We start from the raw sequence: 72,089 nt of genomic DNA on the forward strand, positions 1-72,089 counted from the left end.
ATGCTTACACTTGAGGGACACCTGGAAAAAACAGGACTATGGAGATGGGTGCAAGTTACATGAATTATATAGTGCACATACCATATATAGTACAGTTCTGCTCTGAAATAAATGAGAAATACTTCTGGCAGTAGGCACCACAATGGCTTCAGACAACCCTTTACTAAAGACAGGACCAAAGGGTAGAAAGCCAGAAGAGTTTTTTTAGAAAGGAGGTAAAATTCCAGTGAAATTTGGAATCAAGGCAACTATAAATAAAGAGGTGAAAGTGTCTATGAGGAAAACATGAAAATATCTCACAATTTGTAAGGAATTGAAATACCCCTAATCTATCTATTTGGTAGTTTGAGGTGCTTTTGGTTCACACTTCTTTTTTATCTCTTTTTCATGCTTGTTTACTATGTTATACATGGAATTGTTTTTGATGGGTAAAAGGGTTTAACTTGTGGTAATCTATAGTTTTGATCTGCATCAAGAGACAGCTCTGTACTGAACACTCCCAGCTTTTAATACTGCCTATTAAAATAATTTTTATATGAAACAAAAATAGACATAATTTAAGAATCTCTAACTGACATTTCACAGGGAAATGTCTACCAGCTTCTGGAAAAGCTGTGAAAGTGCAGAGCGTGCAATTAATCTGCCTCTTTCACTGTTGTATTCTGCAGCAGCAAGTGAACAAAAGCAGTTCTCTTATTACCATCTTGAACACTGCCAGTGTTAATATCTCAGAAGAGGAGAAAGGTGTGTTCTTTTCAGGTCTAATTTTGAAATCCTAACAGGTTGAAGTTGCTTCAGAGGATTGCATTCCTTGCTTGTTTCTTAAAGGAAAGAAGTCTGAAAATAAGTCTTTAAAACAGATCTCTGAACTCCCAATCTTTTGCTAAAAGGGTAGGAGGGAAAAAAAAAAGGTATGCTGCAGAGTACATGTCAGAATTTTAGGTCAGAGCAGTATAGCATTTTTGAAAGAAATCTCCTGATGGTATTCATTTATAATGTTAAAATTATATCTTCAAGTAATCTTTGAGCTAATAAATTAGACATTTATAATAAGACTAACGTAGAAGAATCAACCTGGAATTGCATCTACATCAAACAACTACCAGGCATTTAGTGCACTGTGCTAGAGAGGAGCTAGTCTGAAATAAAATCTAATCAATAGTGACTTCTCAGAGAACTTTGGAACTGTTCTGACTGCTCTACACTACTCACTAGTGTAGATATTGCCCATTCTAGAAAAGGGGCACTTATATGTGGCACAGTCCCATTTCTACCTACACAATGTTCTGCCACATGCAGTTATGTTAATGACAGCTGGAGTACCACTTGACAGTTGTGGTTGAGATTTTCTGGGATTTTGCTGGGTTTTTCTGGGGGAAAAAAGAGCATCTGCCAGTAAGATTCTGCAAAGGCAGAACAAAAGTATATTTAGGAGAGAAAGCTGCAAAATATGATGAGACAAGCTTTTAAGTTATGTGTCATAAAAACTTAGATATGATTAATCAGAATAGATTGTCATTAGTATAAAATTCCCATTACTTTCAGTATAAAAAGGACTGTGAAATTAATGATTTTGTGAAGTTTTGTGGTGGATGCAGTCCCCTAACCCAGCCAGAAATTCTGTGGTTCAGGCTCCAAACTTGGTATAGGTCTGAGTCAGGGAAAACATGCAGTCAGTGCCCACTGGGTCACACTGCTCCAGGAAACATCCAAAGGAGAAGTGTGACCCAGTGGGCATTGATGCATGTGGGCTGGGAACACCAGCCATATATTGTTTCAAGATGTATTTATGAAGAAACACAGAAAGTTGTGGGTACCAGGAGTATCATGCACACCTTCTCAGTGTATGCAATTTGACTGTGAGCCAACCTCTTTATTCCATCAATATGACAAAGGGAGCCGCCTTTGAGCTCCTCCTGCTAGGCAATGTGGCTGATTTGGTAATGATCTCCTCTTGAGGTGGGACATCTCTCCAAGTTGCTTCTCAAGGCAGGAAGACCTTCTATTAATGACAGTCTTCTTTGGATGAGTCTAATTTGTGTTCTCTCTAAATTGTATCTGGACTGCATACCAAGTGACTCTTCCCTTAAGCACAGATGCCTCTCAAGTTTTGAGATTCCTTACTTGAAAAACCTTACTAGGAAATCCTCCTTTACCCAGGACAGGCAGACCTCTTAATCACAGTAGATCCTTGATAAGTAACTGGTAGAATGCTGAATTAAATCCACATATTAAATCCACATACCTGATTCTGTTAGATGTAAAGTGTTGTTCAAGTCTGAGATAAAGATTGGATCTAGCCACACCCAAGCTCCATCAGGAGCTTTGAAAGCAAGAGGGCCCACTCTGAACCTCATCACTCAGGTGGTTGTCTTATCACTCAGGTTCCCTCTTGTCCTTGTGCATCTCTGACCTCGCTCTCCATGGCATATAATTCTAGCTTTATATCTAATATTTGTTTTCATTTGTGTGTTTCTTCCATGCAGCTACACTGTAAGTAACTAACAAATTGCTGATGAGAGGCTGGACATGGCCCAGCCATGGGCACTACCAGCCCAGAAAGCCCCACATGTCCTGGGCTGCATCCAAAGCAGTGTGGGCAGAAGGGCCAGGGAGGGGAATCTGTCCCTCTGCTCTGCTCTGCTCTGCTGAGACCCCATCTGGAGTTCTGGGACCAGCTCTGGGATCCCCAACATAAGAAGGACAAAGCCCTGGTGGAGCGAGATAAAGGCAGGGCCACAAAGACAATCAGAGGTGTGGAGCACCTCTCCAATGAAGACAAGCCAAGGGAGTTGGGGTTGTTAACCTGGAGAAAACAAGGTTCTGGGGAGACCTCAGAGCACCTTCCTGCATCTCTGATTTTTTTGAGATTTGCTATTCTGATGTTTAATTGAGGTAAGGAGAGAAGGAAAGAGGAAAAAGAGGAAAGGAAGGTTATTTCCTGGATTTAATTTGCCTAGTTACAATGGCCATCTAGCGGGTATCATTATCCCTCTTTTTTTCTTTTTTTCATTTTTTTAATTACATAATGGTCTGTTATTTGAGATGTTCTTGGATTTTATGTCTGTTGAAAGACCAAAACAAAATTTCTGAGCAATTATTTGTTTATTGAGGAGTCTAATTTCCTTTCTGTTGCAACCATTCAGAACTTAGGGGTTTTTTTTGAAAACCAACACAAATTGGATGATATAATTATTAATATATAATAATGCTTGCATTTAAATTCTGAAACTCTTGAAAGGCTAAACAAGTCTAAATCTGCTATTGAGAGTCTTTTCCAGATGAACATGATTGCTTTCCAGGAGAATTTATTTTTAAAAATAAATATATAAGTAAATCAATTAAAAAATTCATTTTCTCCACACTATTTTCTGAAATTTGGCCAAAATTTGGACTGAAACATCAGGAGGTTACATCATTCTGCCAATAGGCATTTTTTCTCTTAGCTATGGTATAACACAGCAGCTGAGATGCAACTAGTTATCCACAAAAAAATCAATCCTTTTCAGACCCATTTTTTTCTTAAACGCAATTTAAATGTTTGTTATTTATATATTCTGTTTACACAGGTTTGGCTTTGTAGTTAGCTGTCTTAAAATAGCCAATATAGACAAAAAACTTTTTCTTTTCATTTGATTACTTACATCTATACATATACTTTTTAAACACGTTTTCTCACAATACATACCTGGAAATTTTGGGCTTAATTTTTTACCTTTTCTCTTACTCAATTTTAAGGGCTATTGTCTTAGAAAATATAAATAATGTAGCAAAATAAAAACTATGATGTGAGGGAGGAAGGCAGCTGAAAAGGACAAGGCGATAAAAAAAGAAAAGCATAAGGCTAACATTAACTTGATACTGGTATCAAAAAAAAGGGACAAGAAAATTTGCTCTTGGAATAAGCTGTCATCTGCTCAAAAGTGGGAGTATGTGAAACAGAACTGCTATTAATGAAATCATAAATGCAAAAGACATTTATAAAAAAACACCTGTGCCAGTTAAAAAATTAAAAACATTTACACCAAGAATAATTCTATAGAAAAAATGGAAAAAACCCCAATGTAAACAACTGTTTCTGTAAAGATAAGTGGACTAAATGACAGGAAGATAAATGTAAAAAAAGACTATGAGAGGAAAAGGTCTATGAAAACACAAATCTAAAAATAAACCAACATGTACAACTATAATAATATTTATAAGATGGAAAAATTCTATTACCTATCTTTATATTTTGTGAGCTGGTGCATCAGCTGAGCATGGCACTGTCAGAAGAGATGCAAACACTCCTCAACAAGGCAATTGGTGTGATTATTTTGGGGATAAATTGCAAAAATTTCTTTTAATACATTTTGATATGAAGACAGATGATATCTGAAGATGGGTGGTTCTCATTTGGGCTATGGGACAATTGCACCCTCTTGGCCAAAAACTATTCCAGTCACAAGACCCAATCCTAACCATTTATAAGACTTCTGTACCTATAAGGGAATCAAGTGCTGTGCTGACACCTGATAATATATGATCGATAATATTATGTATAGCTTTTTAAAATATGGAGAAATATGTGTGAGACAGGCTTTTGACCAAGGTGGACTTTTGGCCTGATGGAGGCAGAACTAATTTTATATTATTCTTTAAGTTATGTATTATATTTTACATAATAACTGTTTTGTTCTTGCTGACAGAAAGCTTTAAAAGAATAAATCTAGACATGGGAATCCATCTGGAGAATTAAGTGTTACATTTCAGCTGAATTTGAATTTCATTTTCCTTTCATTAACACATCTTTCTTCAATGCATAAGACCAAAAGCCAGGACAAAAGCTTTTCTGAAATACAACTTTTCCTGTTGTGATACTTGCATTAAGCTTTCCTTGAAGATTTTTAAAGAGGCCACCACACTTCTGCAAAAATAAATTCCCGTTCCTGAATTCTAGCTCTTGGTTTCTCTAGTTTTTCTTACTTATAGTACTGCAATACTGCAAAAAATGTAAAAGGGGTTTAGACAAATGTTTGATATAGAAAAGTCAAACATGAAACCCCATGACATTCCCCAAGGTTTGTTAGACAACAGTGCCTGAGACATGCCTTCCCAAGAGTTACTTTGTGTAATTTTATCCTCTGATAAAGCATCAACAACATGTAGATTATTAGCAGAATAATTGTATCCACTTTTCCCCACCTATAATAATATATGTGCCATTGAGAACTCTTCTTCCCTGATCTGAGTGTGGTAAAAACTTAGATATAAGAGTTTCTGTCTATTCTCTTTATTCTGCCCATATCAGTTAAGTCTAAGGTCACAGCACAGTGATCAATGTCAAATTAAGGGTAACTACCAGCAATTTTAAGAGACAAAAAATTAAGAATGGATCCCACAGTTCTTAAGGACTGGATGAATTGAGTAGGGTGAATAGACAAAAGTACTAATTTAAAGTATGAAATGGTACATGGAAAAAGCTCAAAAAAATGTTTTCAAGGGGAAGTAATGTAGTTTATATTGAAGTTTGATTATTCATTCTGGTTTCTTAACTACATGTTAATGTAATAAAATTAAATAAATAAAATACACTATAAAAGTCCTAAAACAATCCATCCATAATGCACTGTATGTGCTGATAGCCTTTAAATAAGACTGCTGAAGAGAGATATGGTGGGAAAGTTTTCATCCAGTTTTACTTGGAGCTCTTCTACTTATTTTCTGTAAATGAACCGGGAAAAGAGAAAATTATTCAAATATATATTCTGACAACAGTATCCAGAGAATTTTAAGTATGTTCTTTCAGAATAATAATGCAAAGAATATAATAATAATTTCAATATTTGCCCCAAAAATCCAGCTGTAAGTATTGCCAATATTAGACAGCGTGTAGGGATATATTGACATATGAAAAAAGCAGATGAAATTTGAATTTGCAAATAAGATAGAAAACGGTAAATGATACATGAATATTCATAAATATGAAAATCTGTACACTAAAATACTATTTGTTCTAGACATTCAGTGAATTATTTTGAATATCAAAAAAAAAATAATTCATGGAAGCCCTGATGTATCTGCTAGTAATTCACATGACCAAAACAACAAGTAAATTCCATCAGTGATTCACAATGAATGTACTCATTGTGCTATTTATTAGCCTGTTGAACTCTGCAGGTACATAATATGGCTGTGAATAAATATGCATGTGTTTGTGTAACTGCTTATTCTGCTTTCAACTTCTACTTAAATTTTACCAAATTAAACCATTAGCCAGTGAACTTTTTCCTGCCTGTGCAGAATTTATGCTTCTGCTTGAGTTGTTGTCTTTTTCTCTAGCTGTTTTTGGACAGCACCACACATCCATCATTGTATGTCTTAGTCCTGTTTGATTCCCTCAACTTCATAGTTTTTCATACAGCTTTCATACAAGTAGTGTATAGGAAAATTAGGATTCTACTTATGCCAGAAATTGTTTGCTCTCTGAGGAGACAATGCCTAGGAAATGTTAGGTCCTGTCAAGGTCTACTAGGCACAGAGAAAGAATTCAATGTATAGAGGTGTTTTTACAGTTGTCCAGCAAAGCTGCCTCATCATCTTGATCATCTTGGCTTTTTTTTTTTTTAACTTGAGCACAACATAGGAAGAATCTCTGGGTAGAGATGTGAACAAGAAATACTACTAAGGAGTAGAAGAAGAATTTTTAGATACCCTTTATATCTAATAATAATTGGCTATAAATGTCAATGAAACTGTTATAGCCTGCTCAAGAGAATCCTCATAAAACTGCTAATTCCTTCTTGCTGTCTGGGGTCTGAATGATCTTAGCAGCCTCCTAGGGGAACCTGGTGTTTCTAGTATGCCTTTTTTTGGAGGAAAAGTTCCATAGCAGCTCTGCAACATTAAAGTGACCAACACCCTGTGAATTGCCTTGAAGTTAGGTGGCAATAAGTGAACTAAAAGCAGACACATTTAACATTTCTTGGTAAGAATATTACAGTGTTTCTGCTTTTGACTCTAGCATCTCCCTCAGTCCCCAGCTGATTATTGGAAATGCAGATTTTCTATATCACTAGCAGAAGTACAACTGCAAAAAGTAGTTTTCCCCTTCTTGAGATCTTGAAAATCCACGTTTTGTAGCAACACCTTTTTCCTTTATCATAATGTAGTTCTCATTTCCACTAACTAAGCCTTTATTTTACTTGCTCTCTCTACTATTCTATGTTTTTCTTTGGTACTTGATCCATTTAGAATGCATGGAGAATGTTTCACATGGATATGGTCATGGGCTTGCTATCCACCCTGTTAGCAGAAAATCAGGAACCTATATCCACATGCAGTATGACACAGAGCACAGTCCCACTGAGAGATGGGGTTCATTGGCTTCAGCTTGGCAGCCACACAGATTTGAGTTTCAGACTAAATTTGGATCTTGGACTGTCAGCATCAAGGATAAGCAGAATGCCCTCAATCTACCTTCATCTTTAAAACACAAAAAAACCTCTCCATAATATTAAGTGTTGTCTGCCTAAAACTAGGTCTTCTCAGCAATTTTACATTACTTAAAAAGCATGACATTTTTATACCAGACAAATTGATTAATATTCTGCTCTGCCTTTTCCACCATAAACCTGGTGTGCTTTATAAAGCAGAGAATTCTACATCTGAGAAGAAAATGAGGTATTAGACTTCTGCCTTCTCCTTGAGGATGGTGACTTTTCATTGTTTTGTAATAGTAGAATAAGTCTGAAGTTGATGAATTAGTGGAAGAGACCATGTGGCCTAAAAGTCAGAAGTGAACTATAAGTGGATTTACTATGTCATGCTTTTGCATCCATAAACAAAGACCAACATATTACATAGAACATCTATATCTTAATCTTAGCAATGCAATAAATAAGACAAAGAAAACATTGACACAGATGTGATTCATCAAATGCCACACCATGTTCCAAGCCTGTCCACTACTGCTTCTACCCAGAGCAATAACAAAGCACTTGCCATCAGAAAAGTGTCAGTTTTATTTATATCGATCCCAAAATTACCTTTTGTGCTGTTTGCTCTTCAAACTGAGTATATGTGTCAGTCAGAAATAGGACAAAAAACCCTCACAGAACTGGCATATTTCCAATATTGCATGTGAAACGTGGGAGGGAGAGACAAAGACAGTAGTAGGATAAATTTAAAGGCAAGAAAAATACACAGTGGCATAAATCTTTCCACAAAGCCTCTATGAAGTTGTTAATGTCCTCAGTAGAATTCCTGCTCTGGTTTATGACATTTGCAGATGTTATGACTAGGCCAGAAATGTGTCCTCCAAAGGTATATCAAGAATGCAGGAAACAGTGTTAGCATTTTAGAGAGCAGTATTCTTGCACCACAAATCAGAAATAAGCCAGTGTCCCCTCTGGGTGCCATGGCACGGAGTGCTACAGGTGATGTTGTCAGGGATTTTTCTTTTTCCCCAGAGAAAATCTCCGAAGATGAATCTCCCTGATGCTGCGGCCTGTAAAGGTTCCATTGAAAGTTCTATAACACAAGTGAGTTGGCTCCAGATTCTCTAGAATGTTTACTTCCAGCCATCAACACATTTCTCTTAGGTTCCAGGTGGGTATATTTATCTTAGCTTCTGCTCCAGAGTCTTGCAAAAAAGTATCTTTTGAGGAGTGGCATGATTTCACCTGAGTTGGAAACAAATGAAACAGATACCATGCATCAAATTCAGTTTAGCTCATGTGAACATTTTATATTATTTTATTTCATATGTCCCATTGAAATGTATTCATTTAATTAGACATTAAATTTTGTATGCACTGAAGTCCATATAAACTTTCCAGATTAAAAATAAAAATCACAGAAACTAAAATTATTGTTAATAATTTTCTGAAGGTCTAACACTAAACTGCGGTGCAAAAGACAATGTCAAGAACAGAACAATGAGCAGAATTGAAAAAGAAAGGAAAACTTTATAATTCTATAAATTTATGCAAACCACTGGTGCACTCACATTTTGAAAACCTCATGGTGCTCCGGTTATCTCATATGAAAAGAAACATAGTGTCGCTGATAGGCTGAAAGACATGTAAAACGTGTCTACAAAAATATTAAACTGATTGAGACGCTTCAAGTCAGACAAGAGATGACCGAGATATAACAGAGATCTGTAAAAACATAAGTAATATGGAATGGGTAATTGTATTTTGGTTTTGATGACATGGAAATGAGAGAACATCAAATGAATTTGTAAAGGAAATTTTCTCAAATATGCAAAGGAAATACCTTTGTCATTTAATACTTAAATGGATTGTTGAACCTGTGGCTACAGCATGTTTTGGTTGCCAAGAGTATAAGTGGCTTCAAAAGTTGATTAGGCAAGGTAATGGAGGAAAACTCCACCAAGTACTGCTAAACATGGGGGTCTGATTACAGCCTCTGACTTTAGTTCAGGAGGTCTATGACCCAGAAAGAGCCAGAAGCTGCAAGAACAGAAGCAAGGAAATTACCACTCCATGCATATCCCACTCTTAATATTAATTCCCTGAACATCTGCTGCTGAACACCACTGAAAGTGAGCTTCTGGTATGACTCAGTGCTGTTGAAGGCAGAGAGAGAGGGTGTGGGTCTTCAGGCCTTTGCAGATTTTTTAGTGGCATTTACCATGCAGAATTAAAAACTAATTAAAAAAAACAACCCTGATATAATGCAGCATGCTGACCCAAATCCTTTTAATTCAAACTGTTTAAAAAGCAGATGTGTGACAGTTCTATTTTGTTCTAAGCAGGGAAACTTCAAAGAAAAGTGACAAAAGTCATATCAGAATGGAGATTACCTGTAATTCCTTCAAAGAAAAGAAGGAATGGAGCTGGTTCTCTTATTCCTGGGATAAAGTCTCTAAGCAGGGAACAGCAGTGGTACAAGTGTCACGTATGGTGTGAGCAAGGCTTGCTACAAGAAGTGTGGAATGAATAACACTGACAGATTCGCAGCCACATCATGGACCCTAGAGGGACAACTGAAGAAGAAGCCAGGCCTGTTCAGATGCCAAATTTCACTTTCCTGGAAAATGTCACTGTTGACAGCAGTCCTTCACATGCTTGAAGTGCCTCCAAGGTTAGGCATTTGTGTGAATAGAACTACATTTTTGAATGTGCAGGTGAAGAATGTACAGCTAAAATAAAGCCATCAGATGAATGTAGGACAGAAGCTGGGTGACAGCAATGCCTTACCCCACTCCCTCAGTTTTCGCCCCCAAACACCACCTGAAAGTTGTCTGAAATCAGATGCCTTAATTTTGAGCTCAGAGGCTTTAATTAGAAGTTTGATGTTGATGCTGTCTTTGCAAAAGCAGCCTCGAGTCATTATTGAAATAATGCCCCTCCTACTAACCCAGCAAAATAGTTATTTAGTATAATAGAACAAACAAAAGGAACTGAAAAGCATTGCACTTCATGCTTAAGATATATTCAAGAATTATTACAAATTTCCTGACCTTTCAAGCTGTATTCTTTTTGTAACCAGAGTGGAAGCTATTTTTGTATCACTACATAGAGTAGGGCAGTGGCTCTCAGTCTCTAGTATGTCAGGAAGGCACTTTGAAGATGTGATTTCTGCCCATCAGGTCATATCCCCATGTAGTGGATAATTTTACTTGACATTCCATAAACTCATCTTTAAACCTTCACATCCTACAACAGAGAAGTTCCAACTGCACCATCACTATTCATTTGGGCTTTGGCAGTTGCTTCTTAAAAACTAAGGCACATAAACAAGTAATATCCTCCAAAGATCTTCCTCAACTGGCCAGGAAATATGGGTCCTGAGAGAAAATATCTCAGCCTAACAAATCAGACACTGTGAAATGTCACAGCATTAGCACTATAGTCCATGATAATAGCTTCGTTACAGATAATGATTATCTTTCTTGGACGCTTGCCAGCATGCCTGTGTAACAGGGATTCAAATCTACCATACATGTATCTTTGTTAAATAGGTGGAGATTCACTGCAATAATTTAAACCAGGTGTGAATTAAAACATTTTACTTCAGTGTAGTTGTTCCTAACCTACACAGGAATTAAAAAAAAAAAAAAAAAAAAGTAGCTCACAATCTAAATTATGGATTCATAATTCTAAATAAATGAAACAGATCCACAGATGTTATAAAATTTTTGTGAGTTATAACTCATAACAGCTGTCTAGAATTATAGATTTTTTTTACATTTCCAAACATCTAATATATAGATGAGATACAGAAAAACTAAATATAGATACATGATCTCTCTATTAAATAAGGTAATTTTCTCTCATAGCATGTTCCCAAATGGTTATGTATGTCTAGAATTCAACTATAATATTTACATTATATACATTTTAGATAACTATATAAAAAGAAAATTATATTTCTTAGATTTTCTGGCAATCCAGTGTATGCTTTGTCTGATTTTACATTTCTACCAATCAAAGACACAAAGTTTTATCTCTGTCCTACAGAGACAAGAAATTTGATGTGGGAGCTGCATTATACTCTGAGCTTCTTCATGTCACCACTCAAATATATCAAATGCAGTGACCTTTTCACAAGAAAAGAGTTTTCTGTCTGCAGACCAACCCTCTTAAAACAGCAAATGGTCTTCTGTATTATAGAAATGTCTTGTAGGATTAGGTGGACCACCTTCTATTCTCCAATTCTTTTTTTTTTTTTTTGATATCTAATCATCCTTCTGCTGTACACTTCTAACAAATTGCACTTGAGAATTTCTAGGTGTGTACATATTATCTGCTGGAATACAGTTAAACATGGAACTAAAACATGACATAGTAAATATAGTTTTATGACTGGAGTTGGCTGACAAGAGAGAGAGGAAGTGTGCCCAGACCCTCCTTTTCTCCAGACGAAACACCCCAGCTCCCTCAGCTGTTCCTCTTAAGACTTGTGCTCCAGACCCTTCACCATCTTTGATGCTTTTTTTTCAAGATGCTCCAGACCCTCAGTGTTATTCTTATAGTGAATAGCCCAAAAGTGAAGATGTGGAGTGCCCATCCCAGGAGGTATTAAAAGACAGGCTCTACAGAATATGGCTTAGTAGTGGATTTGGCAGTGTTGAACTCCATGACCTTAAAGGTCTTTCCAATCTTAATGGCTCTGTGATGCTATGTACATATGCAAACCATTCCCAGTGAAAGTTTTGAGGGAACAGAAACACCAGAATAAAAATATTCTGGAAGCATATGTGTATATATGTACACATATATATGTATGTGTGGGTGTACATATTTTCTGCATCTGCTATTACACACACAAATCTTGGAGACAAAAACACTGAGACACAGGCCCAATCTGAAATGCCCTTTCTTATGCCTTTAGGATATTCTGAAGATTTGATTTGCAAGGATATAAAAAACTAAATAACAATATGTCACAGTATTATAATGTAGAAATTGAAACACTGATTTAGCTGAAATGTTTCCACATCAATGTAAATGTGAAAGTGAGAATGGAATTTGTACAACAAAGCAAATTTCTTTTACTGGTCATGCTGCATATGAAAGGGAGTTTTTATTGAATACATGTACTTATCTCATGAAAAGACAGCAAGTAATCTCAAATACAAATGGAAATGTGACTATGAATAGACAATTTACACATACAGAGACAGTTTGAAGATAATAAAAGAGAGTTCTTGACCATTGAAAAAGAGATTTTCAGTAACTTGCTACTTGCTCTGCAAGTATATGATGAACAATACCTGCAGTTCCTGGTCCCTAGATATCCAAACTTGAGCCCATTGTAGAATATTGTTTCCTGCATACTGCTATTACCCAGGGTTCCTTTTACTGGAAAAGAAATAATGGATGCAGAATATGAACCTGACAATATCCACATGCTGTTTCTGTCTGGGATAGAGTTCATTTTCTTCACAGTCACTAATGTGGGGCTAAATTTTGGATCTCTGCTGGTAGCAGTGCTGCTAATTCAGGGATGTTTTAGTGGCTGCTGAGCAGGGCTTGCACAGCATCAAGGTCTTTTCTGCTCCTCACCCAATGCCACCATTGAGGAGGCTGGGGGAGCACAAGGAGTGGGGATGAGATACAGCCAGGACAGCTGTAGGGGTTACAGGGGTATTGCATACCACAGGTCAACGTGGTTAGCAATAAAATGATATGGGAGGTGGCAGGGAGACCCTGCTGGGAGACTGGCTGGGCAGTAGTCAGTGGGGAGAAATTTGCATTGCTTGCTTTTCTTGGGGTTTATTTTCCTTTTTAATTGTCTTCTCATCACCTCAACTTCAGAAACACCATTGCTGTAGTATCTATTTTCAATTATTCTGTCCTATGGTTTAATCTTTGACATAGAGGACAGCATCACAGTTTCATTAGATCAATTGCCTTATGAGCTGGTTTTGGGATATCCAGCTACAAGCTATACTGGAGATGGAAAATAGAACAATTTCATGTTTTTTCTTTTTTTTAAGGAAGAAAAAGGAAGACATATTTCTTTGAGGTTTTTATATGCTTATTTGGCTTTTCCTAGTGTGTCCTTCAAAATACTATTTTTAATGCATTTGTTGAATTAATACTCTGATTTCCATACTTTACGCAATAAAGGCATAAAGGCTTATTTATATCAGTTAACTATGCAAAACATTTCATGCAAAATATCCTAATTGAAAGCTGCTTTATTATTTCTTGATCCCAGTGGGATATTCTAGTTGGAAGCATGCATCCTAAAGACTGTGAAGCCAAATTATCTTTTCCATTATAGATGAACAACTAAATGGAGCCTAAAAAACATAAGAGAACTTTTCTCAGATACCTTAGAGTGTGCTGCTAATATTTCCAATCTAGTACAGATGTAGTGGACAGTATTTGCTTTGCATAGATGAGGTAAAAAATAAAGGACAGTGGCAACCTGCTTCATTAAGCCACAATCTTATGTACCTGATTTATGACCTTGACAAACATTTGAATTGGAAACATCTGAGGACTGGTCTGTCATTAATTCAGAGCATGTGTTTCTCATTTTTCTGTGACTTTTTTAATACAAAATAAGAGTTCCTATACAACTAATTGAAAGCATAATTGAGAAATAAAGGGACTAGCCTATGTTTACATTTCAATTATCAGTGACAAAAAAAAATTCTACACTTACTGCTGAAAACAGACAATCAAACAACTGAATGCAAATCAAAAATGCATGAAAAAAATTCTTTGTCTAAATGTTTGGGGTTTTCAAATTTTATTTTCTTTGTTCAACTTTAAGCTGTGAACATTTTTCGTTTCTCATTTCAATAATCTGGCATTTTACAAAAAAAAAAAAAAGTTGAGTGCACCAAACCAAATTATATATAGTTAAGTATCTTGCAATGAAGGAATGTTTGCTTTCTAAACCAGTAAATTTTTGGATATAATTTTGTATTTCCCTGTTGAAAGTAAAAATGTTCTTTTCAATTCTCCACAGCAAAGTTTAATTGTAGAAATTTACCTAGGAGTTTAGAATGTCATCTCACTATCTAATGGTCATCAATCTCTTTACTAGTAGGAGTAAAACACATGTGGGACAGTGTGATGATCAGTAAAACAATAATTTTATCTCTGTCTTGTAAAAATTTCTGTTATAGGGATTGTAAACATTTAGTATACTATCAGTTCTCTGAATAATCTGGCTCAGTGTTGCCCTGCTCCTGTACTGATTTTGCTTTTCAGAATGCCCAACATAAATCACCAAGTCAGATTTTGTGACCTTTGTCCATTGTTTGCTACTAAGAAAAATAATTTGATTTTATCTTTTTTATAACTGTTGTTCAAGTGTCAGTTAAATAGATTTATTTCAGACATCTCTTAGGTCACCTCTTCATCACCTCTATACCAGATTAATGCACCTCAGTTTCTTGAGCCTCTTTTTATTTCTCCCTTGTGCAAAGTTTCTGTCATTTCTACTCTCTGTTTGTGTACCAACAAGTTTTCCACATTTGTGTTGAAAAAGAGGGCTAATACTGGCTGCAGTAGATCAGTTTTGGCCTGAGCAGGGTCAGCACCTGGTAAATCATAAATTCTCTCCATATAGTAGCGTGTTTCTTCTAATATAGCCAAATATATTAGAACTATATTGATATTTGCAATGGAATTTCACTGTAGAGCTGGATTTTGTTGTGGTTTAACCCCAGGTAAGTGCCACACACTCACTCACTCACTCACTCTCCCCCACCACTGGGACAGGAAACACAATTAGCAAGGTGAAAGTGAGAAAGCTCATGGGCTGAGATAAAGACAGTTTAATAGGTTAAGCAAAAGCTGTGCACACAAGCAAATCAAAACAAGCAGTTAATGCACCACTTGCTATCAGCAGGCAGGTGTACAGCCATATATATCCAGGACAGTTTCATTTCATGTGACAGTGACTTGGGATGAGAGACATGATCATTTGAGAGGTCCTGTGCTTTTTTCTTCTTCCCCCAGCTTTATATTCTAATAATGATGCTGTATGGTACAGAATATTCCTGTGATCAGCTGGGGTCAGCTGTCCCAGCTCTTTGTGCATCCCCACTCTCCTCTCTGGTGGGGTGGGGTGAGAACAGAAAAGGTTCTGTGTAAGCTCTGCTCAGCAGTGACTAAATCATCCCTGTGTTATCAAGTCTGTTTCCAGCATAATTCCAAAATATAACCCCATACTTGTTACTGTGAAGAAAATTGACCCTATCCTGGCCCAAACTGGCACAGATCTATATGATCCCCAGAAGCCTTTAATGATGGCTGTTCCCTGCCAGTAGTCTATCCTACACCACAGAATTATTACACTCCAGGTGCCGATCTTGGCACTGCTGCTTGATGAACTTCTTAAGGTTTCTGTCAAGTTTCTGTCCCTGGAGTTGTTAATTGAAACTTTCATCAGAGGGTGAAAGCCAGATTAGAAATGTATGTCCTTTCCCCTTTTAATACAGCTGAACAGGAAAATCTTCCATCTACTTACCACTTCCTCAACTTCCAAATGAGGGGATGGAGGAGATGTTTAAAACTTTAGTAAATTCAATTATATACACATTCCTCAGGAAATGTATTTTGCACCACTTTTACCTGGACATGTAGCTAGTAATTTCATTTTAGCCATTCACATTGGACAAGCATGAATCCATTTTTGAATTCATTTTGAATCCATTTTAATTATTCCTGATGGATGCTTTCTCTTTCGGAGAAAGCTTTTGGCACTGAAATCAAAGAGAAATTGGCTTAATATTCTTTCCAGGGACTATGATAATCCTGAATTTGAAGATCTCATTTTCCTACAGAGTGGGAGTCTCTTTTGCTAGTCACAATTTTTTCTCTCTTTTGTTCAGGTTGATTATACCTCTTCCTAATATGACCTTTTCTTCTTTGAGCGAGCCTCCATAGCTGAGGTGGCAACACCATATTCCTCATAAGGTTTTGGTACGATGAATGCATCTGCTCCAGAAGGAAACAGGTCAGAAGTCTTCTAGCACAATAGAAGTGTGCCTAGTAGAACAAAATTTCACCCTGTTTGATATGAGAAAACTGAATAAGGGGTATGGCACTAGAGAAAGTTGTCCTGATGCTCAGCATGTAGGTTGTAATGGAAAGTAACTTTGTTGGCTAGAAAGGAGAACAGAGGCATGCTATTTGTAACAAGTTTCAACATCTGAGTTGCTTAATAGAATTGGTTTTGGGCAATAAATTATCTGCATGTTTAAATTATAATAATGATGTAATTATGCTAATATGCTAATAATTGCTAATGTAAGCGTGATGCTAATGAATAGAGTGATTTGTGTAGGTAATAAGAATTAGACACTCTAATGTATTGATCTCAATGTGTAAAAGGATATCTTTGAGAATGAGTATGTAAAGCAGACAAAATGAGGCATATTTAAAGGAGTGATTCGTCAGAATTTTCCCCAGGGCGGTTTTATTGATGCCAGACCACCTGCTTCTACTAGGCCATGTGAAAAGGAAAGAAGATAACAAGCTGAAACCCTACTGGAAAACAGACACTTTAATTTTAGTGATAAAAGAATGTTAATTCAGATCCCTACTTCTAATGAATTAAATCTCTGATTGCCTTAAATAATCTTAGACTGACTGTTAAGACAAAAGCCTAGTGAGATTATTTGGTCCTCATCAAACTAATTTTAAAGGACAATTAAAATTCTTTCTTTACTAGCAGCATCTCTGAAAGATCTACTCACATAACACTGAAATTGAAATAGATTTTTTTTTTAACACCGCTGCTTCCATGATAGATGATAGATAAATCAGCATATCTACCTTTATATCAAAAAACACACATTTAGGTTTCTAAAAGCTTCTAAGCAATCAGAATAGACACTGAGTAGTTAGTTCAGGTACATAATAAACTTACAGTCTTTATTAGTGTGTACATAACTATATAATTGCCTACACACTAATTGAAACATGGACTGGAAATAATCCTCTCAACTGGTGCAATATCCACCAAGATATAAGGGTTTTCTTTTGTCTTTTAAACCATATGGACATATATAAAAACAGAAGGCAATAAAAGAAAGGAGAGAAGGAGTTTTTTAAGAATAATGAGCAAAACAACTGCACGGAGATGTAAGTTTCAAACCCCTGTTTCCAATCAAGAAACAGGAAGAACCTTCTATACAGGATAAACTGAGCAGAAACCAGGTAGGTACAAACTCTTTTCTGCACTTTTGCTTCTCCTGTCTTGGTTTGATGTCTTTTAGAGAAACAGAAGGGTTGGAATGTCTCTTAAAAGGAAAAGACATCTGTCAGCATTAAAACAAAATTTTAGCTGGGAACTCTGATGCAAGAATAAGCATTTACATTTGATCTGATAATGTAGTTATTTTAATTGACTGTGCTATATTGATATCACAACATGCTTTAATATTTTCATAAGTTTTATACTTCCTGAATTCTGATACTTTAAGATGGTTTAAGCTGAAATATGAAATATGACTGATACAGCCCATCTCTAGATACCATGGCTGCTTGCTGTGGCACTGTTATGGCATGGCATTAAAATAAAAAAAAAAAAGTAAGAGATTTGGAAGGCATAATTTATGAGTTCTAAATCTAATTTAATTTTGCCAATCAAATAGATCATGTCTGAATTTTGCCTAGGGCAAAATTCATGCTAATAAACCTGTGTGTAAAATCTTGTTTTGTCTCATTAGCAGCCTGCTTTTTTTTAAGACAAAAATGAAAATTTTATCTAAATTTTATTTATAATAATATAATGATAACGGTACAGTATGAGAAAAGCAGAAACATTTTATCTTTAAAATACATTTAATTTCATTTTTAATGATTTAGTAAGTTTATGTAAAAATTATGCAAAAATAGCTTTTAACGGTGAAATTGAACTAATGAAACTTCAAAAATGTTGCAATGAACTCATCAACATTTTTGATATGTAAAAAAACCCCAGTTCAATGTCTTTCAAAACTGATTGTTTCTTCCAATTTACCCTTGTTTAAAAATAATTAATTGGAATATTCCTAATCTACACTCGCTTTTCGCCTTTGACCCAAGCAGTCAGTCAACATTTTACATTTTGGTTAATATGAAAAAGATAAATCATAGGAATTAAAAAAAGATTTTTGGTAACAAGTTTATCACACTATGAGCAAAATCCTTGCACACAAAATTTACTCCCATATCCACAGCTGTAAAAGCCAACCTGGCTGCTGAATGGAACTCCAGTCAAAATACCACTGTGCATCATAATGACAAGAGAATGAGATATGTTGATAATTAAACTTGTCTGAAATGGTGCCAGATGATTTTGACCGCATGACTTTGTTTGGCACAGAATATATACTAATAATATTAATGGTTACCATTTTGTAATTTAAAAAAATTAACAGTTCATTTTTTTAAATTAATTTCAGAAATTAGGTGCTGATTTTTGTTCACAGAAAGGGTGTTTAATTTTGAAAAATTTTTGCAAAGATTTTTATTTTCTATAATTTATTTTTTTTTTTGCTTAAGCTAGTTTTCCAGGGATACTAACATGGCAAGAGAGATTATCAAAGAGAAACTACATGCAGTGTGCCTTGATCCTTATCTTCTGATGGTTTCATCATTAAGTTTTATATGACAAGCAGATACTCCTTGATTTTCTCTGTGTTGGAGCTTTCCAAGCATACTGAAATTGTAGCATATTTTTGAGCACTAACATTAAATCTAAACTGGACAAAACACTAAAGAAAATACGGTTAAAAATCTTTTGTAAAATATTCTGAGATCAGTTGATTAAAAAAAAGGTAAAATTTTTTGTAATGAGAAAGGATTTTGATATGGCTGCTAATATCTTTTTATTCTAACCCCAGATTCTGAATCTTTTATAGGTACTGTTCCTGTCTCTGTTGCCAGAAATTCACAGCAATTCTTACCAAAAGAGAGCTGAGCTGAAAGACAAAGCAGATGGGTGCTGCGTGCTCCCTTGTTCAGGCACCCAGATCTAGAGCTGTACAAGAATCCCCCAGCCTGGTGATATTCACACAGATTTTCTCCTGACAGCTCTGGCCACTCAAGGTGAGCATTCACCAGCCATTGGTGTTATAGAAACGTCCTTGTCATGCAACTATCACAAGTTTCATGCCTTGTTAGAGTTGCACATTAGGGAACCAGAAGACAGAGCAAGAGAGAACCTTAGGAATTGATACTATGTGAAGCATCTCAACGCATCTTCAGCAATACTTTTCCATAGGAATGCCCCAGTGGTGAGGGACATGATGCAGGACACACCCTGCCCCTCCCCTCAAACTATTTACTTTGGTGAGACAAAAGCATTGGTATTTGATTATGAAGAGAAATGAGTCTGGAATATATTAGCCAAGGTTCTTCATCACACAGCAAAAGCAACTGTACATAAATCATGTCAGGTTTGATTTATCAGGTCTGCATTTTCTAAAAGTTTGTGACTTTCATGGCTACATAGTTAAAACAACTGAGATAATTTAGATGATTTAATTAATTTTATTGTTATTATGGCAATAAATTTGCATTTTTACAGAGAGGAAGAAGGATAAGGAAATACAGGAATTAGCCAAAGAAAAGAAAGAAGGGTAAGGAAATGTAAGAATTAACCATCTCTGCTCACAGCTCTGACTTACACCCAGTCAGAATGTTAAAGGCATAGTAATGTTTAAAAATGTTTCAAGTCTAGGCTCTTTTGTCAGGATGACAAAAATCAAGATTGGCACTGTTATAAATGATCAAATCATGAGCCAAACTTATAAGAAAATTTAGCAAAGATTTATTAATTTGTCTGTGAGACCAAAGTTCAGTCTTCGAAACCACCACAGCCAAAGGGTCAGCGTCAGGCCTGGGATCGGTGCGGGTGAACACGGATCTGACCTCCGAGTGTCAGAGTCTCCCCAGTTCATGCTCGCAGCTTCACGCATGAAGTTCTTATACATGAACTAGAAGTGAGTTCTTATACTCATACACAAGAAGTGAGTTCTTATACAGTTTATTCTGCCCGAGGCAAAGATGACCAAATTTTCTTTGTGTCTCTTCACATGGATCGCTGTTGCTTTCCATGCGCAGAGGTGGACAAAGGTCCCGTCCAGGTGTCTCGATGCTGTCAATCGACTCTGGAGAAGCCGTGTATTCACATGTGTCAGGATGGTGCCGTTGGTTATCTCGAGACAGATGCAATTGGCAGGATGATAATCCCTTTCGGGTGGTCCCTACAACTCAGGGAAGCCAATGATTACCGTCCTGGAAGCCTCTATTCTTACATTAAGCATCAATGTTTATCTTAACGTGCATCCGGGAACTAGTTGTATCTGAATAAGACAGCTGCTCCCAGCCAGGGTAGTCAAAAGACATGGTTTGGATTTTACAATATTTTATACATTAACAGCATGAATTATCACTACCATATACTACAGCACCATGGTCTGAATAGCCCAGTCACATTTAACTTTTAAGAAACACACAAGCAAAGCACTGAAGAAGCACTTAATGAAAATATTTTCAGATGAGTATTCCAAAACTAATAAATACCAGAATTAAGGTTTCAAATGTAGCCTTCATTTGACACTCTATATTTATGCATTATGAGAACAGCTTCTGCATGATCACATTGTGTTTTGCTATTCTCCAGCTCCAGACAGAAGAGATGAAAAGCCCACACTGCATGAGTGTGACTTGTCCAGAATCACAGTGGAACACTGTGATGAAGTCCAGTTTCTTTGAGAAGTATCCAGCAGTCACAATTATTAAATCTTCTTACATACAGCTCCTGCTTTATTATCTGTTTATCTTCATTTACTGGAAAAAAAATGCATGAGTATCCTACAGTTGACAGTCTCTTTCATTATAAAACTTGATTGGCAGTCTGTGAACTGAATGGGGAGAGAATGCTAAGAAAAAAATTGCATGTGCTAATGTAATTATAGATGGTAATTCTTACATCTAAGACAGACTAATTAAGGCTGTATAGGCAACCTTAATTCTGACATTTTTTTAACTTCTGAGTAATTGACCTTGCAATCGCAGCCCTCCACATGTATCAATTATAATTAGCTTTTAAAAACATGAAAAACAGGCACTGTTGCTGAGGCAGAAAAAAAAAAGAAAAAAGGAGAAGAAATTTTCCCCTCTGGAGACGAGCTATGATTTTTTGAGAGTCAAATCTTTCAGAACAACAATTCAGAGGGCTGCAAGATGACCTACCTACTCCAGGCAGGCCTGGCACCATTAGTAACCCCTACATGGGGCAGTTACTAGAAACTTGAGTACACATCAGCACTGAGAGTTTTCAACAAGGTATTTGTTGTTGAAAGGTGGTGATTAAGGATGCCTGGCAGAAATTCAGGCTTGGTGCTATCGCTGCTGCCACCAGGCTCTCTTGCCTTTACTTTGTCTCTGTAGTCCTCTGGTTCTGCCTTTCTTATCCAAGTTCCTCCCTCTGCAATTGCCTTATTTTGTTTGTTCTTTCTGGATCTTGGTCCTTGCACCTCCTCTTCTGAGCTGTAGATTAGCTGTTTCTTTCTGCTCCAGCTGCCTGTACTCAGCCCGCCTTCTCTCAGACCTCATCTCAATCGAAAAATGAACCATGAAACTCCCTGAGGATTCCACTAAAGTGCTATCTTGGGGTAAGCTTTGTGTGTATTTTGGCACTGGTCTACTTTCATACAGAGCCTGGAAGACAGAACCATAATGTCCCCTGTTAAAACATGAAAATCTTGCTTGTCAAGTGGTCACAATATATCTTTTATTATAGTGTTTTTAATATGACTCTGCAACATTATCTCTCCGATCTCATTGTCAGAACCTTTTAACTCATGTTTTATTTATTTTTAAATAATTCAAAAACTCAAGATATAAAACTTCAGTTTTTATTTTGGAGCATGGAAAATCTACAATGTAATTATTATAATGTAGAATTATATAGGAAAAAAGTTAACTGAGGAATGCTTTGGAATCACTATCTCTACCCCTCTTCCACAGGCAACAATAAGCAGAATGTTATTAGAATAATAATGATAAATGACTTGTGATTAGTAGTCAAAAATTTAGCTCACCTAGTTTGAAAGGTTGAGAACTAGAAATATTTATTTTGCAATATTTTTAAATAAATAATATGTCATATTGTGTAGATGAGTTCCTACTGACAGTTGCAAGTATTGTTTTAGTTCAATCTCTGCTTAACCTGTTGTCAGAAACCAAACTTACATAGTTTTTTCAAATAATTAAAGCAAGTCCAATCCTAAGCAATTACAGCAATAAAACATAATCTGCTTTGTCCAAACTTAGTTTGGAAGTAAAAAATGAAACAAAGTCACCATCCTGGATCCCTGGCATAGGTGTATTTTGATGTTATAATGTTAGAGGGAAAAAAAATCCACAAGGAACTATGAAATTCTCAAATGATACAGACAAGACTTCCTTAATATACAGTATCAGAGTTCTTCACCAGATCGTGCCCAGGGAGAACACCATCTTAGAATTAATGAATATAAACAAGCAATAAATGAATTTAGAGTTAGCATTTTTTCACCATTAAAACAATGAGATGCTGGTGCATTTGCAAAGGTAATGTATTTATACAGGGTGTGCAGCAGGCTCCCTCTCCCCAGGGCATGTATTTATATCTGAGCTCTGTGTCCTGGGCTCCCCTTAGCAGTGAGGAAGAAACAACTTTAGGGCACAGAACCAAACCTCCAAAAATGAGCCATATCTAATTAACAGGACCAAGTGTGTCATCTATGCTGTAATTTTCACTGAGCTTAAATGTCATAAAGAGATTTTTCCAGATGTCTTTTTATTTCCCAAGAGACTGTTCATGTTTTCACTGAGTCTTTTTATAACAGTTTGGGGTTTGGTGGGGAAGGGGGGTTGTTTGTATTTTTGTGTTTGTTTGTTTGTTTTGGGTTTTTTGTTTGTTGGTTTTTGTTTTGCTTTGGATTTTGAGGGTTTTTTTACATTTATCAGGAAAACGAATACTCCTTGATATCAAATTCTGTTTATTCATGGGAAATAAGAAAAATCATCTGATAAACTTGATACTCAGTTATTCTTTTTAGAACATGTTTATTTATAGTTTGAAGAGCTAGCTTAAAGCAATGGAAAGTAAAGAGTACGACTCATTTCAAATCTGAACAAGCTTAAAAAAATTAAGTAAAAAAACTGAATTGTGGATATTCTTCAATCTATTGTATTTACTGTTAAAAAGAGAGCAAAGCAGAAGGAAGTGAGTAGACACAAAGCATGGACTTCAAAAAACATTATTTTAAAGTATTGAAAATTTGCCATGGCATGCTGTTCTCATTATATTTCTCAATATGTTATAGCTATTCTAGGGTTTTCTATTTGTTTTCCCAACATAAATCTCATTTTTGTATGACATTGAAAGGTGTGTATCACAGACTTTGCTTCTTTTGTTCATACTGTATAGAGCAGCAGCTAAAGTAGTATCAGAAGGCAAAGATCTACAGAATTAATAGGATTTGAATAAAGCCATGAAGTAGTAGATAAAGAGAACATTGATAGAGAGTGAGAAAAAGAAATCAGTTTTTTTCCAGCTGATCACTATTGGTGAATTAGAGAAAAAGGAGAGCAGCTATCAGTTAACTGATTGAAATAAAACTGAGTCACATTGTATTGGATTAACTTTGCCAAAAGCTAAACTTTCATTCAGCAGCTCTATTTGGTCCCCTTTCCCACAGGGTGGGCTGCTATGAGGGAAGTAAATTCCATCCCAGCCAGACCCAGCAAAAATCTCCACAGAAAATATTTTAAACTCATGTTCGACAAAATAGTATTTTTAATTGAAAGATTTCCCAGACAAAATGGGAAATTCTACTTTCATTGGACTCTTGTGTTTTCTGATTCTTGCTTTAAATCTGCAAGAATACTAGGTATCTGCACATCAGTTAATTACAACCTTTGATTTTGCAAATTACCATTTACATAAAAACAACAATTATATTCAACTACTTAAAAATTAAGGCCCACATGCCATATTAACTAATGATAAATATAAACTGTTTCTTAACATACAGAATTTTCAATGGTGTATTTAAGGAGATAATAAAGCGTCATTTAATGTGCAGTTTCTGTAAGGAAAATTAAAGAATAATTCTTGCAAGAAATTGACTAAGTTAGTTAATTTTACAAATTTACTTACTAAATATCAATTCCTGCTCCCTAAATTCATTGCGATACTGCAAGAGAAACTGGGGATGAAATTTTCCTTGGAGCAAGTTTAAGTACATGCACAAGAAGTAATGGAGCATGTAGATTCAGAAAGACACAAATAACTTGCTGCAGTGTAGAGCATTGGAATACCCTGGCAGCCTGTCTTATTTATGGAAAAAGGTCTCAATAGCTAGAGGACATGTCAGAAGGTATACCCCCATCTAAAGGAAAAGCTGTAAATAGAGCTTTCATTCAGTGTACATATCTTCTTTAAATCTTCTGTCTTTTTAGTGCACTCCCAAGTCTGAGCCTACCAGTCATTTAATGGTAATTTATAAATTATTTCTCTGCTGAGAGTAATGACAGAAGCCTTAAGATCCTCAGTGTGTGAGATGGCAAAAGAAAAGTCAAGTTTTAAGTATAGCTTCCCTCTTAGCTCAGCTGTTTGTTTGTTGTACTTATAAGCAAATGATAACAAATGGTTCACTAACTTGGTAATAGTTTAGAGCCCCCACATCTATCTGTATGAGTCAAGAATCCACTCATCAGCTCCACTGTGGAAATGAAACATATCTGTGTCAACAAATCTGCATGTCTAGATCAAATGAGTGAATAGGAGACTCACTTGGTTCTGGGGGGCTGCATAATATACAAGACAATAGGAAGAGCACACTGAGCCAGACCAAGGGTCTGTTTGCTGTATGGTCTTTGACAATAGGAGGTGACAGCTGAAAGGACAAAGCCTGTGACAACCAGGCAAGCCTTTAAGATACAGGCTTATCCTTTGTTTTTTCCACTCTGTCCTCCCAGCTTTCAGCAGACTGTCTAGGGATTTCTAGAGCCAGAGATATTTTTGTTTGCTAAAGTCTCAATGTGTATCTCTTCCACAACTTTGTCAAATTGCTTTTTGAACTGATTTGCCCTTTTGACACCTGGAATGCTGCTTGGCAGAGTTTCCAGAGAGTATGTGTTCAGGTAAAAATATATTTCTTGTTCGCTTGCTTCAACCTGCTCAGTGATGATGTCTTTTCTTGATCCCTAGTTTTTATACTGTTAGAAATAAGGAGTGTTTTCTACCCTCATATCCCGTGGGACTTGAAGACCCAGATAAGTTCAGACCTACAGGATTCATATATTTCTGAAGTAAAATTTAAGTTGCTATATCATTCTGTTACAATGAATCTATTTATTTCACAAAAGACCAGGCTCAGTTTCAGGAAAATTATGTTTATTGTTTGTCCAAGCTACTCTCAAAAGAAAGAAATTTATACAATGATTTTTATACTGACAGTTTCAATTTTTTTTGTTAGTATTACCTGTCAGATACTTAGACAGAATCAGTTTAAGGATGTTCATTCTTTAACTAATCATAAATAATAATAAAACTTTCCAATATTAGCCTTCAAAAAAAAAATATTTCATGCATTTGCAAGAAATAATAGCACCATTCACAAGCACTCAGTACAATGTTTCATAAGTGCAATGTAAGGCATTGCAAATTCCAGTTTCAGATAAAAATGCATTGCTTTTTTTCCTATAAATAAGTACTTGTGCTATGGCAAGCTCTCCCAAGAAATTTTATACGTAACCCCTTGAAAATTGCAGAGAACAGACAGAGCTGTCTGATGGTATTCAGCATGAACAGGGAAGTTGAAATGATCATGACATAAAGTAATCTTGCTTAATATTCCTTTTAGATTCTCTGCTTAACTCTGGCTTGTCCACAAATTCTTACTATTCTAGTCATTTGCAGTGAAGCACAAAATTGTTTTCTGTATTTCTAGTCAGATTATAAAACAAATTCGGAAGCCTGGGAAATGTCTAGATTTCCTCAATGTATCTCTATTTTAGGGCAAAGGGCCACTTTTTCAACTCTCCTCACTTCTCTGTCTTCTGCCACTAAACAACCACTAGGTTTCACATTATGTATAAATATATTGAATGACTGAATAATATAAAAGTTCCAGATGTTAAGTTTTAAAGATGAAAGACCGGAAAGGGTTGGTAAATTAATTGCCAGCATCTACTGACAGATGCTCCAATTTCATGAAGGGTTCTTTTACAGAAAAATACTTTTAAAAAAAATAGCGTTTTGTCTCTATCAATTCTATCATGATTGACTTAATGGTACAAAGTTGTCAAAATTATTTTCATTAAAAGCCTATCAAAATCCTGTGTTGGCTAAAGCTGTCCTCTTGTTCAGACTTAGATCTGTCAGACTCCTAATATCAGCACACATTCCAACTTATTTTGAAATGATCATTGTATAGTTTCTCATTGCTCTTCCTTCTGAGGTATCGCTTGAATCTGACATATCATCAGCTTTATCCATCTCCACTACTTCCATGAGATTTTGCCTTGTTCTCAATGGCTTTAGAAAGGGGTGTTAAAAGTGGTATATAAAAAACAAGGAGAAGGAAGAAAAGACTGTGAAGTGGCACTTGGGAACCCACTGTCCCAGGGAAGTATCAAGGATTTGATCATCCAACCACCATGCACTTCACTGCTCTTGTAAATTTGGAATACTTAAGGCTCAACTTTTAAAAAGAAAGTAAAAAGTCATATATAATGATATATTTCAAGATCTAAAACTTTCAAGGAATAGCACCAAATATCCACAGAAGCTATAATAAAACCATTAGAGATGACAGCCATGGAAGAGTGAAAGCCCCATTGCAGGAATTCTTGTGGAAACAAGTGCTTTGTAAAATGGTCCATTTTAAATACTGTCATGTTCCCTTGTGGTGCGAACTGTATCAAATTTGAGTGAAACTGGTTATGAAATACCACAGATCGTGGATTGTAGAAATATATAACTTCCCACACAATGCATTAAATGAAAGAAATTCTAAGGAAGTAGCCTCTGTGTTTACACTAGTTTGATGCACACTTTATTGCCTACATCTGGTGGAGTAAATAAAGATTCTTTCTTTTGGATGGAGACCCCCATTTAAATCTATAGTATTGTGAATCAGAGATACTTGGCTGAAAGCTGGAAACAGACATACAGCATGAAAAGGTAATTTTAGTCACTTAGGTTTAGAGTTGAATGTTGGAATTGGAAAACAATTAGAAGAATAAACTTCTAGATTTATTCTGCATGTGGAATTGCTGACATAACTTGCTATTACAATTTCTATCTTTGTTGAATGCCAGGAAGATATGTGCATATATTGGGAACTAAGCAGGCTGGCCTGAATATTGCAGAGGAGCTAATGAATATCATCTCTAAGATCCTACTTATACTTAGTAAATGAGATGATATTTTTATCACAAAATCTGCTACAAATTGTCAACACTGTAGTAAAACTTCTATTCACACCTTTTTCTATGAGCATGTGAGGAAATAGTATCAAGCTGCACAATCTAATAAATTCATAAAAGCTTACTAACAACTCAATATTCATTTTTTAACAGTCTGAATCCATGCTAGTATATACAATTTTGATATTCAACTCAAACCTGTCCTTGAAATTGCTGGTGCCAGACCCAGGAAGTATCCTCTCTGCAAACGCATTGCTCTATTTTTCTTATACTTTAAATTGCTACTCGGTCAAAACTTTTTTTCTCTTTATTAAACTGAAAGCTTGAAATTCTGTTCTTCTATACATTTCCTGTTTTCAGACACTAGAATAAAATAAATTGTTGCCATCTTAAGCACAAGATTTTCTTAGTGAAGGTCAGTCATGACACTTAGATGAAAATGTCTTCATATTTACCATGTAGATACAACAAAACATGGTTGTAATTTTATTTTCTTGTGGTTTCTAATTTTTCTCAAAGGACATTTGGACAATTCTGAAAATAAGAAAAGCAATGTCACTTTGCTGCAAGATCACATTGTCTAAGAAGTGATTCAAAAAAGGTGTTTGAAGGAAGAAGGGGATTAGCGTAATTGCCATGTGCATCCTTCTTTATGTAACGTTCTACAATGCTGTAAAGAGAACCAGGAAGACCTGTTTTTATTTTGAGATAAAGAAAAGGTATTGTCAGACATCCTCACCTTTCAAATCCCAACCTGGCAAATCCCACTGGTGTCAGTAGGAGTCAAGTGACAAAATCCAACAGAACCATAGCACAGTGCTCTGAAGCACAGGCTGATCCTTTTGCTCCAAGCTATGACTAAAGGAGGATATTGGTTATTTTGGGGAGTCCAGATTATGCTAGTGCTTCATACTGGACTCCACAACAGTCTCAGATGAAAAATACATTTTATTGCTGAAATTGGATCACATTTGGCTTACATATATGCGCATATTTTCAAAGCAGCTCTAAGTCTGGTCATCTGTTTCTAGAAGAAAACCACAATTTGTCATCTGATTTCAATTGAATTTTGTATCACATATGCATTTAAAAAAATAAATTATCTGTTTTGTTTTTTTTTTTTTTCTGAAGACTTTTTGTTTTGGCTGTTAAACCATTTTTTGATCCAGTATAAAACCAGTTCAGATCACCAGATATCTTATTCTCCAGTAATAAAATAAAGCAAATAACATGAAAGTATGAACTAAAACGTGGCCTGAAAAATCTCAAATTCCTCCCAAATAACAACACAGTAATTATTAACTAGAAAAAAATCAAAAATTAATAAATTTTCATGTTATTGTAAATCCCAGAAAACATTTATAATTGTGTAGATGATTTAATATAAAAACAAGAGTTAATAGTTGTTTTTAGTATTGCCCATTGATTACTACATTAATAATTTATACAACAAAATAACCATAATTACATGAATTGCAACAACTGAAAATGTGTGTTAGCAGATGGCACATGTGGTTAACTATGAAAAGCAATATTAAAAATCTTTGGGTTTACCTCCTATCTTATTTTCCAGCTAACATTGTAAGAGAACCTGTTCCAAAATTTTGACCTGTTAACGCAAATGGCAGCAAGGTCCTAGCTGGCCATTTCCCCTCGCTCCTGATGGTAGTCTTCTCTGACAAACTGAAGAGTTGGAAAATTAAGAGGTGATCTGTCAGAAGGACAATAGCATGTGTCTGCACTTCTGATTGCAGTTCAATTGAAAATAGGTAGCGAATTAAATACTTTAAAAAGACCCCCACTCTCCTGCTGGACACAGGAAGCTGGAATGAAATGTTGAGGTGTGACCTGTTCCTGGAAAGTCCTCCTTTCTAGCTGCCAGTGGCCAGTGTAGTGCCCAACTTAAGGTCTTTATGAGGATAAATTTGCATCTGAGGCTTTCAGCAGCCTGTGGTACAGCGCAGTGGCTGAGGTCCATCTCTTAGTCAGGAGCCAGAGGAAGAAAAGAGACAAGGTTTCACAAGGTTCTCTGAAGCTTTACAGGTTGCTACTTGTTGCAGGAACAGCACAGGTAGGGTTGAAAGCCTTTCACATGAAATACCCTGGAAAATACAAGGGGACTCAGACTTGCAATGTAAATGTTTTTTCTTAACACCTGCCATCAGCAGACTAAAAGTGAAAGGGTTAATTTTATCAGTGTGAGTGAAGGTCAGACTTTGACTGCTTGACCTCCAAAGACAACTGCAGTTGAAGTCTGTGGAGTGGAAGTCCAGAGATGAATTAAAGGTAATATTTCCTCCACTTAAGTAGCATTTCTCTGTAATGTGAAATTATTGCTCTTATCTGCTTTGCACCTACCATAAAGACCATAAAAATGTTATTGCTATCTAGTCAAAGAAAGAAAATAACAGAGTTTTAACTAAAGCATAATTATGAACTGCCCAACATACGCAATAGCTCTGCTAGAGTTGATTGTGACCTGTAAGGAGCTACTCTTAACCTACTGTACTATGTGTAAAAGTGAAATTTTCTGTCTTCCTGAGTTACCTGAGTGCCCAAGGACTAATTTGAAAACTGAATCACTTCTTAATTGGACACCAGGGGTCAATTGGAGTCTCTGTGTATTTTGGATGCCTCCAGATAAATAGAAATTTTCAGTCTCCCAGTTTTTTCCTCAGGCTCCCAATTCCTTTTTAGATGTACCTATGAGATTCTGTAGATTTTAAGCAAGTTTTTTTAATACTGAAAAACATTTAAGTAGACATACATCTTTACAATTTCATTCTATTAATTTAAAACTGATTTATAAGTCTTATAACACAGAATTATGATTATCTTCTGCAACATAAATAAAACAAGTCATCAAATATATAACCATAAATCCGATAAAAATAATTATAAAATGTAAGTAAAGAATCTAATGGAAAATCAGTCTTCATTTTTACTATAAACTATTGAAGGAAACCTCATAAAGACATAGATGTAGACTCTCCTGGTCTTCTGAAATGTAATAGCTAAATGTTACCTCTGCTTATCTATCTTCTTTCTGTTGTAAATGTCTATTTTTATTGATGGTTTCTGAATTACTGAATGGACATTCAATAGTATTTTATCAGCAATCATGGAGAACAGGCTTTCTGTAATTATAAAATTTTCATAATGACCTGTAAGTTCTTTTGTGGGCATGATCCAGAAAAGTAAATTATATAATTTTCACACAGATTTAAAATAAGAGCAGGCAGGAAAGAGAGATGTGCATCAAGTTTTTAATGTATAGGGCACAGGAAACAGCTGTAAGTCACTTGAAAGTTTCTGAAGTTGTTAAACTCTAGAGCCAGGGAGGTTGACCTAGGCTGGCTGTCACACCCCCACCCAGTGACTTTCTCACTCCCTCTTCTCAATGGGACACAGGAAGAAACTATGATGGAAAAGCTCAGGAGCTGAGATAAAACCAGTTCATTTGTAATTTTTTGTTTATTATTATGGGCTGCTATGAAGAAAGTTAACTCCACCACATCCAGAACCAGTATATAAATACATCTTAAGTAATCAATTACATTATATAATTCACTCCAAAAACAGAATAAGGAAGGCAATAATTTATTTTAGTCTAGTATAATGAATGATTCACAAAGAATTTTTAAAGAACATTTTCAATGCTAATATAAGAACAGCTAGTTCAGGATTTCTTTGTAGTGTAGGCAGTTAAATTTTACCACTGCGAGGATGAAGATCAAATCAATAAACCCTGGAGAGGCAGACTATCCTTTGACTGTTGTTGATGGATGGTACAAAGCTGGTCAGATGTGGCAGCCTGAGAGCCAAGATTGTTAATGCTGGGAGGCCCCTCAGGTCCCCAAGCCCCTGGATGCCCAGACCCTTCACCCACTCTTTGAGTGTAAAGGTAGAGTAGGCAACAGCCACTACCTCCTTTCCTGAAGTGGTTTACAATCAAAGAATCACTGAGTTTGGAAAAGACTTTTAAGATCATTGAGTTCAATTTTAAAAAACAAAACAAAACCAAAACCAAAAAAAAAAGAAAAACACACTCACATGGAAAAAAACTCCAACCAGCAGAAATCCAAACCCACATGTTATTACATTCCTTCTAGAACTAGACCCAAATCTACACCTTCAAATGTTTATGACACAAGGACTGAGGCAAACACCACATCTAGGATAGTGACAGAGTTACATTACATAATTCTCTATACACATTTACGAAGCTCCATTATAAAGCTGTTCAGAAGGAACACTACAGTAGGCTGTTCTTCACCAGTGATAAGTAATTTACATTCAATTTCTACCTGATTTTTTTTTCCTGGCCATTTCATTACCAGTTTTCTTGCATATGGACTTGAGTACTTTAACTCTCCTTTAGACAATTATATTTGATTTGACTTATAGAGGCACAGTCTACTGGAGAACTTGAGAGAAAAGGTATTAAAGGTGTTTCCCACCTTCTTACTGACCCATGGTAGATAATATATGTCATTATGTCTCCTGACAATAAGATGAACATAAAACTGACCATTTTCATCATAGGACTCCCTCAATGCCTGAAACAAAATATTTTTAGGAGCATTCAACATTTTCTTCCTTTTTTCCCTTGATTTTCTAGAGGTTTTACTGACAGCAAATATGGTTTTCTGAATACTGCCCAGATGTTAAGGCAAACTGTTGACAGCTCACTGAGAAAGTTCAGCATTTTTGAGTAAGCCTGGATCCAGCAGTGGGAGCCTAAATGAGGCCATAGCACCTTCTGCTATGATAAAGAAATGACAGCTTGAATATGTCATTTCAGAAAGAGGTGTTAATTTTGTCATTTCACACTTTGGTCTAGTTAAAATTAAAACAATAGAATTAAAGTATTTGGTTAGTATCCTTTCTTCAGGTACACAAGACTTTCAATATGCATTTTTTCTGAAGCATTGACATATAGCTAAATAGTGAAATAGTGTGAAGTAAGCAACGCTAAATTAAATAATTCAGAAATTCAGGAAGCTGAAACACCAAATAAAAAAATGCAAAAACTCAAACTTACCCCATCATACTGAGGAAAGACAGATAGATAATAGCTTTCTTCTACTTTTCTTTCTATTTTTTTTTTTCAAGTAGCTTTTATTGTGTCAAAAATGACTTGTAAATGACTGAGGTACAGTTAAATAGAGCAAATATTTCTCAGATCAAATGTAACATGAAATGTGGAATTTAGATCATTTGGCTGTAACCACCAAAAAAGGAAAAAAAAAATCTTCAAATTTATCTAGTTATCTAGATTATTTCCACAGTAAAAAAAAAAGAAACAGGCATCATCTATGAGCAGCTCACACAAATTATGTTGGATGGCTAGGGCATAGAAAAGATGGATCAATGACTAACCTAGCTCTTGAGAGAAGTGAATAAGTGAGATGAATCTCATCACTTCTCTGAAACATTGGCCCTCTTTTTGCCTTTTTTTAAAGTTGGCATATATTTTGATAGACTCTTCATCACAATACCGATTCCTGGTATCAGACCAATAAACAAGCTGTTACCTCTAAATTCTCTATTCAATATAGCCCAGTCTGTGATTCCACAATTACAAGATGAGCATATGTATGTACATCAGTATCAATCACAGCACAATGGGTCTTCAAATTGCTTTAATATTTCACAGAAACAGAACAAGCTTCACAAGTGGTACAGCTCAGTGATGACTGAGCACAAGGCTTAATGGAATCCATTTAAAACACATTCTTAAAATATTAAATCAAAATGGCAATTTCACATTCCTGCCCTTAAAATTAACAGCTCATAATCATTTGTTCATAAGCAACTCCATTTTAATCCTCTTCATGTATAGGTACTACAAAATTATCTTAGGTCAAAATAATGTTTATGAGATTTTTGCCTATTCGTATTTTAGTTTATAATCATTTTAATATAAAAACACTACCCAAAAAAATAATTTTAGCCTCAGAAAAAGATAATGAAGCTTTGAAGTTTGATTCTGAGGCTAGGTCATCAGGTGCAAAACTTTGATTTTCCCCATTGTGAGTTTTTGGGTGATATTAAAAAAACCCACTGAAATTAAAATGTTATTTACTGGAATTCACTACATTTCCTGGCTTACTTAATTAAATTTAAAATTGGAAACTTGCAAATTATTTATCAGGCATGCAAATATATGTTTGTGATATTGAATGTTTGGTTTAAAAGTACCAAATGAAAGCATATAAAGCACAAGGTTTCAAAAATTTGTAGTCCTTTAGCCATTCTATGACTTGTCATGGTTGTCTCATAACTCTTTCATAACCTCTGCATAAGAGATCAAAGAGCTCAGTGTTGCTCCTGTAGAACAAGCATACATCATGACAGGAACTGACAGTACATGTGCATGCAATCTCAGAAAGTAAGTTATTAGAGAGATGTTAAAGAAGCTATTTGCACTCTCTGATGTTAGATGTCTATCTTAGGTAGCTAAAAGTTTTCTTGGCAACCAAGAAGCTTGTTTCTTGAGACAACCAATGAAGCCGCTACTCTGTCCTGTCCACTCTAACTAATTACTGCCGAGATTTCTGAGTTCTTTGTCAACCAGCTCCTGATTGCAGGCTAAATTCAGTTAGGTTTTTTCCCTCTGAAAATTGCACCATAAACTCTTGTTAGGCGAGATTTGATTAATGTCCATTTCAGATGTCCCTGCAGCAAGGGCAGAACACGGATGGAGGCTGGCCACTGATCTGAGTTAAGCCGTCAATCAGCCGCTGTAGTTTATAGCAGGATGTCCTGAGGAAAGGTGGTATCAGTGATATCTTACTGTAAGAAGCTGAGAGGTTCAGAAATTGATTAATGAGCAGGTCCAGAGTCCATCAAGTGAGAGCAAGATAGAGAGGTGAGTGTACCATTCTAAGGCAGGCTTTCACCACTCATCCATCAGAGCCCTATGTTAACAGATGAGTTGCTTCAGTTTCCCTCTTCAGTCAGTGGAGAAAAAGGCTTCTCCTAAGGTGAGCTAAAGCTAGAAACTAACTCAGCTGCATGCAAGTGGAACTCGTTTCTTTCCTTTGACAGCAGGACTCAGAAGTTACTGTACTTAAACACTGAAGTTAGACCTTGTGAGTACTCCTTCAGAAAACATAAATCGTCCTTTGAAATCTCAGAGAAATATATTGAAGGGAAAACATTTTCACAAATTACTTAAAAGTGGCTACACCCTGAATCCATTCTACAAATACAGTGAACAATGCATTGCAGTGACTACAGACCTCAGTTTTTTCCTGAAAAACATCAAAGACTAATGAAGAAAAATGTAGAGACAGGTGATTTCACCTTACTTCTTTTCCACTTCATAGCCTAGGAAGAACCAGGGAAAACACTGACTGACAATGCTGGAAAATATTTATTTTCTAGTTCTCTTCTATATTGGCAGTATATAGTGGTCTTTTGAGCTCTGTACTCCATTCAGGTCATTCAGAAAAAAACACAATAAAAAAGTGTTCTGACCCTGAACAGGCAAGCCATTTACTGATGCTGAATTTCCATGCCTGTTTCCACTGTGTTTGAGAATATAGAATGGGCAGCATTTAAAGGATTTTTATCTATGAATATAGGTAGTATATGAGATAGAAAGCATTAATGCTGAATAATAGGGCAGAAGACATATTTTTTCTTTTTTTTTCCTGCAAAGCTCTATGCATACTGAGTAAAGAAAAATGCACCTGAAGGTTATAGAAAGACCAAAGCAAGCCTAGCAAGTTAGTCAACACTTGAAACACCATCTCTCAACAGGGTACACTAACCTTTAGTGAGCTCTCACCTACCACAGTAGAACACTTGCACTCTTCAGGCTAGTTTGGTATCTCTGTGTCAAATTGCAAGGTTGATTTACACCCAGAACTACATTTCTAACTTGGAATAACCATAATTTAAGGTTATGTAATTTTGCAAGAAATAATATAAGAAAGCTATTTACACTGATCACTTGTGGTATAAACACAGCACTGTTTTTAAACAGGAATCCATCAGAGAGAACCTTCTAGTGCTATAGATAGAGATATGGATGCTGATACAGCATGGGATCCTGGTAGAAAAACAAGGAACTGGCCCTGTGTAAGAAATAGGCATGCTAAGAATAGTGATTTATGATGGACCCTGATGATTAGTGTTCCAGAGACTTTTTCCCCAAAGGATATTCCATCTAAACTTATATTGTACTAATTGTAGTGAATCTGAAACTGTCATGGGAGGTGTGATGGTAGGTGACTGCCTTGGCCACAGTGATCATGAAATGGTAAAATTTACAATTTTCAGTGAAATCACAGAATCGGTGAGGTGGGAAGGGACCACAGTCCAACCTCCCTGCTCAAGCAGGATCATCCTAGAGCATATGGCAGAGAATGTGCCTAGACTATGCAGAATGTCTCCAGTGGGAGACTCCTGATGTCTATTGGCAATCTGTTGCAGTTTGCTGCTCCTAATAAGAAAAAAAAGGACAGCAGAGTTGTTAGCCTAGACTTTAGGAGAGCAAACCCTAAGCTGTTCAAGAAGCTATTTAGCAGAGTACTCCAGGAATCTGCTTTTGAAGGCTTAGGATTTCAAGAGTGCTGGTAAGTATTGAGAGCCACATTATAAACCAACAGGAGCAACAATTCCACTGTGTCATAAGTCAAGCAAGCAGGGTAGAAGACCAGCTTAACTGAATATGAAATTCCCTGTTGAGATCAAGAGGAAAAAAAATTGCATCGACTCTGGAAACAAGGTCAAGCTTTCCAAAAAGAAGAGCTCTCTTTTGTTGATGCAAGAAGAAGATGCAAAAGATCAAAGCTCTATTTGAGTGAAATTGGCCATTGTTGTGTCATGCAAGAAGAGTTTTCAAAGTGCATTAATAGCAAGTGAGATCTAAAGGAACCATTGGGATGGTCCTTTATGAAGAGGGTGATCTGACTAGTAGAGATGAAGAGAAAAGCTGATGGCTACTTAGTACTTTTTTGAAAAATCCAGATATCTCACAACTCAGATTAGTCAATGGTTAAAACATCAGACTCTTTAGGCTACCTCTGTGTAAGTGTTTGGTGGACCTTCTGTCCCATTTCAGAGTCTACAGAAGTATTTTTTATAAGGTGCATCTGCATACACCACTACCAGCACATGTGTGTGGGAGAAATCTCATTCTACTGGGCTAAAATCAGGGGAAAAAATAAAAAGCTGCCACTTAATCCTTAAAATATATCTGAACATATTAAGCATTTAAATTTAATAGTTATTAATGCACAGAACTGGATTTCAAAGAGGATGTCTGTGATAAGGATGTGATTTGATATCATGTTCTCTTGCTTGCAATTAGTTACAAAGTTATCTTGTGTGTAAGTCACCACCAAATGGTTGTTTTATTAATATTTTTATATTTGCAAAACAACATTAATATTTTTTAAAGCTTATTCAGACCCTAAATGAAAAGTAATATAAAGTAAATGCCAGCACAAAATATCTCAAAATAGGTGCTTTCTTTCCTACCTTTTAAAGAAAATTAGTTAGGAAAATACCCAATCCTATTGGAGTAATAAAACCCAAATCAAACAAATTTGTGTGTTCAGGAGTTCTCTGCTAGATTCCTATTGCATTTCATTTCAGTACCACAAAACCAAGTATCAGTAGTTAAAAGGTTTTTGACCAGAAAATAATAATTAGAGAATCAAAATTTATTTCTTTCTGTATTAGCTTAACAACTGGATTAATGCACAAAGGACTTCAAAAAGAATGGACTGATAAAATTACTAACATGCTTAACAAAAATTTACTGCAAAGAATATACTGACACCATTGCATTCCTTTATTTTTTCCATTCTTGAGCTCAGAGTTTGATCTTGCAGCTATAAATTAACTAGGTTGTATCTAGCACAGGAAATACCTGAAGCAGAATGAGAGCTGCTATATAGAGTCATAAAGAAAGAATATTTATTCCTACTAAAGAGTCCAAGAGGAAAAAAAACAACAAACCAAACCAATAAAAAGCCCTGAATAGAATAAGGCTTACATGAAGCAGTTCTGTTCCTCATAGAGCTCCCAAATTTCCATAATTACTGTTCAGTGGCTTTTCCAAGCCAGAGGTTACATCCTTAGCATCATGTTTAGCAGCCACTAAAGACCTATTCTTTGTGCACAGGTCCAGTCCCTTTTTTAACTCAGTCCTATTTAAGCCTTCATAACATCTTGTGGCAATAAATTACATGCTCTAATTGCGCTCTATGCAGAAAAGAATTTAATTCCTTCTCCGCACCTTTCCAACATCTCCTAGATTTGGGGAGTGTAAGGCGTGGACGGGATGCAAGACAAGCCAGGAGAATAAAGGAAGAAATCCTTCATGGGAAAATAATAAAAACTAATAATTCTATAATGTTTTTTGTGCAATGAGAGTGGTAAGAGGCACTGCATATATTTCTATAGCTGAGCAACAAAAGTACTTTCAATGGCTTTCTACAGACCTTGCTTCAGAGACTTGTGCAGAGCTATTACAAATTTCTTGGGCCACATTTGTTTTTATTGAACAAAAAATAAGTGCTTTAGGATTTGGAGGTATCCTGAAAATCTTTCTTCATTAAAGCAAAGATCTCATCTTTTTCAGAAAAACATCTCTTTCTCCATTGTCTAAAGCACATTTTGGAACTTTAAACAGATGTTTTAAAACTGCAGCTTGGTATCTTGGTTCCAGACACCTTTCACGATGACAAGAACTTCTACAGTGTATTGCATTCAGATCTTACAGAAATTCTAAGAACTGGGGAATTAAGGAGATCAGTAAACAGATGCAGGGTAACAACTTGCTTTTTCCAATCTGTTTACACAATTACCAACATGACTGCAAGGGAAGTGCCAGAATAAGAAAAGGTAGCTAGACAACAGAAATTTCTGGAGCTAGCAGGCCTGGCAGCTGAAAGCAAGTGAAAGCATACCCCAACCATCCCATACTACATCTGCTCATTTGCTATGGAAATAAGACAGCAGTAACCGATTTATGCATCTCGAGGCCAGAACAGTGTCAAGTGGCTGACATGATTTCTGCTAAAATGCCAGCAGCCCTTGCTCTTCAGCAGCAGAGAATATTAATGAGCCTCAACCACAATCTGGTCCAGGACTGCTTCCTACAAGGTGTTGCAGAGAAAAATCCATGTCTCATGTCTCACAGGCACCCTCCATATGGAAATTCCCTGCAGCTTTTTCTCATGATATAAAAGATGTAGAGGATTTAAACTTTAATAACATGGTGGGTTTAGTGATCAGCTGAAATGCCAATATTTACCACAGAATAATTGTCTCCATTACACATGGTATGCCAAAAGAAGCTTTTGTAATGCAAGGCAGATATATCTCTATAGGACACATTTCAACTGTTGATAATTAGATTTATATATTTCTATTTTTCTACAGAGTGTGATTAAGAACAACAATCAAAGCTTAATGTACTACACTAGCAGGTAGCATGGGTTTAATGACCTTTTTAGTATTTGAACAGAAACATCATTTTTTCTATATATGTTGTGCCTATAAAATTTTGGAAAAGAAAATAAAGATGTATTGAAATATTTCCTATTCAGTGACTAGTCTAGAGAAAAATTGAATTATATCTCTAACAAACTCTTGATTTAGCAATAAGCCAAAAAAAGATAATTTTTCCAAACCTTAAAGTTTCTTATAAAAAGTTAATTTCTCAGTTAGTCAGTTATTTCTCTCCAGTAGTCATCCCCCACAGACAAACATGGCATTTCACTGAAGTTATTTTTACTTTGTCTTTGGCCCCTTTTGTTATGTTTGTCATTGCCAGACACATTATTTAGACAGTATCTTGTTTTATTTTTACCTTGCCATTAAGAGAAGTTGAAAGTCCACATTACTGCGAGTCTACTGGATACTGATCCTGCTCTAGTAGGCTGAACTTTGATGTGCTTTGGAAGAAGGACCAATGACAATTAAAGACATAAAACTAACATTTGGATGCAAATTGCTGGTAACTGCTTGAATTTCAATGCTCTTAATGAAATAGACTTATGATGTTGAGTGAAACAGAGTTTTGGAAAGTGGTCTCTTGCCTTTATATGTCACAAGCAGTGCTGTAAAACATCTGAAAGTTTCATAAAATGATCACAAAAATAAAAGAGGTCCCTTTAAAAAATCAAAATCAAATGAGAAAATTGATCTATGATTGTTGCCTTTTCTTTTTCCCAATTTTGTATTCTATCCAAAACTCAGCTGATTACTGGATTTTTTCTCTTTGAAAGTTCATGGGGTTTCAGGCAGTCTATTAAGTGGAAAATCTTTGGCATGTTTCCCTTTGAGATTGTTTATAATACCCAGAGCTATAGGAATATCAGGAATTTGACTGGAGCAATAGATTCTTCTGTGATGAATAACAGCTTCAGGAAAGCTGCTCTTTATATTTTGGTTGTAACAGCTCCTGGAAAAGTTGGAATGTTGTTGTTTTCATCCAACTGGATAATATTATGTTGATACCTCTGAGAGAGTTTATCTGCTGGACTATGTTTCTGAAGAAGTCAGAGAAACGTGGAGAGACAGCAGGCTGAACCTCTCTGGAAGGAGCCAGGGAAGAATGATGAGGATGTGAATGCGTTGTGTGAAATTTCTAGACCAAGGGAGTTCTTCAGGTGTTCTGTGAACCCTGAAGAACTCTCATCAAACTACTCACCTGGTCCCAGCCTTTGCTGACAGATAAAGTTGTAAATCTGAGCCTTCTTCTACAGGGAAAAACTTTCAAATCCCACTCTCCTTTCTGGATGATTATTCTAAAAATCAAATTAATAGGTAGTATTAGGCAACAGTAATAGTGGGTGTGAGTCATCTGTAAACAAATGATCAAGGCAGATTCATTGAGATGTTTCCTTCTAGAAATCACACAATCATGTGTTTATATGCGTACCTAATTCTGATGTATGCACACATAATATGGGACAAACCCCAGGTTTCAGACTTTTTTTTTGAGTACGAGGTGTTGAAAGCAGTATAGGTCTCTTGATCAGCAGGCTGGTTATTATTAAAGCTGTAATTCTTTCTCTTTGTTCTATGAAGTCAAAAGGACCCAGCATGGATTTGTAATATCTGGGAACTAGGATTGCAGAAAGAAGCATTATGCTTGGACACATCATTTTCACAGTGAAAACAGTGAATTCATGCTAAACTTCTGTATTTCTCTCCTACTGATGCAGAACATTTTAACAGAAGCAAACCTATAGTCATAGTATAAATTCATACAGTGAAAGAGATTGACTTGTAACAGATACATTTAAATTTCATTCAGTATTTGTGAATTTCAGCTTGCAAGTCACTTGGGCTGCTTCACATGCTTTACTCTTGTTTGGGACTTGTTGGGTTTTGGCTTTTTGTTTTTGTATGTTTCTTTGGTAATATGAATTATATGCAAAGGTTATAGCTCCTGGAATTGTTGCTTGACCTTACTACATGTATACACAAACAGCATTCATAAACTGTGTCAGATTAACAGAAAGGCAATAAAGAAAAGCAATTATCAGTGTAAACAAAAATCTTCTGCTTTGCTTTTGATGTTAGCTCATACCAGACTCAATAAACCTCAGCCCTCTGGTCCAGATATTTACCTGCACCTTTAACTAAGTAATTTAAATTATCTTGAAGGGAAAGTTGAGCAGCATCGTACTTTAGCCCTTTGCAGACTATCAAAAATTGTTTCCTTCCAATGCAATTATTATCTGGCAAGTGCATGATTTATTACAGAGGAAGTACAGGGAGATTTTTACTGGGGTAACCTTTTTTTTTATTTCTGCTAGCACGTTCCCTTGAAGAGCATGGATAAAACGGTCTTTCAATAGTACGGGAGGCCTAGAGTCCTTATCCAGCTCTTAAAGAGGTACAAGTTACTGTTACATTTTCTAATTAGAAAACTATAAGCTTTTTAAAATAGAGGAAACGTGAAATCAATATGTGTTTCTAAAGTACTCAGCATAAGTGACCAGCACAAGGGCCGTGAAGGATATTTGAGGTACACTCAAGACACCATGATTCACTTCACATTACTTATTCTAGAACCGCATTCAATATGCTGCAAAGAGATATGTGCAGGCAATAAAACCCAAATTTTCTGTTTCCGACTGCTGCCCTTGTAAGTTCCCCATTAATTACAAAGCATATTTCATTTGTATTAGGAGGCATATTTCTTTTCTATATATAGCTGCAGACCAAGAGAAGATGTGCATATATTTGAAAAATGTTCACATTATTGATTTCCGGTGTTTCCAGATTACTTCACCAAAAAGAGCATATAAAATGTATTCCATATGTAAATATTGTTACAAAATCACATTACTTAATTCTGATAATTTAATAATTAATTAATTTCATTCCATTTCTTTCTGCCATTAGCATCGTTTTGGTTTTGAGCAGTCAGTTTTAATGGGAAAAAAAGAAAACCTGTTTCATCTGCTTTAAAAATGTCTTCAGGATAGTAGTCAGAAAAAGGAACAAAAAAACTTTAACCATCCATTCAGATACTGTGCCATCACAGAAGATGCTATGCTTTGCTGTTTGCTCTGTTCAAACCAGGACAGCAATAGAACCACTGCTATTCCCACTGGCACTCAGTGCTGTGTGTGATTTTACCTGCAGTTCCTCTCATCCACCAAACCTAGAAACCTGTGGGGTCACCAACCACCCAATTTCTATGAAAGGAAATCCTTACTCATGCTTCTATGTCCTTCTACTCGGCAGGTGCAAGTAGCCAGAGGAACTGATCCTTGAGGAGGGAAATAAAGCCCCCTTCACATCAGATGGTGGGTTTATGAGTGGTGCATTGAGAGCAATTAGTTCCTGAATGAGGATAACAACAGGCGATTACCCTTTTTAACAGCTGCTAAGTGGTGATAATTGCTGGCTATATACCACAAGCTGAGCAATTTTGTGCAAACTGTACAAACAGAACAAAACAAACAGATGATGTAGGGAGAAAAATGGATCTGAAAGAACCTCTATTAATCCCAAACAGACATACAGCTGGAGAGATCATATTCATTGCTGGTGTGAATTATTTGTAACAAGTAGTTTGTCAAATCCAGCCCGTTACTGAATTGTCTGTGAATAGAAAGCAATTTTTATTAGTTCCTTCATTATTCACAGTCATTTAATGAATGGTTTGTATGAAAACATATTTTGCCTAAGGATTGGTTTCTCCAGCATGGCTTTGTGATAAATTCATTTTTATTGAACAATGCCTTGATTTCTGTGAAACAGAGTAAAGAATAAGATATTTTCAGAATCTAGCCTTAAATTTTAAGTTAACAATAAGCAAATTACCTCTAAAAATGTAAAGAAAATATCCCTAAATGAACCTATTATTTAATTTCTTCTTCTTCATGGTTTCTTTTCTTCTCACTAAAATGTTGAAAATAACAGGAAAAGTCTGGACAAGAACTCCTACAGATGTTTCCATGGTTTTTTAAGATACTCTTTTGGTTTTCAGATCTCTGTTGCTAAGAGCATTCACTAATCACAGTGCAGTACATGACTAGTAAAGCTGGCCACTGTGTACATTGTATTGATTAACAGCATGTTTTAGATATTACATGACAGACAAAAGCTGACTTATTTGGAAAGTATAGCTCCCAATTATAAAAATAGCCTACATGCTGTGAAGATGTTGATAAGTTATGAAAGTAATCATAGAAGAAAAATAATAGAACTTTTAAGTCCCTCTCCTGGTTTTAACTGGGATAGAATTAATTTTCTTTTTAGTAGCTGTACATTGCTGTGTTTTAGATTCAGTAGGAGAATAATGTTGATAACTGAGTGGTGTTTTGGTGGTTGCTTAGTCATGCTTCTCCTGTCAAGGACTTTTCAGTGTCTTGTGGTCTGCCAGTAAGGAACTGCTTAAGAAGCTCTGAAAGCATGGCTGAGACAGGTGACCCAAAGTAGTCAAGTTGTATTCCACACTGCAGAACATCATATATATATATATATATATATATATATATATATATATATGTATGTATGTATGTATGTATATAAACTGGGGGAGTTACCTTGCAGGGGTCAATCGTGACTTGGAGACAGGCTGAACTGGTGGTAAGAATTGTATTGTGATCACTTGTTTCTCTCAGCTCTCTTTCTCTCCCTCCTTTTTATTACATTTACTGGTAATTATTATTATCATCATCCTCATCATCATCCTTCTCCTCATCAACATCATCATGTGTGTTTTATTTTGCTTTGTGTCAATCATTAAACTGTTCTTATCTCAACCCATGAGTTTTACTCTTCTCCTGATTCTCCTCCCCATTCTGCTGTGGAGGAGGTGCAGCGAGCGAACAGCTGCATGGTACTTAATTGCCTGCTTGGGTTAAACCAGTCCCAAAAAATCACTAGAATAATAAATTCACAGCTGAAAAATGAGATTCTGCAAACAAATTATGAATGTCTATTTGAAATTATTCTTTGTGATGAGCTACACACAAACAAGAAAAGCAGACATCAATAAATAACTAATAAATCAATAAATAGCAGACATCAATAATAGATAACTTTAAAGCAGTGGCATTTTTGACCTACCTAAGCTAAATGCTCCATGCTGGTTGCTTTTCCAATTGTGAATCAAGAAAAAGGACCCAGTACCAAGTATGCAGCTGACTGAGGGACCAGGATTGTCATCTGGTTTCTGTTGCTTTGGTTCCTCCTCAGCTTAATCATCTAATGAATTTCTCTTGCTCTTTATTGCTTTATGTTAGAAAGGATATTATTTTCCCTAAAGTTTATGTTGGTCTTCTATACATAAATATTTCTCCCACACCATTATAAGCCATGAAAAAATTCTTTTTTACCAATAAGACCTTTTTCAGTGAACTCCCATGGAAAAAAGGCAGGATCCTATTTTTCAGAAAGCCCATGAAAGTAATGAAAGTCTTACTTAGCTGAGAGCTCAAATGCCAAACATGTCATCAAAGTGCTTAAATATTGTGCTTCCTTTTTCTTCTCTTCCTACAGAGCTTTTGAAGGACAGGAGTGCTGGCATGCACTAAACATAGCTTATCTCTAAGACAGAGCACTGAGGGTACGACATTAGATTTTTGGGTGTTTTGAGTGGAAATTTTCTTGAACTGTGAAAAATGTAATTTTAGAAATGTAATTTAAAAATGTAATTTTTCATACAATATGAATATTTGCAAGGAATTTGACTTTATGAAGTAAATTAGAAGTCTTCTGAATTCAATGATTTTCTTATTATCAATGGGAAAATAATTTCTATAGCAAAATTTTAAAGGTTATTTAAACACTGAGGAAGGATTTGGGGGAGATGATGAGGGGAAGTGTTTTGTTTTTTTTTTTTTTTCTTTCCCTAAACATTTATTTTTGCTTAACATCCCTCAGGAAGAAAGTAATAAAAAGAGAGAGAAGAGAGAGAACAGAAGGTCTGGTGCTGGCAAAATGGCCTTGACCAAGAAGAATAAGGATTATGACTCTGGGATTTTATCTGTATATTATAATAGATTTACAAGCTAAACTGCTAAACTTCTTAGCTTCCATGCCCTGGAGAATCTTGTTATACGTTAGTCCTTTCTTTAAATAATGTAGGTTGTAGTTTAAGTTTACAGTCTGTGCAAATATATGCAAACAGATAGAGAAGAGGCACATAAACCTAGTCTTAATTTTAATAAGGCTGTATTTTATATATGTCAATAAATGCTTGTATGCTCTAAAATCATTTCAGGGAATACAGAACCAAGTTAGGCTCCTTAGTATAACATGTAGCACTTGGTTTGGGTAAAATAATTAATTCTGTGGCATATAGATGCTACAGAGGTTCCAAATGCAGAAGCCTGACCGTCATGCTGACTGTCAGTCAGACCAAGAGCTGTCCCCCAGTCTCTCCAGTTGCTGGCATATGGATGTACAAACCCTCAAGGCCACAGTCCCACCTTAGCTGCCACCCTTGCACGCACACACACACCAAAGGATCACTCAGTCCATCTCCAGATCCTACTGTCTCTCCAGCAGCTGGCCTGGACTCCAGATCCCCTAGGCTGGCACCTTCATTTGCCACCTCCTGCTATGGTCGCAGCTTCGGAGGCACACATCCTGCCCCCTGTCCCAGCCCACATCACCGACTCTGTATTACCTGGAGGAACCTTCACTAACTGTTATTGCCATGCTCATTCCTGTCACTAGCACCATGGACACAGGGACTGCTCTGACTTCTGGTCCCAGCCCCAGGGCTACCTCTGAGCCCCACACACACACTTTTGCGCACAGTATGGAGATCCCTATTCAGGAAAGTGGCTTAGGAAGTGGGGTTTAGTGAGAAGCTAAGACACACAGTAATGATCAGGAACAGGGTATAGCCAAGCAAATGCACTAACCAGTGCCTGTTTGCACATAACTGACTCATCTATCTACTTGTACTTCTATTTTCCCTCTTCTTCCCCAAGATACATTGATTCCTCCTTTTCCCCATCCTTGGTTCGTCCCTAAAACATCCCATGGTCAATCCTATGCAATCCAAGTGCCCTTCCCCTGCACTCTGTACCTAGCTCCATTCCCTTGATCTTGCTGCAGTAGGTGAGTAATAAAATAAATAAATAAAGAGGCAGGGGCCAGTGTACATCATGGAGTCAGGAACAGCACACTGTGTACAAAACTACATGTCAATGAGAGGAACAAAGAGGAAAAACAGTCACTGCTCTTTTAAGATAATATGGACATAGTAGAAAGATTGTTTTCTTGCAGCCTCACTAGATTGATGTACCCAGATACACCCCTCACCTCGCAGTGCCTGGGAGTGCCTGAATGAAATACAATTACAAGTTTATGCATGTAATATATACTATCTCCCCTCTCATAGATAATTATGAATTGGTGCTGCTGAGTCTCTGAAATCCTCCCCTGCATGTCAAGATGACTATTTCTTCTGTGTTTCTTTATTCATCCCCTGGCACAGTTGCAGTAGAGAGTGTGGACAGGCAATATGAGTAAAAAATATGTACTTCAGAGGAATGCTGCAAGGCTTTCTTGCAATCTTTCCTGCCTTACATACTTTTACTGTAATTTCTTCAACTTCTGAATGTTACCACAGGACAGATAAAGTAAGAAGATCTCAAAAGTGAAGATGGATATTTTGACATTTTCTGTAAAATCCTGAAGCATGAGGTAAGATGTATTGGGAGAAGGAACTGACTAACCCACAAAAAATCAAATCCTCCCTCATACTCCTTCAGAGTTATAAATCAGAATATTTTTACCTTGATATAGCTGACACATGAGTAGAAAGTAGGCAACTATTTATTTTTCCTCTCAATTTCTGTATTAGTTTTTAGTGGATAAAAGCTGTAACAATTAACATAATGAGCAGTGACACTGGCACCTTAAATTTTGAGGTAGTACTCTATGTAATAAACAGACTTCACAGTTTGAACTTCATGTATGTCATTGGAGAAGTTCATCTGTGGTTTCACCTCAAAACTGAAGTAAAATTAAATGCAAAGGATCATGTGGAATGTAAGCTTCTCCAAGTACACAATGGGATTTGGGATGTGGGTTGAATTTTCCCAGTAGGAGTGTTACAAACAAGGATGCAACCACATTTATTTGTTAGCACATCAAATTTGTCTCCACTCTCTAACAAAATAACACCCTCTTTCCTGGTACTGTGAATGTACTGATAGAGTGGAGTTTTCTTAGAAATCCCTTTATAGTTACATCTCTTTTCTCATCAAGGCCTATAGTCCCAGGTGAATGCTTCCCTTAATACTTAGTATTTGTTCATGTTAGCATTTTATGAACTTTCCTGTTGAATTTGAGGACAGCAAAGATAACTTGATTTAGCTGAGATAATCTATTGATGCTTCCCCTAAGCCAGCATCTGAAATGAATAATTTGAATGGAATAATTTGGAGTTTTCTTTTAAAAGCTATCAGCTCTTCTGAAATGATTTTTCCCCCCATCTTTACATACACGCACACACACATATTTATATATACTTTTCTTCCTTACTATCTCTGAGAGTTATTTTCCTTATAATCCCTTGCTCTTACTTTGCTGTTCTCTATCTGATGTTTTATTAAGAATAATATCATAGTATTATCACTCACACCTTCATTTGAGTCACTTCTTCCCATTTTAATATAATTGGTACAGAAGAGCTTGCCTATCTAATTTATGTCTCTATTTTCAGTTTAAATAACTTCTAAACTAATTCGAAAATCTTCCTGAACCATCCATTTTCCTTTTCCCTGCTCTCAACAGGCCCCTTGATAGCTAAATATTCCCCTTATTACTAATTAAGATACTTCACTTATTCTTCTATTAGTTACAAAAAGATTTCTCTCCGGAGTCTTACTCATTGTATGCATTTGGTAGCTTAGAGTAATCCCCAGTTATAGCACTTTCCTTTTCTTCTTTCATTTTAACATTAGGCACAGGTTCTCAATCAGTCTATTCTCATGTAGCATCTAAACCAATATTTACACCTCTGATATAAAATACATTTCCTGCATTTTTCCCTTGCTTGTCTCCATGAACAAATTGTATTCTTCTGTGTCTGTGTCAGATGTGCAGCATATCCCACAGTCTCTGTGATGACAGCTAAGTCATCATTTTGATCATGAATTAAGTCTTGAAGTATCTCCTTGTACCTGTGCTTTGATAGTTTACTGACAACTAAGAGAGTGTCATTATTCTTCCTATAATTCTCTTTTGAATTAAATCCTTGTCTTCTCCTTCCCCATAAATATTGAGCTTAAATTTAACGAATTATATTCATTCCTTCAGATTTTAGTTCATTCCATTATAAAAGAGATAAGTTTAGCTCTTCTAAGTGGGACAATATGTAATAAATTCACAGAAACTGGAGTTGTTCAAGTATTAAATCTCTGGAACTGAGATGAAAATTATACCAGCAATCCTTCCTGACTTGAAAAGATGTCTTCTGATGATTTTTAGGAATTATTATTACATTATTATTTATGTTATTATACATATCACTATAGAGAAAACCACAATAGGTCTGAGCCTATGTAGTGAAGACATTAACATTTCCCTTTGGAAACAATAATAAATTGTGTCAGTTTCCTTGGTCTAAGCAATTTCCTTGAAGAGTATAATTAATTCGTAAGAAAACCCCAGCCAACAGTAAAGATTGCAGAATAAAATAGCAAATCAGAAACTTGTTGAAAAATAACACTTGCCATAAAAATGATAACAATACCATGCAAAGAAATTGAAAAGCAACATGTAAATAAATTACTGTGGCACTGTTCTTGCTACTATGGTTAATGTTATGTCAGCACTTTCATTATCAGATCCATTTTTCAAAGTTTATGAGTCATCTATAAAATTTAAAAAAAAATCTTTCTAAGACTAATGCTAGAAGATCATGCTCTAGAAGGAGTTTTGATTACAATAGTGTAGAGGAAAAACACCAATTACTCTTCACAAAATGTTTTGAGTTGAAAACCAAGGTATCAGTTTAAAAATATAATTTAAATTTTTTGGACTGAAATTGTAGTTGGAGATGCAGCTATAAAACTGAACTGTCATTCAGTTATTTACAACATCTTAAAGAAAGTGGGACTGAAGCCAAAGTATTTAAGTGGAATGTCTGTAGAGTGTCTTTGAATGAGAGAAACCATGTTGTCATTTTAAATTTTACTACCTGCTCCACATATTCCTCTCTAAAGAAAAATGTTTCGAACTTAAGCTCATTAGGAAGAAGTGACAATATATCTGTAGCTGAGTCACTGATGCAAGTTTATATTGCTGCAACAATAACACACTGAAAGCTTTTAAGCCAAGATTTAGCAAAATCTTTCCCTTGCAGGTATTAAGAGAAAATATGCTTTGTTAATAAAATAATTTCTATCAACTTATTTAGAACATGTTTTCTCTAAATAATAATGAGTAATAATATGAGCCATGAATGGTATGATGAGATACCATTAAAAGAAAGTACCTTATATGCTTTATCTGTAGTTTCTCAGCAGTTTTCTATTGCTGTTGAACCCAGACTGCTGAATTGAAAGCATCCTTGATCTAATCTGACTAAATATAGCATCCTTATGGGGTTTTTTTTAGGACTTGTAGTGTTTGAGAGCATTAGAATTGAGATAAAGTTGAAGGACTCTGGACAGCATAAAAAGGCAAATCCAGTAGAGTCACATTTCTACGGTTCAGCCTTAAGAAGAGATGACTGAGAGGAGACCTCAGGAATGCCTTCGAGTATCTGAAGGGAGGGTGCCTATAGGATGGAGCCAGGCTCTTTTCAGTACTGCCAAGCAATAGGACAAGAGGAAATGAACAGAAACTGATGCACAGGAAGTCCCACCTGAACATGAAGAAAAACTTCTTTACAGTGTGGGTGACCGTGCAGGTAGCCCAGAGAGGTTGTGGAGTGTCCCTCTCTGGAGATACTCAAGAACCATCTGAATACAGCCTGTGCCATGAGTTCTAGGATGGTCCTGCTTGAACAGGAAGGTTGGACCAGATAAACCCACTGTGGTCCCTTCCAACCTTACCCATTCTGTGATTCTGTAATTCTGTTACTTTTGTGAAGAACCCTGACACGAACAATAGCTTAATACCACTTTGAGGGCAAATAGTTGAAATGACTAAAAAAATTATTCCGGATATATTTTGCTTATGAGCAGAGGCCTAGGAATCTGTATAAAATCTTTATGGAAAGCCCATATTCTCCCCAGTGGACATTTATAAGGCATCAAAGGCACATTTTTAACAAAATGATACCTCTTTAGAGAGAAGAGAGGGTTTGCAGTGACACTTTATTAAGCTTTTAAAGTTGTTCTATGGGCTATCAGATACTTCTGTGCCCACACTCTAGGTATTTCTGGATATTGGATGCATGTGAGTACAAATCAAGGAACTTCAGTTTAGTTGTCTGCATGGTTGTATTTACATATACAGATACAAATTCAGATACTAGAAACTCCTACTTCCCTGGCTGAGGCATTTCTAAGTATCTTTTCCTTCAAAAGCTCTTCTTTTCTTGTACATAACACCAAAAGAGAGCCACAGAACAGTTGATGTGAAAAAGCAGCTCCAGATTCAGAGCTCCTATGCCCCACTCAGGGCAGGGTCACTTAGAGCTGGCTGCCCAGGCCCAGGTCAGTTGGGTTTTATACATCTCCTAGAAAGGAGATTCCTCAGCCCCTCTGGGCAACCAGTTCAATGCACACCACTGAGAACTCTGGCTTCACTTCTGTATTCCCTCATCATCAATGTATACACATTGACTCAATCCTTCTCAGCCTTCACTTCTGCAGTTTGAACAGCCCGAGCTCTGTCAGCCTCTTCTTATAAAAGTGATGTTCCAAGGCCTTCATCAGCTTTTGGCCTTTCATTGAACTTGCTCCAGCAAGTTCATGTCTCTCTTGTACCAAGCATTTAGGTCTATGAGTGCACCAGACATCAAATTCATCTAGTTCTATTCAATGTCACTAGTGAGGAACTGAAAGCTATTCAATTTATCCAAACAGAGGTACCCACAGCAGGGTTCAGTTGTCTAAACACAGATGTTCTGTACTATTTCAAAAAGGTCTGAAGTATTCCCCACGCCCTCCAGCTGCCAAGCACCAGATCATATGTCCCATCCTATGTGAATATCTTCGAAATTTTCTGTTCTATTAGAAGCCAGGGATAATCTAGGTTTAGACATTGATGTTATAATAAACCTTAGACAGAAAAACACCTTTCATTTTCTATGTATTATAACTTCACATATAATTCTGTTATATAATGTTATCCACAGAAGCTAAGGTTCCCCTTGGAGTCGTCAGAGTTTTGGCCACGGGCAGTTCAAAGAAGAGATTATCTCCTTCCTTTTAACAAGCCAAATTAAAGTGAAATAGTATGAATGTATCCTAACCCCCTCTGATCACTTACTCCTTCTCATAGACTTAGACAGCCAAGGCCAGAACCACAAACAAATAGAGGAACAACAAAAGTAAGGTGCAATCAAAAAATACCTGAGAATTAAAACCAGGAAATAAAGAGCTGATTGTGGGTCATTTTTTTCTCTCCTCCAAATTTCGGATTAAATATAACGCTTTAGTAGTGTTACGTTATTACTGTCTCCCAGTGATTTTGTTTACAATGCCTCTCATTATTACCACTCTCTCAATGTGCACTTTAAAAATGTGAATCGCATTAGCGTGATTGCATTTGCATTAAACACATGGTTAGTTTTTTAAAAGTACAAATGCTTGTAATTTTATGACACACCCGCATGAATTATAAAATGATGCATAATAGAACTTTGCTTGATTTCATAATTACCTGTTGTTATCCTGGGCTAATTAAATATTCAGCACTGCATGCTAATCCTAAAAGTCTCCCTGGCATTCTCTCTTCCCTTTTCTTGAATTTTTTAGCATATTCCATTGCGTTACAACTTGTTTCATGGAATCTGTAGAAAAAAAATTTCAACAGCTACGGATATATGTAAATCTTCAAACAACCATACTCAAAGTTAAAAGTGGAAATTTCAATATGTACCTATTATTTCTGTCAGGCATATAGTACACTGCTTTGATCATTTTTCTTTACTAAGCTTCATCTGCTTGAAATAGAGCCTCTTACAGCTATTTCCCCCCTCTTTATTTTCTCAGAAAGTTACCATGTATTTTATACAGCTTAATCTTCTAAGTCAGCTCATTTCACCTCCCTTGCTCTGCTGCTGATAAAAAAAGTCAGTATTGGACAGGAGGCAGCTCATTTGCCTATAAACATCTGGCGTAGACATACCATGTGGTATTCAGCCAGAAAGGCAAGAGGTTTAGCTTGGGTCTTCTGTCAGATAAAAGCTGTATTCTGATGTCCCAGATATGGTAGGGAAAATTAAGAGTAGCCAATACTTGCATTTAAGCTATTGAATCAACTTTAGATGTTTGAATTTGTAGCTGGCTAGAGATAGGTAAGAAATGCTATGAAACTGTCCACTGTGCTTCTTTTAGTAATAAGTACAGGTAGGTCTTTTCCCAAAATAATAACTTAATCTCCTGAACAAGACCTTGCACCATATGGAATCAGAAAATTGAAATTTTGGTTGCAGTTCTTTGTTTTATAATTTGTTTAAGCCTAAAACAAGTGAAAGATTAAAAAAAAAAACAACAAAAAACCCCCAAAACAACAACAAAAAAATACACCAAAGCCACTGTCCTGGTTTTAGACAGGAATTAAAAAAAAAAACCAAAACAACCCAAGAAAATACAAAACAAACAAAACCCAAAACCTAAGCCTCCCAAAAAACCCCCACAATTAAACCCAAAAACCCATACACTAAATCCCATCAAAAATAAAATCAAAATAATCCCCAAACATTTTCTGTAGAAAAGGCCTTATACAGGCGGGATTTCGCATTCATGATGCAAGTGTTGTTCCCCAGCATCTGCTAAGTATATTTTAAAAAAAAGTTACTTTGAGGAAGTATATGAAATGTAATATCTTCTTTACCTACTTTGATGTCCTGCACATCACACTGTTCCTGTAGGTATACTTAGCCTAAATTTAAATTCTTGGTTTTAAACTGCTGCAATACTACTGCTTTCAGCACATTTAGTGTGTGTCTTAATACAGCATAAATGAAAGGGTTGTCAATCATCATGCTTTTAGATTCTTGTATTTCTCAGTTAATAATGATGATCTTTGAGCTTGGTCCTGCAAGTGACCATTTGTGTGAATAAAATTAGGCATATAGATTTGCATTTGCAGGATTAGTGGCAATGTAAGCTTTGGCATTGTTAGGTTGCTATGCCAATGCTTAGCAATTCTCTCTTTGATTTATTCCATTATTATTCCCTTCCATATCCCCACACCTTCTTCGACAGGTGAACTTAGAGTCAATTTCTGTGAAAGTTTAGTGCTTTACAAATCTAAACCCTGAGATAGGGTTAGATATGCTTAGATATGTTTCTCTCAAACCCTCTTTGAACCTTTAAGACTTCATTGCAGTTAATCTTATCACAGAAACCATGTTGGAAATAAAAGTGTTAGCCCCAGTTATACAAACCTTTGATGGGAGTTGTTTTCCAACATACTATCATTGGAAAAGACAACAGCACCATCACCAAGATGCATGTGTATGAGCCCATTCAAATCTTTCATATATTATGCAAATAGGATTTTTTGATTAAACATTTAAAGTAATCCATTCCCTCCCATATGTTTATCCTTTTATTAACTGTAAATAGCTGAGCCATTTTCAGTTCCATCATTATTGTTAGTTTGCTCCTGCTGTCCACTCCACATGAGCTTTCCCTTAGCGTAACTCCCTTGTAGAAAATGCACCAGCATACAGAAATCAGAATAATTACAACAGAGAGGAAACAAGAAAACCCCTTCCATTTTACCAAGGCCATTTAAAGATCCACAATCAGTAGCACACAAAGCACTTTGGCATGGTTTATTCTTTGTCTTTTGTTGCCAGATTCCAGACACACTTTACAGTAATGGAAGCATTATTTCCTCTGATAACCACAGAAATTTATCAGAATACTTCTTCTTGAATATTATTTTCCCCTGGTTTTGCTGCATTATAAAATAAATTAAATAAATTTAGATCAGTTTTGGCTCAACTCTCTAACTACTCTGTCAAAGTCTTTTAGAGCAAACCTCAGATACAGTTGTTATTGTCCTCTGTGGCAACAGTCATTGCAAACATCATTAAGGATGTAAGGTCTCTCCCTTAATTAAGAACTAAAAGGTTTAATTTCCTAAAACAAAAGCATGTGGCAGGTTTTATTGATCTGGTCTATGTCGCCAACTGAACACATTAGCAGGGGTTATTGATTACTCTAGCGGTAATTAGCTCTGTTCCTTGTCAGGTAAAGAACACATTCCTAAGATCTTTCCTAAAGGGGCCTATATGTTCATTCACATTCACCAAGTTATACAATGAAGGGGGGTTTTAAAGTCTTTATTGCCTATGTATCATTTTTTAAAATTTAACAGCAATCATTAGAAAGGTCATTTTCCAGTCATTATCTTGTTGTAATTCTTTCTGAATGCCGCTGATGCACTTAGGAATGAATTCAAAAACAAAAGAAGCACAGCATTGTTGTTTGCTTTTGTTTTGTTGGTTTTTTGTTTTTTTTTTTTGTAAGCACATATGGCTATTACTGCTTTTAAAAACTCCCTGCAAAAGAACTGCCATTATATGTTAATATGAAACTGTGGTAAATAATTTCCTAACAGAATGCATAGGATCTCTCCCCAATTTTGAAAGAATAATTTCAGAATGACAACTGTCCTAGTTAATTCCTTAATAACATTTAGTTCATTTTTGGTCCTGGTATTAAAAAAAGAAGCTAATTTTTTTCAGTAGCACTTTGGAGAAAGACTAGGTAAGTAAAAAGGGGCCTAATAGTGTCTGGCTTTCTTCAGACAACTGGAAGTCCTGGCCCTCATGGGTAACTGAAACCAGCCTGATATCTACCAAGGGAAAACACAGAGGAGATCAAGCAACATGGGAGGTTTCTGGACTGCATTGTTCCTGGTGCAGGTGGTTGAGAAGTAGATGAAGGGAGCTGCTTTTCTGGATCTCATAATTACAGCAAATGATGAACTGGTCAGGAATGTGAAGGCTGGGGGAATACTTGACTCCAGAGAGATGGTGTCATTTGTGATCCTGATGACACAAATTCTCTCCTGAAAAGAGGAAACAAGGTATAGGGGTCTGGGGGAGCTGATTGATTTCCAAGGCTCATTTTATCCAAGCCTGTGTATGGTCCGTCCCAATATGGGGACAATCAAGTAAAGGCAACAAGAAGTCTGCCTGTGTGAATGTGGATTGAGTCTTGCATTTATTAACTACAGTCAAATATGGAAAAAAAAAAAAAAAGAAAAAAAGTAAGAGGTAAAAGCAAAATAACTTGCCCTCTCCAAGGACAAGTTCGTGGTTAAAAAATCCAAAACTCATTTGGAGTTATATCTGTCAAGGTTTCAACAAGAATGTCAGCAGCAAAAGGAAGACCAGAACTATTGAGCTGATGCTGAAGAGTGCAGGGAACAAATCTGGTACATCTGGTACAAAAGGAAAACCAATTGCATATATTGGGGTTTCATGTTATATAAATTATATATATCATATTGAATGCCTGAATAGCCTGGTAAACTTTTGCAAAGAAATCATTGGCTCAGCAGATTACTGTTGTTGTTCATGTTCACTTCAGCTTTTGACACCCATTTTGTCTCCCATCAATTCCTCATGAACAAATGGATAAAGTCTAGTCTAGATAAGTGGGTAGTGAGACAAAAAGAAAAGTAGCTCAGTTTCCAGGATCAAAGAGTGGTGATCAGTTGCATCCACTCTAGCTGAAGGGCAATCACTAGTGATGTGTGCCAGAGTTTCAAATCAGGGCCAATTCTGTTCAACTCCAACAGGCTTGCAGATGTTACAAAAAAACACTTACAGATAGTTGGGAGTTTGGTAGGGTTTTTTATGGTGGAGTTTTTTTGGCAGAAAAAAAAGTTGGCCTTTTAATGACGACTCTTGATGATTGTAAATTTGGAAGCCTTGTTAACACACCAAAAGATCAAAATATATTTTACAGAGGAAAACATGATACAGAAAAACAGTGAAATAGTGAAATATGATCATTTAAGGCATATGTTCATGCACATATGTCTTGAATTATCTTGATTTAGACAGGTCTGAAGGCTAGCTATGGTTAGTTATTCCTACAATTAATTGAGAGGGACAGGCACCTCTAGAATGAGATACAGAATCCCAAGGGAATGAATAATTTTCTAGGGGAGCCTTTGAATGACTATAAGTACCGTTCAAAGAGTGTGTCTGGCTATAACTAGGCCTGTTTTACAAGATGAATAAAATACATTTTGGCTATAAAGTGGAAGCTCATCAGTTGAACTTCGCAAAATTTACTGGTACAGTTATGTTTAATCTATTTCAGTAATTAAATGCAGTTAGCCCTGTGTATCACCCCTAAACAGCTGCAACAGTCTTGATGCCTGCTGAACATGTGAATTTTTCCTCTTTTTTTTTCTTTTGCTTGGCATCCTAATATTCATATTAAACGTGCCCTGCTCAGTGATGCAAATACACAATACTTTTTTTTCCAGTGAAAACCTGATCACATTTGCTTGGCGAGCTTTAACGGGTTCTTTGCAAATCTGATTGTAATGGGAATTCTTCCAGCATTAGTTTTATCTCAACAAAAATCCACAGATATGATTTAGTGAAGCAAGGAAAGGTCCAGAGAGTCCTTGTAACTCCCCATATCCCACGTCCATTCAAGGACCAGAAAACAATACGTGCCCTAGAAATAGCTGTGTGAGTGTCAGTAATGTTAAAAGGTCATTATGATTAAGATGGTTTGATACATAGGGATAATTCTAACTTATCTGGAATTTGAGAGAGACAGATATAGAAAGGAATGCTAAATTTTTACTCAATTGGAGAATAACGGTGAACCACCATTGAGACAAAGTCAATATAAAGATAGGTTCCTGACTATACCAGTAATGTCATTTTTTTCAAACTATACTAGAACTGAACCACCAATCACAGACAAATTTTATCTGGAATATTCAGTATACATCTACATTGTCTGCTGTAAGAAAAAGTTTGGAAAACTTGTTATAAACAAGTCAGACTTAGTTCTCCACACTGCTTAACTGTCAGCTGACTCTCCATATTTTTCCTGAAGCACTTCAACAAGTTTTCCACAAGTTATCTCCCGATTTCCAGTTCAGGGAATAATGCCACACAGATTCTCTCTCCATAAGGCAGTGTGTATACAATTGCCTAATGTCTGTCTGATACAATTCTCCTTAGTCTTAAAATATTGTCCAAACTTGTATTCTACCTTTGAGTACTCACATATGCCATATGCCAGTGCACAGAAGCCATAGTCTCATTTTCATGCTATAAAAACTTCTCCCTATCAAATTGCAATATAATCCTTGCATTATTTCAGGCACCTTGAAATGATTCTCACTAGCACTACTGCAACACATGCCAATAATTTTGCATTTTATATTTTAGGGACACTGCCTGAGTCTGAAGGTGCCAAGGGCCACTGTACTTCTGTAGATGTAGCCAGCCTGCCAGAGAGGAGCTGTCCCTGGCATAACATACACATGAACCAAAGAGTTCTGCCTGGCATCTGGTCTAGTGGCTGGTCCTTAATTTTCTTTTATACATCAGAATAGACACACTTAGGGTCCAGAAACATTAAATCAGATCAATAGCAAAAACAAACAAACAAACAAAAACCCCACAAAAACTCTAAAAAAATTCCACCAAACCCAAACCAAACCAAGATCAACAAATGAAAAACAATCTCTCCCCAAAACACAAACAAAACAACAATAAAGTCCCCAAAACAAACAAAACAAACAAAAAACCCCTAAAAAACCCCAAACCAACGAACCAACCAAAGGCAAAAACCTATAGCCTATAAATAAGGAGATGAGGGAATTTGACTTACTGCTTTCCGAGACAAGAAAAAATGTGTTAAAAGACATTAATTCGCAAAGAGCACATAAATATTGCCTATAAACATAGCTGTGGAGTAAGTTCTAGAGGATCAGAATTATTTTTTAAATTGATTAAGTATTTTCCAACCTTTTCCAGTTCGTAGACATCTAACATTTCTTTAGGAGTCGTTGACATACTGAAGAAAATCATGTAGGTGCTATCCTGTACATGGAATATAAACAAACTTCCTCTTTTCTCTGATGCTTCTTCCAATCTCTTTCAGAATAGTCCCCAGATACACACTGATTGGCAGACACAGGGGTAAAACCCCTAAATCCCTCATTGATAGAAAAACTGTGTGATCCAGAAGTCAAGTTAGGATGGGAAACAGGAAAATGTTGCTATTTATGTGAGCACTGATGTTCTGGATCTGAACATGAAGAGTGAGCTGAAATTTAATACTATAAATACTGTTGTGAAAAAAATATTTCACACAAACATTGTGATACCCAGGAAATTAATTGATGAGAGCATTATTGTCTCTATGGTACAGAGAAACTATTGAGTAAACAGTGTTCTTCTGATAAAGTCAAATAGTGTAAAAGTTCAGAAAAAAAAAAAATTCTGTACTAAAAAAAACCCTTTAAAATATAGTTTAAATTTATTTCTCAGACCATAATTATAATTTAAAAACTTTCTTGTCAAATATAATCCTAGATCACTCATGACATGCTGAGATGCTGCTTCTTATCTAATTGGGATTTAAAAAGAATATATTCTATAAATAGAATGAAAAATCTTTGTCACAAAAGAAAATGAAAAACCTATGACTCATTCTAATTAAAACAGAAGCTTATGAACTCGTATTCCTCAAATAAATGTGAGAAATCCCCTTTGCATACTACTACATTTTTAGGATTGTTTATTTCTTTTGTAAAGAAAAATATAAGATATTACTGTGCACCGTTAAAGTGTTACAGTTCAGTTCACTTAAGCATTACAGACTTTAATTCTTCATTTTTACTCTTTTGTTTAGGGGTGGTGAATAGTCCTCACAGGCCCCTTGACAGAGTGTGAAGCTTTATTATTCTCTGCTCCAGTCAGCTATACTGGAGCCCCACCACAGTCTGAGCAATCTTAGGAAACACCATAGTCTAGGCTCAAAAAATTATCAATAGGAGGATGTTGCACAAGAAGGAAACCATAATTAATGGTACTAAGTGAAATTCTACTTTTGAAAGACAAAAAAATTCAAGACCTAATTTGCCTCCTCCTTCCTTCTCAAAATAGGAAGGAGGAGGCAAATTCAAAAACATTTTGCAGAATGCAAATTATTTTCAAGAACCTAATTATGGTATTTTAATTAAAATTAAAAAGTCTGTGCATTCCCCAAATGCCAATTCCCTGTAAAAATTAGGATGGGATTCATTAAGCCTAATTTTAGTCTTCATCTGAGTCATTTTATGCTCCTTCAGCAGCTGATAGAATTGAGCAATACTAGGGAGCTGTTTATTTGGTTAGTTCTGAATATCTACACCAGAATGAGAGCCTAAAATTTGTTGCTTTCATTGCTGTCCCTATTCCCCTCAACCCAGCCCTCTGTATTTGGCTATAAAACAAACCCAGAGGGAGCATTTACTGTAGTCACACCCACCACATGGATCTAAAGGTGCCTAACAAGGGTACAGCTGTTTTTCACAGTCCTGTTCAATACAAAACTGTATTTTTCTACGTAGGAGTGGGGTGCAACAGCAACTGCAATATGGAAGCACCAGGTTCATGGACAGGGAGCCTGTGGACAGGGAGCCTTATCCTTGGATATGAGGCAGTGACTGTGGACTCAATCGCCATGAATGATAGGAAACATGGTTTACTGTTTTACTACACGATAATAAAATCAAGTCAGTTTCACAAAATTTAACATTTCTTTTTAGGTAATTTGTTTTTCTTACACGGATACTAAAATAATAAGCATTCTTTTAAATACTTTTAAATTCAGTAAAGTACAAATATTTGTGTAGGTAAAATTGTCTTTATAATTTGTAATTTTGTGTTGCATTTGCCTTCCCAGACAGGAGCTGAGCACCCACAGTAATAACCAAGCAGATAAATAACATCCCACTCAGTGACAAAAATGGGGGGGAGGACTCCAAAGTCCTCATCTGCCATTGTTCCTCGGATGTGCAATTTTTCACTATATAATGCAATGCAATGCAATTCATAATATCCTTATACCAATTCTCAAAATTTCTGTCAACATAATAAAAAAAACCAAACTCATCAAGAAAAAAATGAAAGAATATGATGGATTCAACATATTTTCTAGAAAGCAATATAAAGTCTATCTATCTGAAATGCTATCTACACCACTGAAGTAAAATTTAAATGCTTGTCAGATGGCAAATATACAAATGCTTAAAAACTTTATTACCTGTATCCTTTTCTCTGTAGATAAACAAGAGGCATCATTCCATTCCTTTACATGGATGTCAGATTAAGGCTCATTTGTCAATTATATGTCTGTCCTAGGGTGACGTTATGAGGCTTGTATCCCCATTCATGTGTTCTGTTTATGCTGGATATTATGTTCTGTGCCTTTAAGACTGGCTCTGAAGAGTGAAAGTTTTGTTTGGGTTTTTCTTATCAGCCTAGTGGGACACAGAGACAGGCAGTACTTAGTGCTGCTTTTGCTTTTTTGCTTTTGCTTTTTGCTTTGCTCTCTCTCTCACTCTTGCTTCTGTGACCGTGTTCACAGGGGTTCTTGGATGAGGGAAGAGACAAGAATGTTGACTCCATGTTCAGAAGGTTTGATTCATTATTTTATGATATATATATATATTACATTATATCTATACTAAAAAAAATAGGAAAGGAAAAAGTTTCCTCAGCAGGTTAGCTAAGAATAGAAAAGAAAGAATGATAACAAAGGCAGCTCTCTCCGAGAGGTCCTCTCAGCAGGACTCTGTCCGAGATAGTTCGGTCCTTGATTGGCCATTAATTATAAACATCCAAGATGGGCCAATCACAGGTGGACCTGTTGCATTCCACAGCAGCAGATCAGCATTGTTTACATTCTGTCTCTGAGGCCTCTTATCTTCTCAGAAGGAAAAATCCTAAAGAAAGGATTTTTAGTGAAAAGATGTCTGTGACATGCTTCTGCTTTGCTTCTGCTCTTTAGCTAGTTTAGCTAAACAGTCCAAATTTCTTCCTGAACTGTTTCTCCTTTCCTTTTTTTGCGACCATCTCAAATCTGCTCCAGACTGGGACCTGGGAACACCAAGAATCTGCACCTTATGGCCTGCAGCAGCTGCCCCAGCGCCGGAGGGACTGAGAACAGAGCGACCACCCCCAAGAGAGACTTTCTGAATTTGTCATCTTTTTCAGAGTGGTGTCATCCGGTACTGTTCATTTTGTGTGCTGGGGGTGCTGTGCTTGTTAAATAAACAGGTTCTTCCCACTTCTCTCCGAGGAATTCTTCCCAGCCCGATTGGGGGGAGGGGCTGTGTGGGTTTGCTTTCTGGAAGGGCCCTTCTTCGGAAATTCTCCTCCAAATTTGCCCTAAACCAGGACAATGTCTCAGCATATGAAATGCAACACTAATCCATACAATACTGTGTGTTTCTGAAAAGCATGGACAGAATACCTAGATGTGGTCATCTACTCTTTTTTTCTTAAGTGTCTATTTCAGTAATTAGGGAAATACATCTCTTCATAAAGCATTGAAAGCCCTTATTGAACTAGACTCATCATTAAAATTGCACAGTAGCTTAGCAAAAAGGAAAGAAAGAAAAACATAATTTATTACCAAGAGCAGGGAGCTATTTCACTTCTTGTGAGTTTAAGTGCAGAATTTGAGAACAATTTAAGCACAGTCAAACTGCAGTTGTCCCTGCGGTTTCTCCCTCTAAAACACAGGGCCTGCCCTACTCCTACCTCTGTGCTCCTCATGGTGTCACAAAGGGTCCCCTGTCCTCTGGTGATGCAGGAAAGGTGAACTCTCCCTTAGGTGTTTATGTGCAGATCAACAGCCAGCAAAGGAACCTCTCAGGTAGGTAAATCATAAATCAGGCCTGAATATAAATCAGTTGAGATCCCTACTAATACTGCTGGGTTTAGACTTCAGCATCCTGAGAGGTAAGACGAGCTGTCAAAATCTTGGTGAAACAAAAGTTTCACCACTGTTCTGATAACACACATCTTAAATAGTTAACCCTAAAATTTGTACAGCTATCTGTAGCAGGAACACGTCACCCATTGGTTTCTGTTTTCTGAGAAGAGCTGGATACTGATTGAGAACAGAAAGGAAGATTTGGTTCAAAGACAAGTATTTGCAAACTAATGAAAATAAACTTGTATCTGGAAATGGATATTTTTAAAATCATAATCTGCTGGAATTCTATTAAGATTTTACTTCTCTATCTGGCCAAGACTTTTCATAAAACCTTTTGAAAATTTTTGGGCTTTGATGTCCTTACAAGAAGTTCTGTAAGAAGAAGAAAAAATAAATAAACACTGCAACACATGCCTTTGGAGACCTTGAATTTATGTTCCCCAACTCCCTCTCTATATGATGAACAGGACATTAACATTTTACTTTTCTGAGCTCTGTTTAAAACACATAAAATGAAGGCTGTTTCCACCTCTTGTATTCAATCAATATCAATAGAGCTGACTGAAACTTGGGTGTGCTGGCTTTGCAAAAATTGATTTTTTCTCTCATATGATTAAATTATTCTTTTTATGAGTAAAAAGTAAGAAAATAGGAGAAGAGGAGCCACATTCTTGGTAATACTTTGTTCTAGAATTTTAGAAGAAAAACATAAATAACAAGAGATAAAAGAATAGGAAGGATTTATTCTTTTTTCTGATTCAGTTTCATTATGAAAATTACTTTTTATTGGCAATACTCAAACTCATAAAGTATTTTTTGAATTATGAGCAGGGTCTGTTCATAGAAAGAATAAAAAGTACATGTTATAAGATGTGACACAATATGCAATATGATATTTAGCAGCACTCTTTCATTAATTTAACTTCACGGCTAATTTTCCATAGAATTATGCTGATCTGTGGTTACAGTTCTTCGTGATAGATACAATTTGCTCTTAAGAACAACTGCAATTTCTTTTGAAGAAGAAGAAGATGATTGAGCTCTGAGTGCTTTCACTTCACATAAAGTGAACAGTGAACAGATTTTCCCACAGGACATGCAGTTGTGAGGTTGCAGTTATGCCACAGAGCTCTGCTGGAATGCCCTGCAGTTAACAGCTGGCAGCCTCCCTCCCCAGAACCTGGCTGGCATCACACTGCAGAACCTCAGACACAATCCAGCCACAGCAGCACAAGCTGTACCATCCTCAGAAGAGTCCCCTCCTTTTGCCCCTGTGGGATGCTTACCCATGTGAACTCAGCCTCACAGTGAGGGACCATCACAGTCCCTCACTGGCATGCAGCATAATGACAGCAAAGGCTGGCCTCTGAAACAAAAAATTTTCTTACTCTTCAAAAAACTCCCAGAGATGCCTAACTGCTTTATTGGGTTTTTTTTTTTTTAATAGGAAAAGAAATTAAACCACACTTTATTAATTTGTTCCTAAATTTGCAGCACTGATATGCATAAAAGAAACTTTTGGCACTTAAAAAGGAAAGGAAATCTTTAGTTATTGTGCAATGAGCCCAGCTAGCAGCTCAACACCCCACAGCCCTCCCTATATTCACTCCACTCCCCACCAGTGCTGAGGAGGAGAACGGGAAAAACAGAAGTGATCAAACTCATGAGTCAAAACAAAGACAACTCAATAAACAACAAAAAGGCAAATCAAAACCCCCAGAAACCTGTGCAGTCTGGAGCAATGGACCGACTACACTGAATTTTGCAAGTCAGCCACTGTGCAGGACACAGTGACTTTTTCAATTGAATGTCTCATATCCCTTCTGTAGACCAAATTCCACTACTTTTTGAAATAATGTAATTAATCAAAATACACTACCCTAAAATTTTGTTTTTTCTCATTAGAAACTGAGATGATACAATTTCTGAAGGATTAACCTTCTAAAGTGTTGCCAAAGAGTGATACTAGGCTGCTTTCATTATCAGAAGGCTTTGATTCATCAGGTATCTCTAAGAATCTCTACAAGTATAAAGCTGATACACATCTCTGGATGCCAGAAATTCACTCTTGTGATGAAAAGTCCCATTCTCCTTTCTACAAACGATATATGAGTTACAGGGGTGAAGAAGGCTTCACCAGGACAATTGTGCATGGAAAATGAAGGGTGCAGTAGAAAGTTCTTAAGATCATAAGTACTTGGTGCAAGTTATTGGGAAAGTCTCTTCTAATTTCTCTTAATCCTTGGGACCTCAGGGATCAAAGATCAGAGGTTAAATAAAATACAGTCCCAGTGAAATCAATTTAAAGGTTTCCGAGCATTTGTCATTCAAAAATGTCTTTTCATCAACATCAATGTTTCTAAAGTGGAATGTCAGCTTTGCCAAAATTAGGTCTGAAAACACAGCTGAGGCAATAAAACATTTGGACAATTTTGGAACACAATGTTTAGATCTTTTCAGGCATTATTTTGAAATCTCTATTTGAAATCACGTTTCATTATATAACATGAACCAAACTAGCGCAGACTTCTTTATGAGATGACATTCTGACACTGACAGTGATTCAATCCCATCTCCTTAACTCTCTTTCTCCCAGTCAATAACTTGATGAGTTTTGTTCTTTGTCATTACCTATTTTTCTAAATACGTGAAGACCCACTGTAGAAAAGAAATTCTGAACTTCAACAAGCTTAAAACATTGATGTCATATGGACAAGGCTTTCACAGACATTTGGATACATTGCCCTGTAGATCCCTTACCTTGTCTCTCTCTGTCTTCCAAACATATCTGGGAAAGATGGTTCTGCAGCAGTGAAGTATTTGGTCTCTTACAATTTTGCCCTTTGCACTTCAATCAGAATCATGTTTTTTTACGGAAGACTTCACCTGTCAGATGTTTACAAAAACCAAGAAAAAGAAAAGTGAAGCCATATACACACTTTCACTCAAAAAGTTAAAACCTTAATAGAAACCAGGAAAAAAAGAGACAGACATTAGGCATCTTTCCCTTGAATTTTCATTTTGTTTGTTTTTCAAGGAAGAAGAGCAAAATCCCAGGGTAGAACTCTGATCACTAAGCTACAGAACAAGGAATACTATTCGTGTTTTCATTTAAAGGAGATAAATACTGCCTTTTCTGAGACATTAGAGAAAGTCTCCTACGCCTCCCACTTAAGCAACATTTTGGAGAAAAGGATTGCTTTTGGTTTTTTCCCAGAGGTTTTGGGGTAATAAAAGTTTAGTTTTATTTTTTCTTAGAATTGCAGTATTTGTCTAACCTGCAGGTTTCTCGTTTCACACTGAGATGGAAACATCTCATTTTCCTGTGAGAGAATAAAAATCTGCTGATATTATTTATCTCTCAAGCAGAATGAGAGCATAGAAATCTCACAGGCATACTCTCTTTGAATTTCCTACCTAACTTCATATAGGGCCATGGATATAGATCCACATGAATTTTTTTTTTTAATCCTGTTTTTCAAATATAAATCTCTGAGCCTGTTTTTTGTTTGGTTGTTTGGGGTTTTTTTGGTTGGTTCTGGGATTTTGTTGGTTTTTTGTTTGTTTGGTTGGTTGGTGTGGTTTGGTTTGTTATTAATTGGAGGCCTTTACAATTTTGCAGACATAAGGATTCCTGCTCTTCCCACAACCAGAAGCACTTTCAGGAAACACTATCCAGGTGTTTCCATCCATTCCTCCCAAGCAGTGCTAACTTCCCACTGCAGCTGTGCAGGTGACCTAGACAGCTGCATTAGCAGAGTTAGGCTAAGTCATTTGCAAAAGCCTTTGAAAACTACTTAAATAGAGTAAATGAAGTGAAGAGACATTAGCTAATATACCTCAGGTGTGACTCTGAGACCCTCTGAGGAGCAAAATTAGTGACTCAACAGGATTTGCACTAATTTATAGCCAACAAAAGGGCATACAAAAACAATGGTCTGATAATTAGCTGTGGATTCCCTGCAATATGCAGCAGGAGTAGCCAATGTTTCAAAATAATTAATGTGAAATGAGGGAAAAAACACCTGATACAGAGCAAAACATATTATTTACCATTTTCTGTTGCAGCTCAGCTTGCCCTTGTGAGTACGCCAAGAGTGGCTCTTCTTTCTCACCTTGTACAAAACGTTCCTACCATCCCCAGAGGCACTGGCCCCTTGAGAACATACAAACACGTGGCTTTGTTGGTGTCACAAAGTGCAAAGCACGGGCAGGGCCCTCTCCCACCAGTGAAACCAAAACCTCAAGAATGGCAACACCAAGAATTCTCTGGACTTGTTAATGGGTGGTGGGGCTTCCTCTGCTGTTCCAATACAATAAAACCCAGTCCTTCACCAGGGTCCTTACCATCTAAACACAAAAAAGCAGAGTCAGCTTCTCTGGAGAAGGGAACAGTTCTATTAGGTGTTGGTGTATAGCAAATGTTGTGCATTTTAATTCACTATTAATTTAATATGCATTGATCTACTCTAATGGGGCAGCAATTTGGATTTGGGCCTGAGGCTACTGATGCAACAGTATTAATAAAGAGCAAATCACTACACTAATTATGATTAATATTTTCTTTCAATGCAGCATTCTACTTCATCATTTTTAGCAAAGTGTTATTTTTAAATTTAAACAAAGCACATTGCCAACAAGCTAAATGTGTCAAATTGAACAGTTTAGTCTTCTAGTATATAAAACCTCAAGTGTATTTTTGCATCTGTTATATATTCAGTGGGTGAGGGAATGTTGTGCTTTTTACAAACAGCTTTCCATAAATTTGAGCTAAGCTGACACACAACTACAATGTCACAGCACTGGAAGGAGTTTCTAGTAACATTATCACTAGGTGGTGAAAAACTCTTCAATAGGGCTGCCTGGATTATCTCTTTAAATCCTTGAAATAATGGGATTTGATGACACTTTATCAATGGGATTAAGGCTCTCCTTTTCTTAGTCCCCCCCTTGGCTGATTTCCCATAATAAGTACATTTCAAAGCCATGCCCAAAACAGACAGACCACCTCACCCGATATTCTTCAAGAACAGCTCTAGTGTCACTGGCATCAGAACCTGGAGCTTGTTTCACTGCCACCCACTACAGAGCTGATGCTCTGCATCGGCTCCTCAGACCTAAAAGAGAGTGTGCTGGTCCAGTAAAATAAGGAAAAGACTGGATGATTGTTTAGATTCAAAATAAGCTGTGACTAATGAAGGATATGAAGATTAATTAGCTAAATCTAAGTGGTACTACTATACCTGGATTTGGAAAAAGTGCCAAAGTCAAAATAATTCCCAAACTTTCTGAGAAGTCAATTTAAATAAATGACACCCATCACTTTTTTTGTGCAACCACACAACGGCTATCAGCAAACACAATGTCAGAAGGGTATTATCCAAACCTAGAACAATGAAAAGATTACTCAGTGACACATTAAAAGTTTTAATAGGAAATGGGCAAAAATATTTTGCTGGCAATACACAGTAACAAAAACCCCCCAAACATCTATAAAATGTAAAACTGTGGCCAAATCCAAGTTCTTTACCATGTGTACACATAGAACTGTCATGTGTATATAGATCTATATATAGACCTATATGTATGCATCTGTATATGGGCCTATGAAAAGAAAATCCTAACAACACTGTTTCAAAACAAACAACATGTATTCTCATTAATGCCCTCTTTTGTTGCTTGGGACAACAATGTGATAAAAAACTAAGTTCATTGTTTAAACATTATTTGTTCTTGAATGAAATAACTGTAGAAAAGCACACATCTAAACCATACATACAATTTAATTCCTGTTCATAATCAAGTTCAAAAAGTCCTTACTGATTCACTCAAAGTTTCCCATAATCAAAGAACTGAAAATGAGAACTAATTTTCGTTGGAAATTTTGCAAGAACACCCTCTGCAATCTGGACAATTCTCCTAGTAATGACTCCTACCAATATCATATCTGTCAAAAAAACAATAGTCAGCTCTAAATTTTCATACAGTTAAACTTTTCTCTTATGAGTTCTGTTGACTGCTTGTGGTCTGGAGACCTATTTTTCCCATCATAACTGAAGGAGGTCTGCTCAAAATGTTCAATGGACTTCAGACAGTGATACTATTTAAAGAACTTTTTTTGTCTGCTACCTATCCAAATACAAGTAGCGTCATTTGAAATGCTCTCCAATATCTCCCTGGCCCTCAGAGGCCATTCCATCAAGGCACAAGGCTTTTCTAGGTCCTGAGTCACATTTGCAGATGTCCTAGGTGTACTAGAGTATTCCAGATGAAAAGAGATGCCTAATGTGAGGGAAATGCCTGGGGGGTAGGGATAGATTGCTCACATCTAATACAAAGTGTACTACTGCACTCACTACAATTAGGAGTTTAATCCCACCTCTATGCTGCTTCCTTGTGTCAATTCAATGCAGCTGTGATTAAAGAAGAGTATTCTATGAGCCATTCTGTATTCCTCCCATTTCAGTAATTATGTTTATTTCTTGATCTCAGGATGCTATTTACTTTACTGTAAATAAAAATAAATTTCCCTAAGTCCTTTATAGTCCATTTCCATAATACTTTTTTGATTTTGTTTCCAAACTGTGATTGTTGAGTGTGAAAGAACATAGCATTTGCAACTAGATTAAGATGAGCATTTCTAGTAATCTTCCCAATTTACCACTTTGCTACTATTGAAAAATTAAGTTTCCTTCAGGCCACCTGGTTTTAGGTGCTTGTAGAATAGGTTTTTTTCAATAGGCCAATTTCAAAGTGAGGGATAAGTCTCCTTTGACAGTGGAGCTCCTGGATTTATACAAAAAATCTACTTTTACTCTTTTGAGACAAGAGATGTTAAGGGAATGAGAGGCTAATACAGGAACAAATTCAAAGCACAGAGTGCCTACACACAGAGAATGCCTAAAGGCTCTAAAGCTAGAAACAAGACCACTTCTTTTCCCTTTTTTAAAGCATAACTTTCTTAGTTCTTGAGACAGATATTTTCTGCAGCTTTCCAAACAGCTAGAGGAATATGTCTAAAGGTTTAGTTTTACCAGCATGTGAAAATCTACAATAATGCCCCTGAGATATTGGACATTTGAAAAGAAAGAGCAATTCTGTGGAAAGGGAAGTTACCTGAGTTTGACACATACAGATTCTCATCTGACCCATGTGATTTTTTTTGAACATGAAAAATACACATATTCTGCCAAAAAATTAGGAAACAGTTAATTTAAAATAATTTATAGTATCTCAGTAATATGTACTACTCTACTATTGTTCTAATATCACAGTATTGTTACACTATTTTGTATTTTTATAGTTTTGCATTGATGCATAGACCAAATGTATCCCCATTGAACAAAGAATCAAAAATATCTGCATCCAATAAGGAGATTTCTTAAGTAATAAAATTTTAAAAATGTGAAATATTTTTTTTAATTATGTGAAAAATTAAATATATTCCTTTGGGTTTTTTATTTTGTCTTTACTATAAGGACAAACAATTTTAATAAAGGGCATGTGTACTGGTATACACAGAAGACCAGAGAGGCATGAGAAATTCTATGTGGAAGAGAAAAATCACTGCTTAATTTACTTGTCCATACAGGTAATGCTAGAATGCCAGGAAGCACAAGGCACACAGTGCTCTATCTGCAGCATTGTTCAGTTTGCCTCCTGAAATTCAATCTGAGTGCAATCAATCTTGATCTGCAAAAAGAAAAGATCCATAGAACACTGACTTAATTGGTTTCTCAATATCTCATTTCAACTTTTTTTTCTTTTTTTTTTTCTTTGCTGGTTTCTTGAATTGAACTTTGTTAATCTCGAGTGCTTGCTATGTGAGAAAATAAAGCTTCCAAAATAATGAAGTTATTTTTCTAAAAACACAGAGCTTAAAAATATTAAATTTTGACTTTTCTTCCTTTTTTGTTTTTCTCCCTCTCACTGACCAAATCCATATTTTGCAGATATCCACACTGTCTGAGTGGTTTTTGAAACAAAAAGGTTGGCAGATTACTTGTTTACATTTTTTTACAAAAGATGACATTTTCCAGTAATCACCTGATTCTGACAGTTTTAGAGATAATAATTATTTTATATCCAAAATGGCTCCTCACAATAAAATAATGAAAAAAGGCAGCAGTAAATGCAATTTTCAGATCTTTTAATAGAAGTACTCGTGCATGGCTAGAGGATACTTGCCTGGGTAGATATTCAGAATTTAATCTGGCTTCACAAATAACAAATAACCAGCTGATTTGATCACTGCTTAACTTGATCTTCTGTTTGATTAGAGCATTAGAGACAATATGTTTTCAGCTTAAAATAATTCAAGAAGTGTTTGTTTTTTCACAGTACAGCAGGACAAGGTTATAAGAATTAAAGAAACCACATTTGCAGGAAGTTAGAAATTTAGTAAGTAGGCTATTCTGGGAAGCTCTATTAAACTCCATCACTCATCACTCATCACTCCTGTGAAAGGACAGTTGGAAATCTGAGACATCTTTAATGTGTACAAGGCTACACAGTTCCCCTCAAAGAAATCTGAGTGATTTTACTGTGCAGATGGTAAATTTATCAGGTGCATCAACTTTGCTCTGTGACTGCAGGAACGAAAAGCAGAATGGAAAGAAAATATTCCCCTGAGAAAGATAGAGAGCAAGATCCAGACTATAAGCACTCTGCATTCACGTCAATAGGCAGTATTGCAGACTACACTAAGAATACAGAGTGTCTCAAGTTTCAGTTATTTTGCCTATTTTCAACTGCCCTGTGGACCCTCATCTTCACCTTTGCGTATTGGGAAGTCCTCTGCATCTGCTCTCCTGGACAGAAAAACATTTCCATCCTCACAGTCATGGAAGTCACTTACTCCACGTCCCTGCTCAAAGAAGGGTCATCTAGGGCAACCTTTACTGCAAGGGCTCAATGCTGTGTTATGGCCACTGTGGTGCAAACAGGACCTCCTGGTCCACTTCTCCAAGCTGCCTCCAGTCAGCTCCCAGTTTGTATAACCCGGTGTTATGACTCCACAGGCGGAAGAAGTGGGATTACCCTACATTGAACTTCATTAGGTTTCATTTGTTCCATTTCTCCAGTCTGTGTCAAGGATGATCTGGATGGCAGCTCTTCCATCTCATGCAGCAACTACTTTCCCCAGCTTTATGTTGTCTGTGAACTTATTTGAGGGTATGCTCTAACTCATCGCCCATCATTCATGAAGGTGTTAAAGACAAGACTTGCACCCAGCTGTGCCACTGATCCCAACCTCTCAAGCCCAGTGGTTCAGACACTTTTCTAATCCATCTCACCGTCCTTATAGATTGCATGCTTATCAGATTGTCTAGAAGAATGTCATGGATGGAAGAGTGGAAAGCTATACTTAAACCAAGATAAACAGGAATTAATGGCCTTACTTCATCCATCTTGCCAGTCACATCATAGAAGGTTATTGGATTGCTCAGGCATAATCCTTGCTTTCAAAATCCAGCCTGACTATTCCTATTCTTTTTGCTCTGTTCAATATGCTTAGAAAAGCATTTCAGGAGAATTTACTACATCACTTTTCCAGACATAAATATGAAGCTGAGCAGTCTGTAGTTTCTTTGATCCTTCTTTCTCCTTACCCTCCTCAAAG

At 36.3% G+C, this 72,089-nt stretch overlaps 1 long non-coding RNA gene across 2 annotated transcripts; it reads left to right on the forward strand.

Annotated features, from left to right (window-relative positions):
• Positions 1 to 21,878: 21,878 nt before the first annotated feature.
• Positions 21,879 to 51,817, forward strand: LOC139592667 (uncharacterized). 2 transcript variants are annotated; one of them, XR_011680087.1, is made up of 4 exons: positions 21,879 to 22,090; positions 41,693 to 41,772; positions 44,895 to 44,961; positions 45,279 to 51,817. It is a non-coding gene; the product is annotated as an uncharacterized lncRNA (long non-coding RNA). The 2 variants fall into 2 exon arrangements; XR_011680086.1 differs by lacking the exon at positions 41,693 to 41,772.
• Positions 51,818 to 72,089: the final 20,272 nt, after the last annotated feature.

The sequence above is a fragment of the Agelaius tricolor genome, unplaced genomic scaffold, assembly GCF_023055355.1.
Source record: "Agelaius tricolor isolate 1412-34295 unplaced genomic scaffold, bAgeTri1.0.p SCAF_9, whole genome shotgun sequence".
In the NCBI taxonomy this organism is placed as follows: Eukaryota; Metazoa; Chordata; class Aves; order Passeriformes; family Icteridae; genus Agelaius; species Agelaius tricolor.